Genomic DNA, 72089 nt, shown 5'->3' on the forward strand with positions numbered 1-72089 from the left:
TATTTCCCCCCCCCATTGTCTATTCTTAAGGTTATGATTTTCTTACCAGTCATATTTTTTGCAAGAGCTTTGACTTCCTTAAATTTAGAAAGGATTTCTTTAGACTCTTTGTACTTCAGAAAATATATCCAGGTCTTCCTAGAATAATCATCTACAAATATTACATAATATAAAAATCCCCCTAATGAGGGTACAAACATGGGTCCAAATAAATCAAAATGAACTAATTCTAATACATTTTTGGATTTACTGTTGCGAGAATTAAAAGACCCTTTAGTATTCTTTCCCAAGGCACACCCTTTGCAGGCTCCTTCAGATTTTTTACTTAGCTTGGGTAAGCAGATCACCATCTTCTCTATCTTAGGTAGAGCATGGAAATGAAGGTGCCCTAATCTTCTGTGCCAACATTCATTTGAGTCTGGAGTTTCATGAATCAAGGCTAGAGGTGGAGTGGTGCAAATTTTGTAGAGGCTCCCTTGTCTTACTCCAATGGTGTGGGCTTTCTTGATGGTGGAGTTCTTTGCCCAAGCAGGTACCTTTCCTTCCATAAAGGTTAATTTGTAACCCTTATCTTCAAGTGCAGAAACTGAGACAAGGTTTCTCTTAATACCAGGTACAAATAGAACTCCAGTCAGCTGTAGGGATATGCCTGACTTTAGGTTGATATTGCAAGTTCCTATTCCCATAACTGGATAATTTGAGTCATCACCAGTTGTCACTTCTTCATTTGAAATTTCCACAAGTGTATCTAGGTGCTCACAAAATCCAGTGATGTGTCGAGATGCTCCGCTGTCAATCACCCATCTGTTGAAACTGGAGGTGACTTGACTAGAGAGGGCTGAGTAGAAGACTAGCTTCTCGGATTTACTCCCTTTCTTAATTTCTGCCATTGAAGCTTATTGTTTGATCCTGTCTGGACACTTCATTGCATGGTGCCCATATTGGTCACATCTGAAACATTCTACTTCAGAAATGTCTCTCTTCTTCTTTGAAGACCTCTTCCCATTTGAGTTGTTGTCCCTTTTTCTCTTGAAGTTCTTCTTCTTTCCTTTCTTATGGGAATTAAAGTTTAGAACTTGAATGTCTTCATTACCATTGTTTTGTTTTATTCCTCTTGTGACAAGTTGAGATTCCTCTTGAATGCAATCGGTTTTCAATCTATCAAACTTAGGAAATTTAGAATGAGCATTGATTCCTTGAATGAACAATTCCCATGAGGTAGGAAGTCCATTTAGGGCCATCATAGCAAGTTCTTTGTTGTCTACTAGATGTCCAATAGTGGATAGTTGATCCCTAAGCTCAGTGATCCTCAAGAAATAGGATGTAACTGTTTCTCCTTTATTCATCTTTATATGGTGTAGTTGATTCATTAGGGTGAGAGCCCTGCTAGTGTTGTTGATTTCATAAATGTCAGCTAGTGCTTTGAAAATCTGAAAGGCCTTCTCATATTTAGAAATAACTGGTACAATGTGGTCTCTTATTGAATCCACAATTATCTTAAGGGCCTTCTCATTGTCCTTGCTCCACTGAGTTTTCTCTGTATCATCAGAGGGTTCAGGAATTTCACTTTTGACATGGGAGTCAATTTTATTTTCTTTCAAAACAAGCATGATCCTAAATTTCCAAGATACAAAATTTGATGCTCCATCTAATCTATCTTCAAACCTAACTTCAGCTACCATTAGGATTATGGGAATGTGATCTTACTAAGAGCCTGGTGAAATTTTATGAGATCGTTACAAAATTTTAATATGATCTTCCTTAACTTCGCTCTGATACCATGTTAAGTTCTTTCAAAATTTTGTGATCAAAATAGAAGAGATGGAGATATGATCTGAAAGTTGTATTTTATCTGCTATAGCGTGTTTTAAAGATGCACCACACTTATTAATTTCAGTGTGTACATCCTCCTCAATGTAAGCATGCTATATAAGTGGATGAGGTGTTACGTAGTGAAGAGATATGTCTTCCCACATGGGAAGACACATCTCTTCCCTACGTACCTCTCACCATAGTATATAAACTAGTCACTGTTTACTTACCCGATCAGAAGGAGTGCGACTTGTTTGAGAATCACTTTACCACCCGATACCATGAACGATGTAACTGTAGGTCAAACATGATAAGTTAACTTTGGTTTTATTTATCATTAGTTAACGTTAACATATTAGTATATGTAATCAAATTAATATATATATATATATATATATATATATATATATATATATGTATCAGAAGCACGGAATAGTATGACCGACGTTACAAAATTTAACAAAAGCAGTAGCAATAGTCTTAGGAATATCAATCTTAGATTCATCTCTTTCTACCAACAAAAAAAAATCACCATCTCCATAATATGATTCATCATATGAAATACCACCATCATTTTTGACATAATAGGCTCTATTATTAAATTTTCCTTTACCTTCTCTAGACTTTTGTCTTGAACCCTTTTCCAGACACCTAGTAGCAATATGACCAATCTTTCCACATCTAAAGCATTTAAGGGGTAACATACCTTTGTATTTGTCAGTGCCTTTCTTCAGTTTCCTCACGCAATTTGTTTCCATCTCATCTGAACTTTCATCTTCTAGATCTTCCTTAGAGGCTTTAAAGGCAAGCACGGTCTTAGCTTTGTCTTTTCCAAACTTCCTTATCTCAAATATTGATAGAGTACCATAAAGTTGCTCCCTAGTAAACTTCTTTGGATCATAGGTTTCTTCAATAGCCAAGATCTTGTCACTGTAGCTTTCTAGTAGGGACATCAGAATCTTCTCAATTGTATCTTAATTTGTCAAGGTGCTGCCAAGTTTTTTTATTTCATTTACCGCACTATCAACCTTCTAAAAATAGCTAGTTATGTCCTCCCCTTCCATTTTCAAGTTCTCATATCTGTTCCTAGATATTAGCTTCTTTGATAATTTAATTTTGTCATTTCCTTCATAGATATCTCTCAACTTTTCCCAAACCTATTAAGCAGTATTCAAAGAAATAACCTTTGTCAATTCAGTCTGTGATAAAGCACTAAAGATAGCATACTTTACCTTTTCATTATCTTCATAAGCTTGTAGAGGTAGAAAGGTGATTCTCCATCTATGATAAGGAAACATTGGCCATCATGCACACATTTATCAAAATCAAGCAATGTTTGGTAGGTAATTGATTTGTAGTCAAAATTGATCACAACTATTTGAAATAGTTTCCCAACTAGAAATATCTAAATGAGCGACAAAAAAATTGGATGAGCAAATTCCAGTAATATGATTTTGATATTGAGTACATCAAAGGAAAGAAGAATGTTGTTGATGTGTGTGTTGTCCAAAAATTTGAATATTTGTTTCATGTCTTAGACCTTCATGCTTTGGAAAAATGAAATCATAAAAAATCATGCAAAGATGATAGGTACACCATATGCAATGAAATTATTATCTAAAAAGAAAGCGTCTACTTGGTGTCAAAATCAAGGATGAAGAAAAATATTTTGCAAGTAGTTTGTGGCACTCCTTTAGCAAACCACCTTGGGTATATGAAGAACTACAAAGATATCAAGGAAAGGTTCACATGGGAGGGACTCAAGAATGATGTCTTCACCAACATCAAAGAATGCACCCTTTGTTAGAATAATAAATGTGTATGTATGACACATATATGTATATACACACACACTTATACACTTCTATTAGAGTTCTAACCCACAATAGCTTCTCATGGGCGAACCTTGTATTCAAGGAGATATTAAATTATGATCATCTTTTCGTCTCCAGCATTATGTCATTTAATGGAAAACTATCTTAATGCTTTATATTATATGAGTAAAATATAGTTTGAAGGGGCCCTAGAACCTTTTTAAACAAACTTCAACAACACAAAATCTAATCAACAACAAAACAACATTAAGTTTGTTGTTTCTGGATTTGATTGTGTGAGCACATTTTTCCATCTCAAACAATCAAATCCAAAACCAACAAAATTAACATAATAGATTATAGAAATCTCATGTCATTAACAAAATCACAACCAAACTACCCAACAACAACCCCACTAAAAAAAATCAAAGCACAAACAAAGAACAACCAAAACTTAAATGATGTCTCACTTTAAAATAGAAGGAAGACCTATATTCCTTCTTTGAACAATCATTTGAGATTCATCATTTTCAAACTGGACCAATTGTGAAGAGAGGAGTGCATTCTTCACCACCACATCTTGGGTCACCCCATTCACCGAGGAAAAAGGTCTATCAAAGGAATTTGAATGCAACACAAAATTTTCTAACCAATCAATGACAATAGTACTTTGAAAGCCCATAATCTGAGAAATGGGGTAAGATGGCACTTGAAACCAAAGAAGTGTTTTCAAGGGTCGATAAAATATTTAAAGTTGCATCACCCTTATGGGGAAGTCACCATAAGTGGAGCACCCACAAGAACATGATCCACTAGTAAAGAGGCAAAAGGAAGAAATAAACCAGGGCACCCGCAATCAAAGATGGAGGAAATTATGGCACCAAGTAGCAAAGCTTGCAATCCTATGACAATAACGGATGCATTCAGAAGCAAGATATCTAGCAAAACAATGAGACAATAAAAGGCTCTTAAAATCCAATGGCTACAACCACTTCCCTCAACCAAGAAGACGCCAAGAAGACGACCTCTCCATGAAGAGGCTTAAAGAGGTTAATATTCACCCAAATAAGAACAAGGGTAAAGTGATCCTTTTTAGATGTTGTAAAATCCACCTGCGAAAAATAACCAATAGCATTGCCAATATCCTCGAAGCAAAACAAATTTATTTCAAGAATTTAAGAGGGAAGAAACCACAGCTTGAAAGAGGGGAAACCCTTATCGTAATGTTGATTAAATAATCTAAGTAAACTAGTATCAAATTTCCTGATTTCATTTCAATCACACACTTAGTATCTGTTTGTTATATTGGACATTTGCATAAACATTATAGCTATGGATCATGATTATATTTGCCTAAACCCCATTTAAATACGAGACGTTGAACTGAATGGGTATGGATTTCATTGAACCTCTAAACAAGAAAGGAAGAACAGTGCAAGTGTGTTGTCACCGTATCATACACCTGAAAAGTTGGACAGGTGTGAGTGGCTTTCCAGATAATCATAATGTTCAAGATACTGCTACATCTGACAAGCGACCAGGAGGCCATCTTGTAAACGATATCATACAATATTTGACCGGATTTAAAATATTCCATTCTAGTCAATCCATACTACCATAGAGCACAACACGCAGAAGAATGAAAAACCTTTGCATTGGAATATAGAATTATTGGATAAAAGGCAATAACTTAAGAGGAACAACTTTCAATTTATCATGTTAGTCACCAATAAATGCACTGAACTCTAGTAATTGCACAAACACAGGGCCCCACAGAGTGTAACATTCCAAGTTTGAGGATAATTTTGAAGAACATGCTGGGGAATCAACAAAGTTTGACTGCCTAATTAGTGGAACACAATACATTAGATGAAAGGGGTGACATTGCTCCAATCTTTACACCTGGACTATGGCCACTAGGCTCGAAATAATTTGATTTATAACATTATTAATCCCAAAGTAATTCATGGAAGGAAAAATTAAATCTAGATTAATTAGACTTCAATAATACTGGCTTATCAATGCATACAAAATGTTTTTCCCTTCTTGTACACTGCAATCTTTGAGATATAACTTATTAATTAGGAGTACCTGAAGTTATCCAATATTTTATAAATTTTAACTAGTATAATTCTAAAGAGCTTGTGTCTTCTCTGCTGGATTCACAACTGAAAATGCTAACATCTTATTCTAAAGTAACTTAAAGAATTTAAAACAAAATAATCTGACTTTCGTCAGGCTTCATGAGACAGCCCATTAATCTCAGACATGTCTGAGACTGCTGAATGGATATACAGCGAGCGCACTAAATATATTGTACCAAGGGACATTCTTAGCACAAGAAAAGAATCTCTTGCACCAACACAAATATACAAACTGCAGCATTCTGCTTGAATTCTTCAAAAATATTGGAATTTATGGGCATACCGTACAGATTTTTACGATAAAGAAATGCTACCCATTACTCTAGAAATTAAAAATAAATGGGGCCTGTATTTGTGATGCATTTCCTTGCAATTTTGGTAACTGAAAATTTTATTGCTCAAATGAAGAATATGAATACAGAGTTCCAGATTCCATTTGCCATAACTGTTACAAGAAATGGCCATAGAGAAATGTGGAAACGCCATTTTTATGCAATTCATTCTCCGTTTTCAACCTCCAACTTCTTGAAGCCTTTCCACAAGCTTAGCTCAGGCCCACACATCGGTAATCCTTTCAACTTGAATGATAAAATATGCACAACATGCATATCCTATTCCGAAGCTATGGTTCAATTTCCCAACAGAGGAATGCTCCCTCAATTTACAAGTATAGTTTTTCCACATAGCCACAGCTTTTCTTCCTAGACTCAGTCACTCTGCTGCACAGAATTCCATTCCCAAAATCCATTGGGAACTTATAACTTAAACGGAATTCCCATTTAGAAATTTTTTTTTTTTCACGTTATTTAGTTCTCTTTTTACAACTCTCCGTCTTCAGCTGACTCTGAACCATGGGCTGTCTCTGGATCAGGATCAATGGACAATGTGCCTCTCGGAATTCCAAAGAGCGTAATAAATATTTCTCTATGGCATTCATCACAAAAATAAAAATATGAAAAATGACCTTCACCAATCAGCTTATGAAGAATGGCACCAGGTACCATACGTTTTGCATAATCATTTAAGGGGTAGGGTACGATCCGGTCATCCATGCCCTGTCAAAATTACATCATACCAAATGTATGTCATACTTCATATCACTACTGAAAAAGCTATCTCAACAAAATTAAATTTGAACATACATTCGACGCAGCTACAAAGAAAAGCAAAGAACAAAGGTTCCATTTAAAATAAGCTTTTGCTATATCAAGAAATACCTGCCAAATATGTATTGGTCCAAGAAATCCCTCCCACTCTTCATGGACTTCATTAAACAGTGAATGAAACCATGATTTGATTCCCTTCATCTGTTTTTTCCTTACTTGTAAATCTGCAAGGCTAAATCCCCATTTGTTAACTTGTAAAATGGTTTCCTCAACAAATGGTGTCAAGGTATCTTGCCGCATTGACTCTTGCATGTCCATCAACTGAAAATCAACAAAGAACTCCTGTTCTGCCAAAGCTAATTCCTGTATGGTTCAAAATACTTTAAGTTTTAATTAACTTATAATTGATAAGTTATGGACACGCCAATATACTCAAATAAAATGTTTGCTTCAATGAATAGCCAAACCCCCCAGGGGGACGTCTCCAGACATGCCTTCATATAAAAAATTAACATGCTAACTAATGTTCTACGTTGCCAACGTTACTTAACACTCCAACTTACAGGAAGAAACAATAATCTCAGCTCTCAACCTCCTCATCTTACTAGAGCACGCCAGATTAGAACAACATAGAGGATTTAGTAAGGCTTCCATGATATATATGACAACTTCATATGACTTCATACAACATTACACATTCAACAAGCATGAGTTTGATGCAGCTTGGAATATATGCTGAAATTATATCACTTCAAATAAAGCATTTGTCAATAGGCACATGCAACTATATTTATATCTAATAACTTTCCTAAAAGAAAAATGAGGTGAACAGTGTGTACAAATAGTGACTACAGCAATTATATAACAACTAGTTTTCTGCTGTTTTCATATTAGATCTTAAAAACAGACTTGAGCATTACTTTCATTGAAAGAATAAAACCCTCAAATGAGAGGAACCAAACTAGTAAATCAACATGATAATGCTCCATTGGAGTACATATACAATTGACAAATTTAAAAAATATGTGAAAGGCACAAATCAACATGCTAATGCTCTGCAGTAAACAAATATCAATTCATCATTAGATCAGCACGTTACCTGAATATGCAAGTCTAAATTTGTGTTGTTCGCACAGGGGCAAATGGTAATAAGGGCAACATGCTTTAAAGACTTATTAGATTTGAGTGCTTACAACAAGATTTACAAAGAAATTCTAGTGCTTAAAGAGATATTCCCATTTTGTGCTTGACAATACAAATTTACATTCTAAGGAGATCAATCCATATTTAGGTTAAGTTTCAAAAATTAGGTTTTTAAAAGAAAAAGCTGTCTTAAGTACCTACTTTGAGACCTCTTGCACAGAATAATGGAGCGAAACTTTATTTCTCATTTTTTTAAATGCATTTTCACAAGATAAGACACATTTAATATTCATATTGTATGGCAACACTGCAATTGATATATGATTGCTGAAATGGTGCTATAACAATAGTTAAATATGAAAGGCAGTCGATACATAAAAGCCCTACAAACCTTTTCTTAGGACGGTGATAAAATATGTTTTATGTATATATTATGTAAAAACAGTAACAGCGAAGACAATTTTTCACGATAGCCTTTTAAAACTGCAAAAATCATGTAAAAGAGGAGGCATGGCTCAAGTTGGCTTCATGAGTTTCTCTTGATCCTATTTTGAAACTGTTTCCTTATACACAACCTATTGCATTTAGTGTTGGAGACAGCTAATAGCCTAACATCTTGCACTCTGTTCTCCATTAGCCGGAAGTTTGCGCGTGCCTTGCCCTTTGTTATAGTAGCTGTTTTAAGAATGTAGGTCATGTCAAGAATCACTGGAGAGCTTGGACGGCAAGGAAATTATAGATTTGAAGGGAAGGCTGAACCTTATACCAAATAAGGATGGTACAAATCACTGATATATATTGTAAGGCTCATACATACAAAAACATTATGCACTTTTGGTGTCATGGGCACATGGAGCAATAAAGTGGCTTTGCTTCCTTGATCAAATTCCCTTAAGATGTACAAAGGACAAATAAGAAATGCAGCCTGATCACTGCACTACTCAATGGTGCTGGAGAAACAAATATTTAATATTCAATAGACGCATGCACCCACATTTTCATAAAAGGACTGCCCGTCATTAGTATACTAAAAGAGATTATGAACAAGAAAAGATGCCCATCACCTCTAAAGAAAGCTCTGAAATTTTTCTTTTCAGAAAGATGGTCCCCAGAAAAGGGTACACAAATTCATCCAGTCAGTGGATAGAAAGAGCAGACTCTAGTAAAAAGAGTTACTAGATAAAACAATATTTTATCCTAAATCTCAATTATACTGGTAGAATATCATGTAATTTGTTTTGTGAACAATTAAACATTATATCAAGACTGTTGTTTCAGCCCATTCCACAAAGGAACTAAGGAAACATTAGAAGCAAAGCGATGCAAGGAAGAAATCCATCCTTCGGGAAGAAGACATTTCATAAACATGAAGTCCAGAAAAATGCAAAAAAAATATAATTGCAATAGGCTATTAGGCTGTTTTTACCAGCTGGAAATCATCAATGAAAATATAGAAACTTTGGGATAGAGAAAAATAACACCAGAAATAAGTCCCGTGAACGACAGGGACGTGTCACCCCTCCACCCAAAATCCCCGCATTTCTCCTTGCCACATCAGCACCGCCGTGAGGACATCATCGAGACTTTGGGGATGGTTGGGCAGTGGGAAGTCCGAGGGACTTTTAGGAGTTCCCTGGCCGTCTCAGGAACACCTAGCCTTATTTGTGCTTGTTAATAGGGTTCCACGCCTTGACCCCACCCTATATTGTAACAGGGAGCGCACCATGAGCGTTGTGTGCTTGTTAATAGAGTTTCACCCTTGACCCCACTCTATATTGTAACAGGGAGCGCACCATGAGCACTGCCCCTCAACCCCATTGGGGTCTCTACCCTAAGAACCCCACAAGGGCCACTGCCTCTTGACCGCAATCTTCCATCCACCATTCTTATTTTTGAAGGCTTGAGAGAGGGTAGGGGTTTCTGTCCGTGGTTTTACATATCCTGTAACAATATTTAATGGATTTTATATTTAAATGTTATAAATATTTGTGCACGGATTACAAGTGATTTTATTATTTTTTTAAACCTTATAAGATTTCTTAGTACAAAATCTCTTGTTATATTGAGTGTGCCACTAATTCTTTCTGCTACATTTAATACTTCTGTTAGCATCACTTACCTTACATAGATTTATTGGTATTTTATTTTATTTTGAAGGGTGCGGGTGAGTGGTTTAGCGGTTTCTGCCCATGGTTTTATACATATTGTAATTTACACTCAATGGTTTTCTAGATTGATTGTAATTTGTGTATTGGTTAAGTTAAACTAGAAAGTTGGGCTAAATATAATCACTGTTTTTGCCCCTGTATGATCGATCAGTCTAAATCACAAAGTTTGTGTACAACTTCGGCAAGGAAAATTTTCAAAACAAATTCGTCAGCAGATAAAACTCGTAGCAAAGAATTATGATCAATTTCTAAGTATATAAATATGTGTTTTTATTATTTATTATTATTTAATTTTAATAATATTAAGATTATGTACGACGGAAATGTTAAAATTGAAATAAAATCTCTCATACTTTAGTATTAGAGTTAATAAATAATAATAAAAATAATATTTAATTAAAAAATGTGAGTATAAAACATTATAAATTTTATATATTAATAATTTTAAAATAATCATAATTCATATTTTTGAATTGACTAAATATAAATATTATTTAAATAATATCAAATTTTAATTTGAAAACTAATTTTAGATTATTTAAAATAAAAAATTAAGAAATAATAAAGTTTTTATAAATTTAATATAAATAGGTAAATATTAACATAGATAGTAACATAGATATTTCAAGCATATAATTATATCAATAGTGTCAATTTTTTATGAAAACAAATTAAATTTCAATAATTTTATATGTTATTTTATTTCTCAATTACATAACTTTTCAGTTACTTTGATTTTTACTTGAAGAGTTTGTTTTTTTAAACAGATTAAATACTTTATGTGTTTATTTAAATACACTAACTATTTTTTGAATAAAATAATATTAATAAAAAAGGTGTAAAGATTTAGAAAATAGAAGTTAAAATGACAAGCATACAAAATAAGAATGTATAGTTTAATGCAATGCTCTACAATATCCCCCCTAAAAACCAAGTGTTTTTTAGGGAATGTCTTCAAGATACAAGGACTTGACAAAAATGTCCCCCATTGTTCCCCATCGCCAATAAGTAACCAATAACATTTCCTCCTCAAAGACATGATGATTCCAAGATATCACCTTATTTAGGAGATGCTAAGACATCCTTAAGACCCTCAAGGGACTCCCTTGCATCGCCCAACCACACTCAGATATCAAAACATGCCCATGCCCTTAATCAATTGAGGCAAAAAGTACATTTAGAAAATTATGAATCTTCTTGCCACTAACCCTAATAGTCTATGGGTCCCATCTACACCCCACGTAATAAGAAAAAAACTAATATATTAACATCTAAGCATCACTCGAAATCACTCCCAAAGTTTCAACAACAAAGTTGGAAGTTGCAAAGCATGCCTACAGGTGAGAGCTTTAGGAAGAGAGTAAGAGGAAATGTTTAAGTCTTCATTAAAAAAATGTTGATTCATTCTTCAAACCTCAACATAATGGTTCTTCATAACAATTTTAAAGTTTTTATGATAATTTGTTTGTTTTAGATTTTATAATTTCAGATTATTATTTAGGCGTCTAAATTTATTCACTAAATCATTTTTAAAATTGGCAAATTTACATAAATATTTGATGAAAAATTAAAATTTATAGGTCACTTTAGGATTTTGTCTTTTGTGCTTTGTCTGACCTAAAGTATGGGAAAAATAACATAGAATCCTTGTTTAATAAAGGTTGAAGAACAAGGATTCATATTTTTTATTTATATTTTTTGAGTCTATAGACTTAATACAATCTTAAAAAAATGCTTGTCTTTAGCCTGTGCATAATTTAATGACATTCTTACAATGTAATTATGAGATTATTGTCATAGCATGAATGATGACGAGGATCAAGAAGAACTTATGGGAGTTGAATTTGAGGCTCCAAGTACAAATGTGGGATGGCAAAGGTGTGTTCGGGGAGAGTGGGGATTAGGTGACTAGCTCTATTGGCAATCCATATTTTAGTTTCTATTTCAAATTATTAGAGGATTTTGCCAAGGGTCCCTTGATAAGAAGTCACTTTTAAGATAATTTGCAACCAAATTGCAATAGAACCTAGGGCAACATGGACATGAAGCCCAGGTGTAGTAGTTTGTAAGGGTTGTCACTTGGAAAAAGAATTGAAATAAATAAACTGTGGGATTATGTTGTTGATTAATATCTTGTACCTACTATTTTGTTATTAAGGACTCCTATTAGTACTAGGAGTGCTGGAAATTAACAAGTTTCATATAGTTCTTTTATTTTCCATCTACTTTAAGGGCAGCAAAGCCTACAAGGAAACATAGAATGACCGCTAGGGATATTGGCACATTGTGGGCACAGTGATAGAATTATTCAATGTGCATAACACGGATGAGGCAAATGATGCCATTGGCAAATTCTCAATGTAACTCACTCTCCTATCATAAGGAAGCTACGACAAAAATAATAAAAGTAAGACTATCATGTGTGTTATTAAGGAGACAAAATTAAGGACAACACTCTTGGATAAGAATTATTTCAAGATTAATATTCGAATGGAGAAAATGAAGGTTACTTAAGTCACTAGTTTAAGTATTATTATCATGAATAGGTAAACAATATCAATCATCATCCACTCAACATTATGGTGACATGTAGTGGGTCCTTACTTTCTTATGCATATTGATTATTTAGGGCAGTGCAAGGATGTTGATTTTCGATTATAAATCCTTAGAGATGCTATTGAGAAGGTAGGCTAGAGAGTATGGTGCAAGTTGAGATAGATACAACATATATGTGCATAAATGCTGAAAATTTAATTGAGGCAACCTAAGGGCATATTTGTTGGGCTCATTGTGCACATGCATAAATAATGCATTCAATGACATGGGCAAAATCGAATGGATACAAAAATACTATGGCGAAGGTAAAGTTCATACTATGGAAAAAGAACAATACTCCATCACACATGGTTGTCTATGCACTAAACCCTATTTGATATGTGTGAAGATCTAACAAATTTACACCTATACAAAATACTATGGCGAAGGTAAAGTTCATGAAGGTAATTCAAAAGATGTATGATTCTATACAAGCTAGCATCATTCATACTTAACGGACAAATTTTCACTCTTAGAGGATATTCTAAAGAGGCCAAGATGGAAAGGGAGACTATGGTAAAGGAAGATCCAATTCTATTGTGGACTATGCATAGGCATAATTTTTTGACAGCCAACTATTTCTATGTCATCCCAAGTTTCTAATTCATTTGATATTGAGAGAATCTGATCTAATAATAATTCCATTCACTATGTTAAGAGGAACTAACTTGTCTCTAGAAGGGCAAAGAAGCTTGTAGCTATACATAGCATCTTGTGCCTCATTGATCGTAAAACACTATGTCTAATGAGAGTAAAATAACCTGATGAGATGTAGAACCAAACTAGCCAACATAGGTTCACAAAGCTATAGCACAAACAAGGTTGGTTAATATTGGTTTGGAGGAGCTTGACCTTGAGAATTTTGGTAGTTCTACTTATAATTTCATCAACTATGTTAAGAGGAATCAACTTATGTCTAGAAGAGTAGAGAAGCTTGTAGCTATACATAGTGATAGCATCTTGTGTCACATTGATTGTAACACATTTATGTATAAGAAGAGTCCAATACCCTGGTGGGATGTATAACCAAAGTAGCCAACATAGGTTGATTAAGTTGTAGCACAAAATAAGGTTGGCCAATATTGGTTTGGAGGAGTTTGACCTTAAGAAGTTTAGTAGTACTAGTGATGAGGAGTTTGGCATGGACTTTGAAGATGAATGATGGTTTGATGTAATGGACCACTAGTCAATTGTATTTGGATTTTGAATGTAATTTTTTTCAATATAATATAAATATATTGATATCTAGTATTTTTGTTGTTCAATCCAATATATTTGAATATTTCAAAGTTTCATATCTTATTTCTTCTATATTGTTTTATATCTATTTTTTATGTACTATATACTCGTAGCATCATCCCCAAATCTAGATCCTTGGTCTCACCATCTCCAGACTTCATTATTTTAATGATTTATATTATTTTTCTATATTAATATTAAATATTTATCTATTTAAACTACTACAAACATACAAATAAATAAATAGATAGAAAAAAATGAAAAAATGATTGTTATTAATTAAGATTTATTTTACTTATGCATACTTATATGAACAATTAATTTTTATTTAATTTTAAAATTATTTTATTTTATCTATATATATTTATATTTTGGTAAGCTGAAATATTAATGCTACATACAATTTTGATATTTCCTTTCAAGCACCCAAACTTCATCTTTGTTAAAAGATTTTTTTTTTAAAACCCACCTAAACCTTTTTAATTTGATAAGGCTTGAAATTCTGTAATTCTCACATAACATATTCTTTAATTCTGTAATTCTGTAAGGCTTTCTTCAAGATAAATAATATCATCCAAATTCTCACATTACATATTCAGTCGAATCTATCGAAAAATAGTTAAAATTCCATCTATCCAAGTTACTAGTGTATATAACTAAATGTTGAAAATTAATTTAGAATAGCTATAGTGTATATAACTAAATGTTGAAAATTAATCTAGAATAGCTACAATGACAGAACAAAACTATAAGTAAATGTTGAAAATTAAATTACAATAGCTACATGACAAGATTTTTTTTCTTATATTTGGTTACAAAAATGTTCAATTCTAATATTTTTTAAATTGTAAGCTACTTAATGCTATTAATCACAATTAAATTAATACAAATGTAATTATGTTAGATTTTAGATGTGATGAAAATTAAGTTGTTAATTGTATTGAAATATTGATAAGTATTTGAAGGAGACAAGTGATCACATTAAAAGGATTCAATAATTAAAAATATAATAAATTATAAATAGAATTTATAACACCAAAAGATGAAGTTAATGGAATTATGATATTTATTATTAAATAACATTATGGTAAATAAATTTTAGTTTGCATTTTATATTGTAATTAATTTTGAGGATTTAAAATTTTTAGTTAATTATGTATAAAATATTATTCAATGTAATCAGAGCTCAAAATAAGTAGAAAAAATCATATTTCAAAATTTACACTTTCACTCTCTCTTATTCTTTATACAATTTAAATGACTTCAAATATCTTTTTTAAAAATCAATTATATTTTTTAATTTTTTTAATTTTTCAATCACTTATTTATTTATTCTTTTTTTCTCTTTTTAAAATAAATTACAAAAAAATTTATCTTTTAATTTACTATACTATTCAAAAAAGAAAATGCATCTATGATCTAAAATAAAAATGATTTGAAACATTAATGGTACAAGTGTCATAGAACACATTTTTTTATATTGATTATAGAGTTATCAACAGAAATTACAGTACGAAAAGGAATCTCAAGTTTTTCAACTCCGGAGGCATGCCTCACACAGAGAGAAAACAAAAACCGAGTATGCTAAGCAAAAGTTACATCAATACACCATACAGAGACAGTATTACAAAATGATAATTAACATATACAAAGGTTTAATGTAACAGGTCTTCATATTGTTCCATCCAAGCGGTCCATCCAAGTGGACCTTCCATCCAAGCGATGCTTTTGTTGGCTTGAATTTGGGCTATCATTTTTATCTGATCATCGGTCGCATTCTTATTCTTGACGATTTCTTTGTGTAGTTTTTTCACCGTTTTGTTGAATAGGACCATATTGTTCATGTGGTTACGATAGTTGTAACCGTCTTTCATTTCAAAAACGAACATAGCGGAGTGACCCATCTTGAGGAATCTGCTCAATTTCTCCTTCTCGATCATCATAGTGATACAGACCTGCGAAGAAATTTTCAAAAGGGTGAGTTTTAAGAATAACTCAGTAAGAGATCTATGCACGCCTTGAAACCTTTCTTCATTCCTGCACTTCCATAATTGCCACAAGATGTTAGACGAGATAATAAACCATAAAATATTAGAATCATTTTTGAGACCATGAATATATCCAGTTAGTATTTCTAAAATATCAATGTACTTGGAATAAGTTACTCCACACAGAGCCCACACCTTCTGAGCAAATTTACATTCAAAGAAAATATGCCTGTAAGATTCCTGTCTGTTACAAAGCTTACAGAGATCATTAGGGACCAAGTAACTGCTGATAGGAAGCCTATTGATCAAAATAAGCCATTTAAAACATTTGATCTTGGGATCGATGTAGGATTTCCAATTTCGATTAAAAATTTTATTCCATTGCTTCGTATCCAGTGAGGTATACCAGCAAGTATTGACATGCTTAATAATCTCCTGATTGTTATTCATGGTATTGTACACATTTTTAGCTTTTGTTTTACACAGCATAGTTCCATCCGGCCATTTACTGTTTATAAATCTATGCGAGTCTATGAGACATATTGAAGGTATATTGGTGCAAGCTCTAGTAATCATGTTATATGTTTTTTAATGAGCAGCAGGAAGATTGTACTTGATTCTTAATTCATCCCACTTAATCAGACAATCATTCTCAAATAAATCGATGAAGGTGGAAATACCTAATCTATTCCAAATTTTAGCCGAGCATCCTTGAGTCAGGGCAAGCGGCTTCCCCTGGAGAAATAGATTCCACCAGATGGACCTCTCACCATGAAGAAGGTTACCTGTGTAGAAGAGGTTATCCGTAATATAATGTCTCGAATCCTCCCAAGCTTTCCATATGGTTTTAAAAACAGCAGATCCATGTACAATAGAGGTAAATTTACCGAATAAAATATCAGCAAATGGGAGATTTTTCCAAGATTTAGCCTTCTTGGGGTAACCTCTTAAAATATTGTTTCGGATAAGCACCTTCCATGGTTCTTCACCATCAACACAGTGAGAGACCCATTTGGTGGCCAGAGCGATGCCTTGGAGTTTGAGGTCCTTCAGACCTAATCCCCCAAAAATTTTATCAGTTCTGCACCAATCCCATTTTACCGCGTGAAGTTTTTTGTTGCCTTTACCATCAGACCATAGGAAGTTCCTAATGGCCTTCTGAATTTCCACAATTTGGTAATTGTTAAACATCCATGCTGAGGTATAGTAAATGTTATAAGATGATAGAATTTTTTGACAAACTTGGAGTCTACCAGCGAGCGACAGAGTTTTGTTGTACCAGCTATTGAGTTTTTTTGTGATTTTTGACTTGATCCAGAGCCACATGTCCTTAAGCGAAGGTTCAACAGCAAAGGGGATACCCAGGTAACGGACTATATTGTTGGGGCCTCCCCACAGAAAACCATATTGCATAAACCAATCCGGAGGATGTTCGACCCAACCAAGACAGATACACTTGGCCTGAGACAGTTTAGCTTCGGAGATTGAGCAGAAGAGATCAAGTTTTTTTTTAAGGTGACAAAAGTTTAAATCTTCCAATTTAACAAATAAACTGGTATCATCAGCGAATTGACATATGTTCAGCTCTTTATTTTTGGGCAATGTGATACCTTTGACAGCCGGGGAGAGAGTATTGTCAGTGATGATGAAAGATAAAGCTTTAGAGGCAATCACAAAGAGAGCAGGGGCAAGTGGACAGCCCTGTCTTATAGATCTGGTCAGGGAGAAGGGATCAGAGAGAGACCCATTTATATCAATTTGAGCCATAGCATCTTTTAGTAGAATCTTGATAAAATTGCGGAATAGGACAGGGAAACCAAAAGCCATAAGCATAATGTCAATAAAGCTCCATTCTATTCTATCATACGCTTTCTCGAAATCTAGGAGAAGTATCACAGCATCTTGATTGGAAGACTTCGCCCAGTTCATAGCTTCCCAACTGGTTATAAGGTTTTCCAGGATATATCTTCCTTTAATAAATCTTGTCTGGGTAGAGCTAACAAATTTAGGCAGTATGGTTTCCAGCCTGCGAGCCAAGATTTTAGCAAGTATTTTATAAGATACATTTAAGAGAGTGATTGGCCTCCAATTTTTGATAATAGTTTTGTCTCCCTCTTTAGGTATTAATTTTATTATACCTCTATTAATCATGTTACCCAAAGTACCTTTCTCATAGGCCTCGTTATAAAGGTCCAGGAGGTCAGAGCTAATCCAGTTAACATTGGCTTGATAAAATTCGGCCGGGATACCATCAGGTCCCGGGGTTTTATCCTTTTTAAGAGAGTTGATAGCATTAATAATCTCCTGTATAGTTAATTTCTCCCCCAGAGAGTCATAATCTGTTTGGTTTATCTTTTTAGGTATAATGGTACTAATCTTGTTTCTTAGCTCCGAGGACACACTGTTATCCTCAGAGGTAAAAAGTTTACAATAATAATTAGCAAAGGCTTTCTTGATCTCAATAGGGTCTGTGATCTCCCTGTTATCAACCAAAATGCTAGTTATATTCTCATTGGTATGCTTTTGTTTAAGATAATTAAAGAAGAATTTTGAGCCTTTGTCACCATGTTGTAGCCAGTGAGCCCTGCTCCTAATCTTGGCACCATCAACAAGTTTTTGTTGATGCAACCGAAGATTGTTTCTAGCAACGGAGATCATAGGGACCAAACTGTGGTTTGACGGGTTGTTCTGAATAAGAGTTTCCACAGATTTTAGCTTATCAGAAAGAGATTTCTCAAGGAGTCTGAAGTCTTTTGCTTTCTTTTGTCCAAGAGTTTGGAGTAAAGATTTCCAGGCAAGTAAGTTTTTATGCCATCTATCTCGGCAGGAAAGGGAAGGAAAACTATTCTTATTGAATGCACTGATAAGATGAATAGCAGCCAGGATATCATTATCAGCCAGAAGAGAGGTGTTGAGGATATATTTGGATTCTCCTGATCGAGGGGCATGATGAGCATTCGAAATTTTGATACAGGCAAAGATGGGATGATGGTCAGATAAGGCAGTAGGATGCACAGAAACAACATTACCGAGATCATCAGGCATGAAGGCAAAGCTATTCGAGTGGGCGTAAAATCTATCTAATCTAGCATATATTCTGGAATGTCCCTGCTGAAAGTTACACCAAGTGAATCTCAGATTAGGATCTGTATTATCATTGTTCTTGAGGGGGTCAAAGAGTTTTTTTCTTTGTATCATATTATTCCAAGGAACCATCTCTACTGGTTTCCAATTGAAAGGTCTGCCACCATATTTATCTTTTTGCGATTCAATCATGTTAAAGTCACCCCCCAAGATCCATGGGATGTCTGGCAGGGAGTCTATCCAAAGCCACAGGGCAGCTCTTTCCAAAGGATCATTAGGAGCATAAACAGAGCAGATTCCAAATGTCATATTATTGCTACAGATAGATGCCCACATAGCACCATTGCATGGGGATCTACCTGTACCAATAATATGCTTGGACCATTTCGGGTTGATTAACAACGCCGTACTTCCTTTTCCTTTAGAGTGGGTAGAGCATATTTTAATGGAATCCTTCCATATTAAGTCCAAACTTACATCTAACATAAAGTCAACAGCTTTAAGTTCTTGAAGCATAATGAAATCTTTGTTAATAATTGTGTCCATAAAACGTTTAGCAATGTATTTTCTGTCTGGGGACTCAAGACCCCTCACATTCCAAGATATAATATTCATCCTAAATTGTTTTCCGTGGGGACGCTGTTAAGGTCTGAAGACCCACTTGTATATTTGATACTGTATTGTAAGGAGGCTTCATCTCCCCCAATTCCACTTGGGCTTTTATTTTTTGACCCAGGAGGTCTGCCCCGTCGTTTAGACCTGGGGAAATCTTTTTGCCAATCTAGGTCATCAGCTTCCGCATCTGAGATTATTGAGTTTACATTTCCACATCCAGGTCTACCCGACGGAACAGACAGACATAGGTCATTTGTGTGCTCTATTGGTATAGTTATCATGTTTCCTTTATTAGCAGGGCGAATCTCCAGATAGTACCCATCGTCAATTTCTTTGAAGATCTTATTAACAACAGCTATGGGGTTGGTTTCAGCAAGGGTGGGAGGGGCGGCTGGTATAGGAGTCACAGGAGGTGTATTCACTTTGTTAGTTTTAACTATATGAGCTTCTGTGTTCTCTGTTTTCCTTCTTCTTTTTTTATCTAATTTCTTTTCCACAATTTGAAATCCATCTATCATGTTAACCTCTGGAGAGGGAACAGACACGAGGGGAGGTGCTTGTTCCATGTTAAGTGTAGCAGATGGGGAAGAACTCACAGGAGGTACCTTAGTAGTCTTGTTAGAAGGTTCAGAGTTATTCATTTTCGTATTATCAACAGATTTTTGGGGAGGGATAGCCTCGCCTTTCCTTTTGATGATGGGGCAATCCCTCCGAAGGTGCCCTTCTTTTTTACAGAGAAAGCATGCATTCAGCCCTCCCAATATTTCCAAGGGACAAGAGATTAAATCTCCAGAAATGTTGATATCAAGGGCCGCTGGAATATCAATACCAGGTTTAAGCGAAATTAGGGCTCTGGCATCCATATGAGGAACCAGTCGAGTGGTTTCATCTAACCTAATAACTTTCCCGAGAGGTTCCAACAGTTGCGTAATAAAACGCCATAGATATGGGGGAATTTTTTTTATAACTATCCATCTAGGAGCCGACAGAGCAAGCACTTCTTCCTGTATAGCTTCTGGGGTCCAAGCTAATGCGCGGAAAGAAGTGTTGCCCACGGTCCAGTACTGTCTTTTGAGGACAGCCTCTTGAGCATCGGCGGATTTAAAGAAGATAACAAACAACCCCTTCTGCAACTGCCTATAGAAAGAGATATTGTAACCTAATTTGATATTCCAATAGTTATAAAACCAATCATCCAAAAAATTTCTTGCAGGGCATCTTTCCACATCAACAGCAGCAAAGAAAATGGCAAGGTTTTGTAACCTACTTTTTTCCTTCGCAATCTCACCAAGCATTTCAGTGTTAGGGCATACGGTAAAAGGTCTCAAGGCGTCCAGAGATCCCTTACCTTGTTCGGCCTCTTCATGGTGATGAACAGCACTAAACTTAGCCGAAGCAGCGACGACAGAGGAGTTACCCACCGCTTCAGAGAAAGTCTTCGTGTTAGAGGAAGCATTTTGTTTAACAGAGCCGAGGTCATTATTTTTAATTGCAGGGGAGGAGGTGGTGATGGAGTTAATGGGAGTTAACGCAGGTTCTATGGCTTCTACTGTGGGTATTAAAGGCGAACCTGACATAGCTAATTAAAAACGAATCAGAACGCGCACACCTGTTTTCATCGGGGAGAGAGACCTCGCCGTTCGGGACGCCACGTCGGAGATCAGACCACCTTCGCCTCGTGAAAAAATGCCCATAGAACACATTTCACTTTTAACTACCATCATTTGGGATGGTACTTCAAAGGACCTATGGCTATTTGGAGGATGTGTTGCTAGAAATTGCACCTATCTAATGATCTATACCTGAACTGTAAGTGTTGTGCATAGTGTCAAATTGGAAAGGAAAATTATAGTATAAGAAAATATAATGTTTGCATCAACAAAAAAGTTCAAGACAAATTGGGGAGAAAATCTAATAGTTGAAAGCATTCCTATAATTGTTACAACACTTGTTGATTTAATGTTCAATATATTTTAACAGTATTGCACCAATAGTTGTCACTTTAAAGTTGTTAGTGTTAATGATGACCACCCATAATTGAATGAAATGTATTCCTTAGATCTAGAAAGCAACAAATCATGTGATGCCGCATCAGCTCACCAATAAAACATGACTTAGTGCACAAGTATCAATCTGACTTTTGGGGGGTCTTTATAGACACCTTGACAAAAAACATGCTGATGTGGCATCATAATTGATGATGTGGTCTTGAAACCTTAGTTATAAGTAAGGGCCTTGACAAGTAAGATTTTGAGAAGCACTTAGTTAGGGTGCTCAACTACTAGGTCCTCTCCTCTAAAGGATTTGTCAGTCAAAGGGCAAAATTGAAATTTAATTTTCAACATCAATTCTTGAATAAGCCAAAAGTAGAATTTATTTAACATTAATTTTTAAATAAACTAATCATTAACTAATCTAAAATTTATCAATGACATCCATCCTACTATAAGTGCATATTATTGATTTAATCACATTATGAATAACTGCGATTGTGAGAAGCATGCATGCAATGACAACCTTTACATCCCAACACTCGTACTCCAAAATGAGGCATCTCTTGGTCTTAGTAAGTAGCTGAAAGCACACCACTGAGGTGTCTATTATAATTAGTTGGTAGCTTTGCCCATATTCCAATATCATCCCTTACACTCAATTAGCGATTGGGGACATAACTCCAACTCATCTTTTACACTTAGTGGGCAGCACATACTGCATCACAAAGCCATCTTCTAAGTTTATCCAAGGCATCACCTTTTTATTGTAATTAATTATTTATTGTATCTCATGTTAAATTTATTTACTTAATTAATATTATTAAAATATATTAAAAAATAATAACATTTTCTTGATTTATGGTAGAAGATGTCACCTCTACCTCATTCAACTTCGTGATTGACAGTAGTTAAGTACCACATCTCCCTCATCAAGATGTATTCACTCGATCGCCATAATAAATTCACTTGACACCTCTACTATTACAATTGAATCAACCATTTAGTTAACTGCTCTACTCCGGTATAGTAGTCGCATTGACTTGTGCATCCTAGAACCTATATATTGCAGTCTATTCCCTTGTTTTACACATCTTGAATACAAATAATGGAAATGTTATTTTGAATTTATTGTAATTTTATTGATGATCTTGGCTAGAACTATTGTGTTTATGTAAAATTCTAACATAGAAATATGTGTGTCAAATAATTTCAATTTGGATATCAATTTTAGGTTCTTTTAACTAGGCTATATCTTTGCAAATTGGATGTTTTTTAGATCCCTCCTTGTAAAAGGCCTCTAGGGAAGAAACAAGCTATTTCATTGCATTTAGAAGGGTAAATAGCTAGGTTAGGCTTCCAAACTAAACATTGAGAAGTCAAGGAATTTGGCACAAAATAAACATCATCATTGCATTTATAGAAACCAAGAATATACAAATTGACTCTCAAATTATCAAATTTAATGCAATGCAAGCACATAACTGAACGCCGCAATGGCATATATATATATATATATATATATATATATATATATATATATATATATATATATATATATATATATATATATATATATATATATATATATATATATATATATATATATATATATATATATATATATATATTATTAATTTAATCATTCTTGCATAATTTGTTCCATCAATTATGTTAGCCTTTATTCTTCTTAAAATAAGTTAAATTATATTTAATTGATTTTATCTCTTATCCATATAATTAATTTATCAATCGATTATTTAAATCCCCATTCTTCTAAAATTATTCCAATTCTCAACCTTAGCCAATATTGTTTGAAGTACGGTTGTCATTGCACCAGAAGATCAACTTGTTAATGCCCGATACAACCACTAGACTTATAGAATCCACAAGAAGTGGTTAAGCCATGTCACAAACCCAAGTGTTGTGTTGCACAACACAAGGAGACCAAGGGTGCACACCTTGCAACAATCCCCCCTAACACAAGCGAAGGGGTTTGAACCTGTGACCCAGGCTTTGATAACACTTGTTAGAAGTACAGTTGTCGTTGCACCAAAAGATCGACATGTTAATGCTCAATACAACCACTAGATTTATAGAATCCACAGAAGGCAATTCAGCCATGTCACAAACCCGAGCATTGCGCTGCACAACACAAGGAGACCAAGGGTGCACCTTGCATCAAATATTTCCTCTAAATCTTAATTAGTTAATCAATTTCATTTTATTAACTAATCCCCTGATTCCTACAAATCACCCTCCTAATCCAAATCATTTAACCTAATTAATTCAAGCCTAATCATGATTAAAATTTCCTCCAATTTTATATTCCTCCAGTCATTCTCTCTCCTCATGTCCCATCCTCCTAACTTGCTCACATGCACTCTAATCACCTTGATTAGGGATGGGTCAACTCTACCATAAATGGCCTTCCGATCTCACCCTCCAACCTTAAATGCCACCAACTTTGGTCCATTCAAGGTATGTCAAATCCCTTGAATCTCCCCATGGCCCCTCTTTCCAAGGAATTTTTAATTCCTTATCCCTTTATTCTCCCAACACATCCTCTTATTTGGGAATTTTTAATTCCTCATCCTCTCCCAAGGAATTTTATACTCATTTCCTCTCTTCCCAAGGTACTTGGGGAACTCTTCCCCCATGTACTTGAGAAGTGCGGAGACAAGAAATGCCTTTATGGCAAATCTCTTGGATCTCCCACTTGTCCTCTAAAATCCTCTCCCACTTTCTTTCAATCTTAGCCATCCATTCCTCTTTTATCTTAGCCATCCATTCCTCTTTGATCCTAGCCATCCATTTTGGGCCCCTCCAATCTATAAATTGGAGTCTCCTCCCTTCACAATCATATCCAACTTTTGCACATTGTTATGTTGTAATTTCAAGCAACAATTCCATCCATTGCATCCACATTATGCCCAAATATTCCCTTGTATAAGCCAAATCCATCATCCATCAAATCTATCTAATACCATCCTTTTTGTTGTGTAGTCAAGAGCAATCCACATAATTCAATCACAAGGAGCAAATCAAGTGAAGGTCTTGGGTGCATACCTTCACTTCCCGCTCAATCGAAGGAGGTGAAGAATCAAGGTGAAACAAATTCATTTTGTGTGCTTTATGCTTTTGATTGCTAATTTAAAATTGCATGCTTGTGATTTTGCTAACCCTTGATTTCTTCACACTTGATATATATATAAAACTTGAAAAAGTAATTTAAAACCCCCATACCCTTGCTATGATGTTGTTCCAATTGCCATAGTCCAATGCACCTTTGTTAGCCCATCATTTTCCATCCATCGAAGCTACTATTGCAACCATGAAATTGCTCGAGCACTCCACTGTCACCCCTACTTAATAGTCAAGTGTTCCATCACCCAAGCACCATCCACACTCCATTGCCACCTCTGCTTAATAGCCATTGTTACATCACCCAAGCACCACTTGTGTCGATGACACCATCGGTCCACCACCCATAAGCCAACAAGCCATCACCAACAAGCAACAACAATAGCTACCACTCCAATTGCATTTTCAGTTTGTTTGATCAACTTCAATAGGCCTTTTCTTGACCATATGAAGGACTTTTTCGCAATTTTTTTTTTTAAATGGGGTAAAATTTCACTCCTTGTAGTGATGGAATACATTTCTACAGAAGTCCCTCAAATTTAGATGTGCACCTAGCAATTTTTTTAGCTTCAAAGGCCTTATTAACTTCCATAAAATTTTAATTCTATTTTTATAATTTTTTGAACACTACACACATGTTATTTGATCTTCTGTTATCATTTGATTGCACTTTCAACTTTATCATCCCCATGAACATTGTAGAACTCTAGAAAATCAGCTTCCACTTTGTAAATCTATTAATTTATTAAGGGGCAAACAATGTAACTTGAAAAGGGTGTCTAAATTGAGCTATTTGTAGAAGGGGTAGGAGCAAGGATGGAGTTTTAATGCGCACACACTCAACTTGTAAAGTGTCATTTAGTTTACTACTCTTGAGGAGGGCTTAACCATAAGGGCTAATGCTCAAGATGTTGGTACATCCTCTATTCATCCTAAATCCAAAATTCCTTCATGCAAATCAAAATCCCACCATCCCTCATCTTCCACATCCATTTTGGGCCCCTATGTTTCAATGCTCAATCCTCCATTCCTTCCATCCATCTTGGGTGCTTACATCCCTCCATCCACCACCCCATCACCTCAAATGATTCCTAAGCAAGATAAACATAGGCATGCATCCTTGAATGCCTCCCAACACCCTCCTTCCATAATCCCACCATCCATAAAATTCATGAACCCTTCATCCTCATGCACCATCCCATTGGTATTGGAAGAAATTTGGATGCCCAATCTAAAAGCATAAATCCAAAAGTCCACAAAAATCAAAAGATCAACATGTCCCATCAAAAAGACATGCTCAAGAAAAGAAAAATATGATCCAAAAGGTTGCAAAGGCCCCAAAAGAAAAAATCAAAAAATATGTGGATTCCTAAGCTACTTCTAGAAGTAGAGCACTCAAAATTGGCATCCAAAATAGCTAATCCAAAAGCTCCATCCATTCATAAGTCCTCTAATCTTCCATCTAACACTCCTCCATTTTCAAAATCTATTTTAGGTTCTTATGTCCCAAAATCCACCATCCCAACTCCATCATCCCCTTCTTCTATTTTGGGTCTTCATGTCCCAAAATCCACACTTTATCCTCCATCTAATTCAAAACCCTCCCCTCCACTACTCCACCACCCTTCAAGGTGTGTGCCAATGTTGATCTTCCACAAATTTTTCAAAACCACATCCATTATCCACCATCCATTTTTCGCAATCCCATTCTCTTAGTCCAATCCTTTTCAAATCCTTATCTTCCATCCCCTATCCATTTCATCTCCCCAATTATTTTTACCAACATCTATGAGCATACCTCTAGTTCAAAGAAATACTCAGGGATGCCATCCATGGAACTAGATGTTTGATTCCTCTCTTCCTCTTTCACACATCCACTATCTTCCATATCCACTAATTCTCATCCTCATCCATCCAGACCATTCCAAAAATTCAAAAAATAACAAAAAAAATAAAGAAAAAAAAAGAAAAAAGGAAAAAAGAAAAAAAATTTAAAAAATTAAAAAAAATTAAAAAATAAAAAAAAAGAAGAAAAATCATTTCATCCAATGGTGAAAACCACTTCTTGTGGCACCTTGGGTAAGTACCATGATGAAAACTTGGTAAACAAGCATCATGTGTAATCCCCCCTCTTGCACTCTACAGTTGGGGGACAACCTTCATCCATGCAATCCTACCATCCGCATTCCTTATCTTCTATTTGCATATTATCTAAGTTCATCCTCCTTTCCTATCTTTGATATTGACTATCCTATCCATATCCTCCATCTCATATCCCTCATCATATCCAAATGCAATCCTCCATTCTTATCTTTGGTCTTGATCATGTTAGAGGCAAAATAATATTCATGCATACTTTGGAAAACACAAGCCTTAAATCCTCTACCATCCACATCCATTACATATTATCCTTCAAACTCATACATCTTTATCCACATCCTTACATCCTTAATTCCACTACCTCTATCGTGGGGCATTGCACTCCTTTGCAGCATAGTCCTTGGGTCTCCATCATCCTACCCTCCATCCTTTATTCCTTCATTTCCTATCCATATCCATCCACTTGATCCATCTATCCAAACAATATGTTTTTTCATTAATCCATCCATTCTCTTACCAATCCTTGGTTCTCCCTTGTCAATGGTTCCAATCCATCTATCCTATATCCACCAATCCACACCATCTTATCCAATTATATTTTTAATCCAATCATATCTTATCCAATCCTATTCTCCATCTCTTCCAATTCAATCATTAATCCCATCCCCAATCCAATCCTACTCAATCATTTATCCCTATTCCATCTCATCCTATCCAATCCTAATCCCCATCAAACTAAGCTTTCCCATCTACCTGAGATTACATTGACTTGTACCTAATCCAAACACCCATCCATCTTGTGCTAATCAAATTTGAGCATAAATCCTCTCAGCTGCAGGCTCTGCGAACCCAGCTCGTTTTTTGCCGACCATCAATCTGTATCCAAATCCATCACTTGCCCATAAGAATGCATCCTCCCCTAGTTTGACAGTCCATCCAAATCCATATCCTACTCTTGGCAAGAGATTTCAATTGGCCATGTGCATGTTGTTTGCATGGTTGGTCTTTTTGCTTTGATTTCTATCTTGTGTCCTAGGACTATACCTACTCACGACTACCTTGATCATCCTATATCTTGGTATGTCTTGGTTGGTGTATAATGGGGCATAGTTTTTGTGGTATGGCGTGTTTGAGGGTGTCTCTTGTATGAACCTGCAACCTTGTATCAATGTTTGTCAATGCTTACATGGTTGTGTGCAAGGGATACCTATTTGTTTGAGAGTTAGTCCATGCCTTGGATCTTCCTATCATCCTGGTTCCTATAATCAGTGGTGTAGACTATCCATGGCAATATCAAAACCTATGTTTGCTCTCCATATCTGCTCAATAAGAAACCCTATCCACTCATTTCATTTCATTCATCCATCTTGATCCATTTAGAGACTCCAATTTATCCATCTGTCTTCCTCCTCCTCTCTTTATCTAGTCCTCTAATCCATTTCGAGAGCACACCTGTGTTCTTTGAATTCACATGTCCTCTTGAGGGGGCATACCACTACTTCCTCATCATCCTTCCTCCTCATCATTCTTCCTCATCTCGTGACTGGGGCATCATGCTACTAGTCCTTATCCTTTTCATCCACTATGTTTTATTCTTCTTTGATATAACATCACTTCATGATGCTATATCAAAGAGGGGCAAAATGTAGACACCTAAAATTAATTAAATTGATATTTAATTAATTTAAGCATGTCAACATAATTAATTAATTTAATTGTGTTATCCTTATTCCTCTTATAATTAATTAAATCTAATTCAATTAATCCTGTCACTATAAGTAATTTATCAAATAAATAAATTATTTCCTATTCTTCTAAAGTCAACCAAATCATTAATTATGCTAAATCATTTTTGGTTAATTAATTTTAATTAATTAACCTAGTCATGTGATTCCTACAAATCACTTTTTCCTAATCCCCACTTTTCCTAATTAATTCTTCTAGAAACCCTTATAATCATGCTTAACAATATCCTTCAATTTTAAATTCCCCCACTCATGTCACAAGGAATTTAATATTCCTCCACTCATGTCTCAAAATCCCTTACTACTATTCCTCTAATTTTTAATTTCCCCCACTCATTTTCTCTCCTAGTCAAATCTTCCTATAAATCCCACTTACCACTATTCTCCAATTTTAAATCCCTCCACTCATGTCCCAAGGAATTTTATATTCCTTTTTTTATTCCTTCAAGGTATCCTTGATCCATGCCCACTACCTCAAACCAATCCTAGCCCTTCATGATCAAATCAATCTTAGCCCTCCATTGGCCTCCTGCAATCTATAAGTTGGAGCCTCTTTTCCTCACAAAGGGACCATCTTCTATAGCAATCTTATGCTGCTCCTTTCTCCTCCCATCCTCTTCTATCATCCCTCTATCATGTCCTCATAAAGCCCCAAATAATCCCTCATCTAAGCTAAATCCTTCTTTATCAAATCCTTTCATCCAAATCTAATTCAAATGCAATCCAATAATCCATCAATCTTGTTGAGCAAAGGAGAGCAATCCACATCCACAACAAGAAAACCCCCGAGCTTTGTTCTCTAAGGTGGCATCCATTATTTCTTTCTAATTGCATGGATTTGTTATTAGACACTGCTATGGTTTCAAGAGTGAAAAATTTGTATGTTCAGACATTCCTTTTCTCTCTGTTAGAGCTTGAATACCTTTTTGGAATCATTTGTTTGTGTAGTTGTGAGTCACCAGTTGGTGGTTTTATGCCAATGTCAATTTTGGTAATGAACTCGACCTATGAGGATTTTCTCTTTGCCATTTCTTCGGGCCCAAGTCTACTAAAGTCTGAAACAAATCTTGGATGACACCGTAGGTAAATTCTCTGAAATGAACCTCCTTCTTAGCCATGTAATGCCTCTTCTGGTGGTCCCAATCGCATCTTTGCCACCTCTGGAAACTTCAATTCCAAGCGGTAGCTCTTGCTCTTTGTCTAGGGATATGTCTAGTGCTAGTACTAGTGGTGCCGACATAAGATTCTATCAATTCGACTTGAAGATCTTTTTGGTTTGGTTCTATACAAATTTTATGCCCTATTTTTGGCTATGCAATTCTATTATAGATGTATGCATGTTTATCTAGGTGCTTGCTCACTTTCTTTTTGGGCTCAAATGTATTTTTGTTTTGCTTCTGCCACCCCATGAATTAGGTTATTTCTCTTCAGGTTGTTCTTCATATTGTAAATATTGCTTTTTATCAATATAATATATTAGTGGTCCTATATATATATATATATATATATATATATGGGTGGGTGCAAGAAGTTGGGTCCCAATTCCGTGGAAGTCTGCGAGCAAAAAAGTTTGCCGCTAGAAACGAGTGACTGTTTTTTAAGAAACGGACACCCGTTTAGCTTCAGAGCTCAGACCCATAAAAATAAAATGGGTGCCCGTTTAGGATCGGACCACCGTAGAGAAACGGGTGCACGATTTTTAGAAATGGGCACACGTTTCTAAAAATGGGTACCCGTTTCTAAAAACGTGTAGCCATTTCTAAAAACGGGCACATGTTTCTTGAAGTGAATAAATTTCAAAACGGGTGCACTTTAACAGTCTAACAGTAAACTGGTAAAACAATTTAACAAACAAAGAGGTTAACACACACGCAAACCAAATAGAAAATAAGGCATTCACCCATAGGAGCAATAACACCATAACACAAGATATTTGACGTGGAAACCCAAATGGGAAAAACCACGGTGAGATGAAACTCACAAGTAACTATCTGCAGAATAGGAACCAGACCAGTTAAGGTCATACAATGTTCTTTACCAGAATAGATCCTGTTAGGAATCTCAATCTCTATTAGGAGATAAGTCCGATTAAAGACTACCTTGCTAGAGGATTTCAGATCCACATATGTGAACCACCTTGTTAGAGGATTTACAAAAGGCTTTTTGGGCCTACCCGGTTAAGGGCTTCAGACTTGTCGAAGATGTGAGTGATCTAGCAAATAGCATAGATTGCTTGGTTAGATCCTTGATAGCTCGTTCTTAATGCATTCCAGCATTACTTCAGTCTTCAACACATTCACACTCTGCCTTCTCTCACAGACCTCAACTTCTCTTCTATGATCGCACTTACAAAAACTCATCAACCACCTTAAACCCTTTCAACAACCTAAAACCCTAGACATGATGTCCTTATAAAGGAATCTGATTTCATGTTGGTCCAATAGGATTAGAATACAATTTCCTAGGTTCAATGCATCTGGACATATTTGGTAACATGACACAAATGCACCGCCAAAGTGTCGACACCGCCAAACAATCGGTGGATGGTAACTCATCACAAAATTCTGATTGGTAACTCATCACAGAGTATTACCGGTTCAAACAAAATACTGATTGTCGATTTGACAAAAATGAAGACTGGGAATTATGTGTTGTGCTGTTTTGTTCCTTTGTACCGCTTGAGATCCTCGAACCGCTTGGGGTCTTCATACCGGTTTGGGTCTCCATACCGGTTTGGGTCTCCATACCGCTTGAGACCGGTAAACACTTTCTGCAAAACACCGATAGTCTAAAGACTATAATACATCATACCGGTTGGAACAAATATCGAACAAATACCGGTTGAGCTTTAACTCATATATACAAAAAGTGATCTCAAAGCAAGTGTGTGTCCATCAATGACAATCACAACATCAATCATCAAAAATGCCAACAATCTTCCCCTTTGGCATTGATGGCAACACTTAGGAAAATTTTGACATCTAAGTGTTTTACAACAAAAATATGCCATAATCAAAATTACTCCCCCTAAGAATATACACTATCCCTTTTGCAGAAAATACAATGTATACAACTCTTTAACAGAAATAACAGGAAAGTATACATAGCATGCATCAAAATTTTAAATACCAGAATACTTCTCCCCCTTTGCCAACAATGACAAAATACAGCTGAATAACCCCTGTTCCATTAGCATTAAAAACCGATTTAAAGAGTTTATGACAATAAAGAGTGAAACTTGTCAAAAACTTATTTAAAGTCCTGCATAAATGTCTTCATGGATAGAGACCATGATTCAAGCAATGAGGTGGCAACTTCATGCTCCGTTTGCATCTGATAAACCTGCTCCTCCATGGCATCCATGGTACTCATCTCTTGAGTAACCGTTAGGGCATCTATATTGAGGTAGCATTTCTGGAGAATTTGCAGTCTTGATAGTAGGACCACTTGAATTTCCTACAAATTATGTGTCCGGTTTCTTATCTCTGCCTCTAGTCTTGCAGACTGAAGTTGAAACTGGTGAGCAGTTTGTCCATATGTGGAGAAGGAGTCATATGGAATCTTGAAGGTGCTAATAAATGATTGCATATCAGTTTGCAGTTTGTCCTTCTGAGTGAGCACATCATCACAAAATAAATGAGGTTGACAAATCTTGCTGAGTAGTAGATTGCCCTCATCCATTGCATCTCTAATGTCCTTTTGTGCCTTCTGAAGATCAGACCGGAGCTCTGTTAACTTTCTCACCAAGGTAGTGTCCAGAGCCTTTTGATGTTCCTTCTTGGCATTTGCTTCTGCAACCTCTTCCAGGCTTTGCACCTGGTCTTCTACAACTGTGCATAGGAGCTTCAATTGTGCAAGTGAGGAATCGGTACTGGGAAGGTTCATACCGGGTATCAAACCGGTAAGAATGTCCACCGCATCTTGGATCACATCTTGCTCCTTTTTCCTCCTTATCACTTCCAAGCATTCTTGAGCAACCTTAATGCTTTGGAGCAACTCCATTTCATTTGCAGATTGGAGGTCAATGGGACTAGAAATGTCAGTTGGTTTAGCCTGACTACCGATTGCCATTAGGGTCTCTACCTATGTGCTCTTTGCCGTTGCTTCCTTGTCCTTGGCTTTTTTCTTATCTTCTTGAGCCTTCCTCTGCTCCTCTTCTTCTTTCTTTCTTTTCTCTTCTTCTTGTCTCTTCTCTTCATCTTTTCACTTCTTCTCTTCTTCATCCTTCTTCTTCTCCTCTTCCTTCTTCCTCTTCTCCTCTTCCTGTTTCTTCTCTTCCTCTTTCCACTTCTCCTCTTCTTTCTTTTCCTCTTCCTTCTTCTTCTTCTCTTCCTCTTGTTTCTTATTTTCCTCTTCTCTTCTCTTCTTCTCCTCTTCTTTTCTCTTATCCTCTTCCTCTTTCCTCTTTTCCTCCTCTTTTCTCTTTTCCTCCTCATCTGCCTGTTTCTTCTTTTCTGCTTCCTGTTGCTTCTTTTCTTCTTCTGCCTGCTTCTCCTATCTTGTTCCTTTTGATTGTGTACCCTGAGTAACTTTTTCACCATCTAAGGCATTAGCGTCAATGGGTTCCATTTGTTCAGTGACCGATTCCCCTTCACTATCATATACTTCATCCGGTTTTGTTATTTCTGGTTCTTGCTCAACATTCTTGTTGGCTTGAAGCACTTCATGAGTATGTACAGCAGTCGTCATATGAAGATGAGTGTCTTTTTCAACATCATCAATTCTCCATTCTAATAACCAGAGTCTTCTCCTTCTAGTGAAGAAGAGTCCTTTGTTTTGGTTAATGACTTCAAATAGCTCAGAATTGGATAGGTTAGGAGAGTATTGGGCAAATACTTTCTCCCTTATTTCCTGTTCCTTCTCTATGGCAATGTGCCATTTGTTGTCTAAAGAATTATACAAAGAATTCGATGTCTCAGATCTAATTTTTGAAGGCAACAGGTCATTAACACACAAATACTTAATGATTTCCTGTTCAACTTCTTCCTTTTCATCATCATTGAAGTCATCAAAATAATCAATTAAATCATTGAGCAATTTTCTCCTAATATTCTTTATAGTTCTTTGACAATGTGTCAAAGGTTTGTAAGAAGAAATATCAATATTTACCAGTGCAGATGTTGCCGGTTCATTCTTTGTCTTTTTCCTCGTTTGCCTAGTCTTCTTAGGCTGTTCTTCTGACATAGTTTCTTCTAAGTCCGGTGTATTTCTTTTTGTCTTCCACTTCCTCTCAAAGACTTTGGCAAGTGCCGCTTTCGGTTTCTTCTTTACTGGTGACCGCTTGGTCACTTTGAGATTTGCAGGAGTAATCGGTGCCAATGCTAAAGGCACTACCTTTCCTTTCTTTACTGAGGGTTCTACAACTAGTGTAACCCTTTCCAAATAGGTGCCAGTTCTCTTTGCCTTTGGATCAAGGGGTGAGGCGATTATGGTAGAAGCATACCCGTCCAGCATATCATACATTACCTCATAGCCCATAGGCTCCACTTCTTCCTATCTGGGCTCAACGGCCTCCATTATGCATTCATCCACTTTGATGGTGAAGCAGATGTCTTCCTCATACTTTTTGACTATATCACCAGATATTCTTACCCTTTGGTTCATTTTGCATCTGAATTCATCAAAGTATTTGTTCAGTACTTCCGGATAGCCAGTTCCAACCGCTTGTAGACTTTCCTTGATTTGCTTAGTCACCGGTTGGTCAGTTGACCATTGAATATCACATACTCTTGGAAAGTACCCTTGGAAGTAAAAGAACAATCCAACCAGTAGTTGTCTGAACTTAAATCTCAGTGCATTGTCCTGTTTGATTGAGTTAAGATTCAACAGAAGTTGTCTTTGCATACAAGTGCACAGATCAAACGATGCATCTTCCTTGATCATCCTATAAGCAACATTTACCGCTATAGCAGAGACAAAATTAATTCTGCTAGCAAAGAACATCTGGTAACCTATCACCATGCAACATACTTGACCAGATCGTCCTTGATTGAGTTGACGGTCATTCCACGTGAGTCGCTCACTGAACCGGTGAGCTTGGACATTTCAGTCTTGCTGACCTTCCTTAGGGCTGGCACTTCCCCTATGTTATAGAAACCAGTGATGGCATGAATCGCTTCCAGTGTGATGTCATGTGTCCGCTCTAAGTACATTTTATCACTATGCACTCTACTCAGAATGATACGAATGTGATCATCTGAAAATTCCTCAAGAAAATAGACTGCGTTGTGAAGTTTCTTCTTTTTCAGAATGCTAAATTCTGGTTTAATCTTCTTATCCTTCCCTCAAAACAAACTCAACTGGGAATGGATCACAAGAGATCCTAGGTCTTGAATTTTATAATTTATGTAATTGGAAATTCCTTCTTCCACTATAACACCAGCGGGTATTTGTGATAGGGGATTGTATTTTGCCTTCCTCTGAATAAAATCTACTGACTCGACAGGTGCACCAGAACTAGCATGTGATGCGGAAGCCATGATAAATAGATAATTTTGAAAAATACCTTCGTAAATTGAGATTTAGGGTTTCGCAACTTGAACTTCGCCACACACTCCTTTGGTTGCAGAAATACCGCTTTGTGTTCTACACTTCTCCAACAGATGTTTGCTTCAGATTCTTTGTTAGGTTTTTGATAAATTCTTTGAATCGCAATGCAAATCTCTTTTCTTCGCTTTGCGCTTGAAAACTTCTTTGTTTGAAAAATGATAAGTGAGAAATGATTTGAAAATTCCTTTTAAACAGGTTATCCACCTACCATAATAAATGCTCCACTATTAGGGCGTAAACACTAATTTGCCTTTTACCATTTCCGGTCTTCTGCCGACTGATAGGTATCACATACCAGTTAAGGTCTTTTACCGATGTAAACCGGGGGTTTGAAACATTTCACCGTTTTCTCCCCCTAAGCTTTTTGTAGCTTAGTTTGTCGATTCCAAAATTTCCACACTAGGTGCAAAAACCGGTTCTTCTTGAATTACTTCTTCTGGCTTCTTCTTCCAAGTTTTCTTCATGCCTGCTTGAACAGTTTCAACATCAATCTTTCCTTCTGGAGTGACTGGTATATCATTCGATATGTTCTTTCTCATCCTGCAGAACCTTGCTGTATGACCTGGTTTGTTGCAATGATAGCAAACCATTCCAGGTGCTCTCCAAGGTCCATTATTCATGTTTCCATTCTTCCTTCTGCATGTTGTAACAGTGTGACCATGACCATGACAAATCCAACAGTTTTCTCTCCATCCAGTTGCTGCTTGATAGCCACCGCTATGATGATTGTAGGTATTAAATCGGTTGGGATTCCGGTTCACAAAAGGTTCCAAACCAACTCCTTGAGTCCTCTGAGGATATATTCTAGTGTTGTTCATAATAGACCTGCATTCAGATGCTCTATGCCCAAACTTGTTCCATGCATAACAATTACCATTGAACTTATTGGATCTAGGTACATTGTTCATGAAGTAAGGAAAATTATTGTAGGCTTTGCTCCTACACACATTAGCAGTATGTCTTTCTTTAAGACAGTTAAAGCAAACAGGTTTGAACTTTTGCTTACCTTTACCTTTGAATGTCGGTTGCTTCTTCGATGCTTCAGCATTTGCACCAGAGGTCTCACCTTCCTCATGACCGGAGTAACCAAGTCCATCAGTATTCTTGACAGGTTTGGCCGATTCAAGCTTTTGCTCTAGCTTAACAATACTCTTGTTGAACTTAGCAAGTATTTCCTTTGACTCAGAGAGTTCTTTGGAAATAGTAGCATTTGATTCCATCAAGTTTGCATTCTCGGAGATGGCTACATTTAGTTCTCCTTGCATGTCTTCCTTTTCCACTTTGCTCGCATGGAGTTGAGCGGTTAGGGCACTGATTTCTTGTTTTAACTTGGAGATCTCATGATCTCTGTCTTTTACAAGATCTTCAACTTTCCTCCGGTTCTCAAGCTCTTGACACATTCAGATAGTCAGTCCTTCCAACTCCTTTCTTAGGTTGGAATTTGATTCATTCAGCTTTTCTACTTCTTGAATTAGGGCTTCCATTTCCGCTTCATCAGAGGAACTATTTTCAGTTAGCTCCATCAGTTTTTTAGCATGTTCTCTCCTTTTTGCCTGAGAGGCCTTATATTTGACCATAAGTTCATCATAGGCTTGCTCAGACTGAGTGAGCAGATGAGTAAGTTCCCTCACATTGTATTCCCCCATATCTCTTTCTAAGTGGTTAGACTTATAGAAAGGTTGGCTCTAATACCAATTGATGAATACTAAGAGGGGGGGGTGAATTAGTATACCAAAAAATACTGTACTTAAACACTTTAATAGTCTAATAGTAAACCGGTAAAATAATTTAACAAACAATCAGTTAACACACGCAAACTAAATAGCAAATAAGGCATTCACCCATAGGAGCAATAACACCATAACACAAGATATTTGACGTGGAAACCCAAATGGGAAAAACCACGGTGAGATGAAACTCACAAGTAACTATCTGCAGAATAGGAACCAGACCAGTTAAGGTCATACAATGTTCTTTACCAGAACAGATCCTGTTAGGAATCTCAATCTCTATTAGGAGATAAGTCTGATTAAAGACTACCTTGCTAGAGGATTTCAGATCCACATATGTGAACCACCTTGTTAGAGGATTTACAAAAGGCTTTTTGGGCCTACCCGGTTAAGGGCTTCAAACTTGTCGAAGATGTGAGTAATCAACAAGTGAGTGATCTAGCAAATAGCACAGATTGCTTGGTTAGATCCTTGATAGCTCGTTCTTAATGCATTCCAGCATTACTTCAGTCTTCAACACATTCACACTCTGCCTTCTCTCATAGACCTCAACTTCTCTTCTATGATCGCACTTACAAAAACTCATCAACCACCTTAAACCCTTTCAACAACCTAAAACCCTAGACATGATGTCCTTATAAAGGAATCTGATTTCATGTCGGTCCAATAGGATTACAATACAATTTCCTAGGTTCAATGCATCTTGACATATTTGGTAACACGAAACAAATGCACTACCAAACAATCGGTGGATGGTAACTCATCACAAAATGTCGGTTGGTAACTCATCACAGAGTATTACCAGTTCAAAAAAAATACCAGTTGTCAGTTTGACAAAAATGAAGACTGGGAATTATGTGTTGTGCCACTTCGTTCCTTCGTACCGCTTGAGATCCTTGAACCACTTGGGGTCTTCATACCGGTTTGGGTCTCCATACTACTTGAGACCGGTAAACACTTTCTGCAAAACACCGATAGTCTAAAGACTATAATACATCATACCAGTTGGAACAAATACCGAACAAATATCAATTGAGCTTTAACTCGTACATACAAAAAGTGATCTCAAAGCAAGTGTGTGTCCATCAATGACAATCAAAACATCAATCATCAAAATTGCCAACAGTCTCTGCGTGCGAAAAAAAGATGCAATGCGTCGACATCCACTTTTGTGTGCTCTTATCCGCTATGGGGAAATTATAGAGGTCTTGCTAATCGATTCGCTATTTTGGCTAACAACTCCGGGACTAAGGATCTTGGTAGGGTCATTTCACGGACTTGCAATCAAGAGGCCTTCTTTGCAAAAACAAAATACTCTCTGGTTAATGCAGCTAGGGCTCCCCCTCCTCTTTACAAGGGTTGGGATCAGGATTGGCATGTGGTTAGCCGCAAAAGGGCATTAGTGCAACCAAACAGTCTCAAAAGGATTTCCAATCACTGTCGAGAGGAGGGTTTTGTAAAACCTATCCAGCCAAAGAGTTCCTCTACTCGCTTCATTCCTCCACGAAAATTCCTAGGCAAATTATCAGAGGATAAGGAAACCTCTGGTCGTCACAAGAACCCTATGTCGGATCCACCTTCAAATTCCCTAGCTACTCCTAACAGGTTAGTCATTGAAATTGATAATTATACCCAACTAGGTATCAAATGCACTGCAGCGACAGAATGATCTTTGCTCGGTGGAAAGGCTGGGGGATCCCGTCAGAACAAATTGCTAACTGGGTGTCATTTCCTTCAATAACCAGGTAAAAATTGACATCCTTCCTGATAATTTCTTAGCTATTGAATGTGGTAATCAAAATCTCAGAAATTCATTTCTTAATGAGGATATATTAAAATTTAAAGGTCTAGGGTTTGATTGCTGGGAATGGAAACCTCTCTTTCTCCCATCTCAATTCAATTCCTGTATGGTTAATAGAGCAATTTCACTTGATAAATTCCCTGTAGAATTGCGCAATAATGACTTTTTAAGAATAATAGGCAACAAAATAGGTAAATTTGTAGAAGTAAAAAAATCAGCCCTAAGCTTCTTTAACCAGCTCTTAATCGTTAATATGAATATTAACATTAAATCTTTAGAGCCTATAACTCTGAAATGTGATAAATCTTGTTTAACCCTAGAATTACCCTTTTATAATGGCCCTTTCGAAGATTCTATGCCAAGGAAGATCCCCTCTGAGAAACCTTTCCCTGTATCATTGCTCAAGTCCAATGGCGCTCCATTCAGATTCGTGGAGGGAGGGGGTTTTACCTAGAGGGCTATAAGATTGATATTAACCCTAATCATCTTACCTCAAACCTATATCCTCATAGCTCCCCTATTAAGCCCTCTCGCTCCCCTCTTCCTTCACTACCAAATATAAATTCACCTATAGTTGACTCTCTTCTGGGGGATAGAGATCTGGAAGATGGTGAAATCAATGAGGTTATCCCCCAGAAAGAGTAGCTTAGCCTGACAAATATGTTATCATCTAGCTCTCTCATTCCACCAAAGAGGCTGAGTCCCTTGGGGTCTCCCCCTTTACTGGAACTAATTGCCTCTATGCAATCAACAGAGCTGGATAGGCTTTCCCTGGATCCAGGATTGGCATCCTTGCAGGATCATCCAATCTCTCTAATCTCAAGTGTGGAGGGCCTTAAGGAGGTAGAGGTTTTCCCTCCTTCTCTGAAGGTTGTTTCTGATCCAATTGTAGAGTCTGAGAATGATCGAGTGGCTAGGGAAGTTAATATCATTGCCAATTTTGTAGGGGAAAAAGTAGTAAACGACCTCATGGACCTATTGGGTGATGAAATCTATGATGATGAGGAGTTGGAAGGACAAAGGGATCTCCTTGTTAAAAATCTAGTGGATGTAACTAGAGTTGACTTAGAAACAGATGAACTCTTTGTAGCATTAAATAACTTAGAAAATGATAACCTTAATTTTCTAGGCATTCTCAGCTCTGATAGAAGCAAAGACTCTCCTGACTGTGCTAAACACAGTAAGAGAAGAGGTAGGAGATCCCTTGCTAAAATAAGATCAAAGGATGGAGAAGCCAAGGGTTAGTCTAAAATATCTAATCTTTTTAATGCAAAGGAGGGGAAGTTCCTCCCCACATAGTCATAAAAATCTTAACTTGGAATGTTAGGGGTCTGAATGCCCCTAACAAACAGCGCATTTTAAAGTGTTGCACCTCTGATTCTAAACCAGATATAATGTTAATCCAAGAAACCAAAATGAACTCCTCTGAGATAGCCCTTTTTGAGAAAAAACTAGGCGTTAGACAGCTAAAGCACTCCCTTGCAACAGGGGCCTCAGGGAGCTTAGCCATCATTTGGGACTCTAGATTCATCCCATCTACACCTTTAGAGATTAAGCAAAATTGGATGGGAGGAGAAGTAGTAAGTTATAAAAATAACCTAAGATTAAAATTGATTAACGTTTACGGTCCCATCCAAAATAGGGATAAGGCTAGGGTGTGGGTGGAACTGGAGTCTTTCCTCAGTAGTTTCCCAAATGATGTATGCATCATTGGGGGAGATTTCAATGCTATCACTAAGGTAGCAGATAAAAGAGGAGGTAGCAACAAACTTCCTCCAGTGGTTGTAGATTTCAATCATTGGATCAATAGGAACTCCCTATTGAAAATCCAGACGACAGATAATGCCTTCACCTGAAACAACAGAAGGCTTGGTTTTTGTAACATTGCTGAGAAACTAGACAGGTTCTTTATCCATGGAGGGCTCTCGGAGCTTAACTTTACCCCGAATGCAGAACTCCTCCCTTTTGCAGGGTCCGACCATTTTCCACTCCAACTAATCTTATCATCTGACCACTCCCCTAAAAAATGCCCCTTCAAATTTGAGAACATGTGGTTCAAAGATGATAACTTTTTAAACTTAATTGAGAACTGGTGGAAAAGCTCTGTTTTCTTTGGTTCAAAGATGTTTATTATCACAAGCAAGTTAAAGCTTATCAAAAGGAATCTCTTAAAATGGAATAGGACTAATTTTGGAAATATTTTCGATAAAAAACTCGTAATAGAAAATGATCTTAAGAATGTTAACATTGAGGTTCTTAAGAAGGGGATGGATGAACATCTCTTCCTCAAATAAAAGGCTCTAATCTCTGAGTATGAGAAGACACTCTCAAATGAAGAGATATTTTGGAAATAAAAATCGAGGGAGACTTGGTTGAGTGAAGGTGACCGAAATAAAAATCGAGGGAGACTTGGATGGGTCAATCGAATTTCTAAAATTAAGAATTGCTAGGGCTCCATCCTATCTGAACCAGATGATGTAGCCTCAGAGGCAACAAGGTTTTTTGATAAAATCTTAAATAATATTGAAGGTTCTAACCTCAGAGGCCAACTCAATATTACCAAAAATCTTCCAAAACTCATTAACGATGCCCACAACAAAATCCTGTCAAAGAAATTCTCTGAGGAGGAGGTTAAATCTGTCCTTATGAAGATGAATCCCGACAAGGCCTCGGGCCCGGATGGCTTCCCCTCCAGCTTTTTCCAAAAATGTTGGGGTTTTATGGGGACTGAGATCACGAACGCCTTAGAAGGTATTAGGAACTTTGGTAAGATTCTCAAAGAAATCAACAATACCTTCTTAGCTCTCATCCCCAAAAAAGAGAATCCTGAAAGCTTTAATGACTTCAGACCAATAGGTTTGTGCAACACTCTGTACAAATTCTTAACCAAAACCCTAGCAGCTAGACTCCAGAATCTTCTCCCCATTATCATTAGTGAAGAACAAACTAACTTCGTAGCAGATAGATCAATCTATGATGGGGTTATTATAGCCCAAGAGGCCATTCATTTGGTCCATCTCAACAGGGCCCCAAGTATGCTAGTCAAATTAGACATAAGCAAAGCTTACGACAAAGTTGATTGGCACTTCCTATGCAAATGCTTGGAGGCCTTTGGATTTTCCAAATCCTAGATCAACCTAATCTTTGAATGTATATCCACCCCCAAATTCTCGGTCTTGGTTAATGGTTCCCCGGAAGGCTTCTTCAGCAGCTCAAGAGGGCTCAGGCAAGGAGATCCTATGTCCCCCTTCCTCTTCATCATCATGGCTGAAGCCCTAGGTAGATCCATCTCTAAGACTAAAGAGAAAGGTGGGATCCATGGAATCCCCATTACCAGCGGTCTCCCTCCCTTTACCCACCAGCAATTTGTCGACGACACGATGCTTTTTGGGCAGGGAAGTGTAAGGGAAGCAAGCGCCTTCAAAGGTATCCTTAATTCCTATATGCTAGCCTCGGGTCAAGAGGTGAATCTGGCCAAGTCTGTAGTTTTTATGTTTAACATTGACCCCTCCCTAGGGAAGGTGATCAACAATGTCCTGGAGATTAGTGAAGGAACTCTTCCTTGCAAATACCTAGGCATTCCCCTTGACAAGGGTCGAAGACCCTCAAAATAATGGGACAACTTGGTGGATAAAATCAAGTCTAAATTTTTATTTTTATTTATTTTAATAATTATTATATTACGATATATGAATAATTGATTTTATAAATATTAATTATATTAAGTTTTTCCTTTTTCTATAAAGATATTTTGATTAGTTGGACATCTAGCCATTTTAATTTTGGATCAAATTTTGTGTATAAACTTGACTTTCAGGTTTAAAATTCAAATTTACAAAATCATTGGTCCATAAATGTAAATTAAAGCACGAATTAACTATAACATATTTAAATAATTAAGAAAGCATAAGTAGATGCAATGTTGACTATTAGAAATAAATAAAATTAAATCAATTTTATTTATTAATTTTTTATACTAAATTTTTATTTTAAATTTACAAAAATATATAGTCAAAATATATTTTATAGATATTTTATTATTAAATGAATAAATAAAATGATTTATTTTTTAATTATTTGAAAAGTTAATATATATTTTATTTTATTTTTTAAAATTTTGTTTTAATCTTTTCTTTTGAATGTTAGTCTCTATTTTAACATTTTTCTTTTCTTTTCTTGTTTAGTTTTCTTTATAGGTTAATTTTTCTCTCTTGAATTTGCATGTTGATTAGTTTTTATGCAATTTTAATTTTTTAATAGCATTATTAATTTTATTTTATTAAATTTTGAAATTCTTCTTGAGTGATTGAAAAAATAACAATAATAATCAGTTTTGGTTTGTCTCTATGCTTTCATTTTTTTGTATTAACTTTAACATATTGTGAGTAGAGCAATTCTCACTTTATCCTCTTTTCAACTATCACATCTTTTAATTTTAATTTTTTAATTTATTAATTTCTCTTAATATACTTCTTTCTTAATTAACCCACTTCCTCTCTCTTACATCACAACCTTTATAAAACTATTTCTCTAATCCATGTCTCCTTTGGATAATTGAACAATGAAAAAACATATACAAATTTTATCAAAAAAAAGGTAATTTTAATAATAATAATGCATATATAAGTTGAATTAAATAAATCAATAAATTATAAATTAAATTTTATCTTTTTAATAAGTTTCATTTTAGCTTTAATGGTTTTGATATAATTATTTTTTATTTTTAATATTTTATTTAAAACACATTTCTATGTTCAAGTTTCTAATAATTTTTTATTTGTTAATATTAAATTTATATTCAATTAATGTTAATGTTGTCTGTAATATATTAATTATATTTTTCAGGTACATATTTTACTAATATTTCTATTTTAATAAATCAAAAAATTAATTTGATTATTAATTACCTTTATAAGTTTATTTTTTAATTATTAGATTTTTAAATTATTATTTTTCTTTTTATATATGTTTTTACTTTGCATTTAGTTTATTCTATTTTAATTTCTAATTTATATTTAAGCTTAAAATTTATTTTAATTATTTGTATCTTTTATGAAATTATAAATAATCATTAAAAGTTATTAAAATTAATTTAATTTATAATTATTTATCTTATTAAAATTCACATTATTGTAGAATAATTATATTTTAAATTATTTTTATTTATTTAATAAGTATAATCTCCCTCTCCCCCCCCCCACTCTATCTATTTATATCTCCATCTTCCTCTCTTTATCTCCCCTATCTCTATCTCGTTGCCTCTGCCTACATCTCTCTCTCTCTCTCTCTCTCTCTCTCTCTCTCTCTCTCTCTCTCTCTCACACACACACACACACACACACACACACACACACACACACTCATATTACCCCCTCTTTCTATTTCTCTATCCTCTCTGTCTCTCCCTCCTTGTCTATCTCTCTTTCTCGCTTGCACACTTCTTTCGCCCTACCAATATTCATCTCTCTCTCTCTCTCTCTCTCTCTCTCTCTCTATATATATATATATATATATATATATATATATATATATATCTTTGTCTCCCCCCTGTCATTGTCTCACTCTCCCTCAAGGCCTCTCTCCATCCATCTCTCATCATCTATCATTTCTAGGTTATATCTATATTTTTATCTTTCATTTCTATCCACCTCTCTCCATATTTCTCCCTCTCCATGTATCACTTCATCTTTTTATATATCTTTACTCTCTATTTCTCTCTCTTCCTCCCCCTCGCTCTCTACCTATTTATAGATATATATCTCTGTCTCTATCGATCCATCTCTCTCTCTCTCTCTCTCTCTCTCTCTCTCTCTCTCTCTCTCTCTCTCTCTCTCTCTCTCTCACACACACACACACACACACACACACACACACACACACACACACATATACGCACTCTCTATATTTATCCCTCTTTATATCCATCTCTATATGTCTATCTCCACATCTCTTTCTCTCTCATAGATACAGACACTCTCCGTTTATTTCTCCATATTTCTATCTCTCTATTACTTATCTATGCGACCTTCTCTCTCTCACAACCGTTCTTGTTCTATCTTTGTCTCCCTATGTCTCCCTCCCCCTCTCTATTTATATCTCATTATATATACCTCTCTCTTATTCACTCTATCTCTCTTACTTTATATATATGTCTCTTTAGTTCTTTCTCACTTTATCTCTTTCTATACACATCTTTGTCATTTCTCTATCTTTTTTAATCATAATATATGTCTTTCTCTGTCTCCCTATCTCTATCTATCTCTCCCTTTCTCCCCCTCTTCTCTCCCTACCTCATCTACCTTATCTCTCTCCCTTTCTCTCTATCCCTCCCTCTCTCTCTCTCCTCCCTCTCTATCTCTCCCACCCTTTCTCCTTGCATATACCATATTTATCTCTCTATAGATCTACCTCTCTCTCTTTCTCTTCCTATATATCTCCATTTGTCATTCTCTCTCTCTCTCTCTCTGCATGTCAATTTGCATATCTCTACTTCTCTATATTTGTCTATCTCTCTATCTCCCTCATCCTCCCTTTATATCTCCTTATATCTTTATCACTCTATCAAACCATTTATATCTCTATGTCTCTCCCTCTATCTTTATCTCTCCCTTTACCTCTCATTACCTCTCTATTTTTCCCCCTCTTCTGCTTTTCATCTATCATCCTCTCTTCCCCTCTATCTGTAGCCATATCTCCCCTTGTCTATCCATATCTCTCTCTCTCCCTCTACCTCTTCCTAGACCTTTGTATCTATATCTCTTTGTTTGTCTATCTCTCATATTTTCCTTTTCTCTCTCTCTCTCTCTCTCTCTCTCTCCTCTCTCTCCTCTCTCTCTCTCTCTCTCTCTCTCTCTCTCTCTCTCTCTCACCCCCTATATCTCTCCCTTTCTCCCTATTGTAAACATTACATCAACCTATTTGTAATGGAGATTAATTATCTTCCTAATTTAGAGGTTTTTTTAATCATGTTTGGGTCCTTGTAAGTGGATGTATTGTTGATTTGAAGCTTTCACACCTCCATTTAGACCTTTGTTGTAGAAATACCATAATATGCTACACAAATTTATGCATAAAATAAACCAAAATTTTCCATCATTGACCTTCCACACATCCTCAGCATACCCATCATTGCCCTCTCTTTACGCTATCTCCTTTACGTAATTATGGTTGGAAAGGTATTGACTTTGATAAAATTGATTCAATTATTTTTTTAGAAATGTTCCTTAATAGATAAATTTTAAATTGGTTGAAAAAGAAATCAAATATATACAATAATTTATTTTTACACCAAAGGCGTACCCTATATGAGAAAAATGGGTTAATTTTACAGATCGATGGCTCACAACGTACAACAAACGTGCAAGACGATTGGAAAGTAGTTGGCTGGTAGATGTCTCATCCATTTTCCCCTCTCTCGTCCGTTGTCGTTTTTCCTTTCCTGGCATTTTATGTTCACAGTCAGCGGAGCATGCATGAAGTTACATTACTAAGAATAAAGTCGTGTCAATGTGTGGTTGTAGTTTTATTCACTATCGATGCTCTACAACAAAGAAGAGTGCAAATAAACAAGTGTAAAAGGTAAGAAAGGAATTGTAGAAATTAAATTAAATAAAAAGAAGCCTCCACGTGAGTAAGTTCGTTCTAAAAGGATGATCATTTTTAAGTTATCTTCTTAACATTTTCCAGCAATCTACTTCCTTGGCCAAAGAAATAAATTAAAGTATGGTTTATATTTCTATAGTAAAATAATTGAAGTGGGTCCAATCTAATTTTCTAGGAATTTTCCTATAAACTTAGTAATATGCTATTAAAGTTTGTAAAGTTAGTAAAATGTTAATATTCATTAATTTAATTTTTTTTAAATTAAGTAAAGTGAGTAATATGCTTCTCTCACACACTCTTGCACACACACTCCCTATTTATTCCACCCTATCTCTATTTCTATATCTCTCTCACTCACATATATGCATGAGTACTCCCTATTTTTCTTTCCTTATCTCTATCTCCTCTCCTTCTACCTCTCCCCACTCTATTTTTTTGTCTCTCTATTTGTCTCTTTTCCTCTCTCCCCCTCTATATCTCCCTATATCTTGATCTCTAAATCACTTTATCTCATCACAGATATATCTATCTATATCTCTACCTCTACCTCTTCCTTTGTAGATCTCTTTATCTCATCCTCTCTATCTCCCCGTGTCTATCGTTATCTCTCCCTCTAACCCTCTCTATCTCTCTATTTATTTCTCTCCCTCTTCATCTCTACCTCTATCTTTCTCTCCCCGCCTCTATCTCTAGAAATTTTTCCCTCTATCTAGAAATCCATCTCCCTATATATATTTTGCCTTCTATCTCCATCTCTCTATATTTCTTATTTAATCTCTCCCCCTATCTCCATATCATTATCTATACCCCTATATTTCTCTCTCTATCTCTCTCGATATATCACTTCTTACCCCTATCTTTATCTTTTTATATATCCCTCACTAAACCCCTGTCTATAAATCTCTCTTCCATCCCTATATATCCACATCTCCCCTTTCTCTTTATCCCTTATCCTTATCTCTATCTCCCTTATTATCTCTATCCCCAATATATATTTCCTTACCCCCCTTCTCTCTCTCTCTCTCTCTCTCTCTCTCTCTCTCTCTCTCTCTCTCTCTCTCTCTCTCTCTCTCTCTCTCTCTCTCTCTCTCTCTCTCTCTCTCTCTCTCTCTCTCTCTCTCTAAATGTTTCCCCTCTTAGTATGCAAAAAATAGACCAAATATTTAATAATTAGCTTTCTACACCTTTTCGACATACCCATTGCACACTAAGGTGCAATTGCTAGTTAGAATTATATAAGAAATATAAGGATTCAGGATTTTTAAGTTTTTATTATTTTCTATTATTTTTATATAATGAAAATTATAATTAATTAAATATTTAAATAAAATAAATTATTTATTTTTATTACTCAAAATTGTTAGTATTTTTGGAAATTTGCATAAAGATATTCTAATAACGGTCTATTCAACATTGCCAATATTTGTGGATAAAGTTACAAAATATACATTTCAAAATATCACTTGAATTTTATTTAAAGATGTTCCAATAACCGTCTACTCAAAATTGTTACTACTTGTGGATAAATGTCCCAGTAGTGGTGCACAAAAGGGTCAATTATGGATCAAAAAAGTTAAAAAGTGATCAGTTATTGTTATAGTGCACAAACGGGTCAATAATGATCAATTATTGGTGCAATGCACAAAAGGATCAATTATAGATTAAAAAGTTAAAAAGTGACCCATTATTGGTACATGTGAAAGTTATTGATGAGCTTCATTATTACTTTTATGGGTTTTTTAAAATTAGTAATTGGAGGATTAGGTGCACAAGGAGTGATTGGTTATTGGCATGTGATTCACTACTAATGTTTTTTTCTTCATCTATTGTTTTTTTTATGCATAAGGATATGATCTATGAATAGGTAACGATCTATTATATGTACACAAGGTGCTCAACCAAGCAACGATTGCACAACCCCGTCCCACGCTCAAATTAACTAGCTTGTTAGAGTATGGTGAGATGTTGGACACCCTCAATACTCTAGGTTTTATGTTGTTGGATTGATAGTAAGATATAGATGAACTATTTGAGATGAAGAGGTTTTTGTCACATTCATTATTAGAGAAGGGTAAAAAATTATAGGAAATAAAAATTGTATTTATTAATAGTAACTAAATAGAAGCGAATGGTTAATCCATACATGTATCTATAGTGCATTAGTTTCACATATACTATGCATCTTAGACCACAAAATTCTAAAAAAAATTTATCAAGAAGTGTAATGCACAATGATGATAATAGAAGAAGCATTCGTGTCTCATAATGAAAAAGAAACTATTTGAATTGCCATTTTTTTCTTAAATATAAAAATAACAAAATTTTAAATATAATTAATACTAACATTTTAAACTATTATAATATTTTCTAAAATTTTCAGAAAGATATTTTTATTAAAAAAAAGAACTAAAAATTATTGAAAAAAAATAAAATTATATTATAAAAATATTTTTTAAATCAAAATTAAAATTCAAAATGTCCATGTATGATTAACATTTATATAATGCCCATCAAATCTTCAAGCTTTTCCTAGTAAAATAGCATTTATGGGCAAAATTGGGTATCTGTCCCATATTCCTATCAGAACAAAACATTGTGAGTATACGGTGTTTTTGTTTGATAAAGAATTCGTTTGATCGAGCAAAGAAGTCAAGAATATCAGTTACTAAACCAAACGGAATGTTACTAATCCAAATTCCGCGGCACCTAAAAATCTTTCCGGGCAGAGCGTGAGACAAATTCTTATTGTAAGTTAATATTTTATAATATTTTTTGTATCCTCGTTTTATGATTTAACCTATAGATAGTTTATTCCCCAATAAGTTTGGATGCGTATGATAGTAACTAAAGTTTAACTTATCTTTTATTTATACAGTTTGTAATGTTTTGAGTTGTAAGTTGTCTGGTTTTATGGTTCCTTTTGTGAAAATAACATCATATTGCAGATGTTATATGATTATTGCAGATGTTATATGATTTTGGGTGATAGTAATAATATTTTAGGGTTAGTAATATCAGATATATACTCTTTTAGAATTTGGGTGGAATTATTTATATACAATTTTGCTGGTCGAGGAATTTAGATTTTAAGGTTTTGGTATGCATATTCTATATCAGTCAAATATATAAATTATGGCACAGAAAAATATTGTTACTTTGATTTTGATATAATTTTAAATGTTTAATTTTGTTGTTAGGGTACTTCTAGCAATTATTATTGTAAGTTAATGTTTTACATTATTTTTGTATCCCCGTTTTATTGTTTACTCTGCAGATGGTTTATTCTCAAATAAGTTTGGATGCGTATAATACAAGCTAAAGTCTAACTTATCATATAGTCTTTACTAATGGTGTCCATTGTTTCTTAATATATTTACTTATTGGAAAAGTCATGGAAGAGAAAAGACTTGGGTGGATTGTGCTAGCCATATTGTCCAAATGTTAGATAGCTTAGAGCGTAAGCATTAGGTACTTGACAATCTTCCTGCAAGCTCTCATTTTTTTCTTCTTTCTTTTGTTGTGAAGTTTCTATTGAAGGCCATAAAATTTGATATACTTAGGGATACAAATGTAGAAGTTGTGTGTTCAACCGTTGAATGTGATGAACGTGTTTAATAATTTTGATCGTGTTAACAATCTGGATGCAATATGAGATACAAAATTTAATATGCATCCAAACAAACACAATAATACTACTGGCCGATTCTTAATGTCTATTCTTTTATATTTATTTCTTTCATCATTTTATTTTTTTAATTGTAATAAACATCTCTCCTTGTTCAAGCCACTTTTATGCAATTTAATTGATTATAGCGGAATGTTGCTTTCTTTGATCGGACGCAGCTTCCCGTGACTGTCATAATGAATGTTCAGGGCAACCGCACCATTTCTTGATGATCGCCAAAAAGTCTCATTGTCATAACGAATACTAGGCAACCACACCATTTCCCGTTTACTACCAAAAAGTCTCAGGCATGAGACATTTCTAGTGGAAGTTCCCTCGGATATACTCTTTGTTACTAGATTATTGTTATTAGACCCCTAAAACAAAGCAATGGAATAGGGGAAGAGTACCAATAGATAACATTGTTCCAATAATCGTCACCTTATCGTCATGTTGATCCCCAAAAACATAAAAAAAAAATTTGTCAGTACATAAATATAAAAATACCAATAAATATTTATTTTAACACCAATACATGTTCACAAATGAATTAGTACTTGACAACAAAAAGGAAAAAAATATAAACAACTATTGGTACATTTCCTATTTTAATACAAAACAACTTGTGCAAATAATAAACATTTTTATTGTTTAAAAAACTTAATCTTTACATTTGCCACTTTATGCAAGTGGCTAAAAAGTACACATGTACTCCAATTACAATTACATATGCAAAGCTATTGGTGCATTACATGACATAAAAACAATCAACTTTAGACTTCTTAGATACTCAAGTGTACATTCTTCCAAATATCACTTCACAACTTCATGCATTAAATGGATCTGCATTTGGTACCTACATTTGCAACAACTCGTGTAAGGCTCCCCAATATCCAAGAATTTGCATAAAATCAAATTATAAAAATCAAATTTCATTCAAAGCATAGAAGAAAACTGAACAATTCGAAGCAATGGAGGACTGTATATTTAATATGATATGATCGACTGTTTCCCACAAAAATTCAAATTTGAATATAGCTAGCTACCACAATTGAATGCATTGCACATTCAAATTATATTATAAGACAAAATTTTCCGTGTCACTTTCATTACAATCCAATTCATTGCATATTCCTGAGCTCTGGAAATACCCTCTACACATTCCTTATTCAAGGGCCAACATTCAGGTTGGTACACACAGAATAACTAAATTCTCTCTGCAGTCAACGTTAAATGCTACAAATCTTTCAATTGAAATTATATCGTTTTCAATAAACCAGCATTTCTTTCAATATAGTCACTGTAAATAATATTAACAACCATATTGATTGTCCAATGATGGTTTAGCTCCTTCATAGCTGCATTATGCTTTGTCTATTGATGATTTCTTTGTATGTGGTTTACAGTTTCATTTCAATTCTCTCTTACAATTTAATAATGTCGAAATCCTTACAGAGAATGACAAAACAATTGAATATCTCTTAGTTTTCTTCGAAACCCCTTCATTATTTATCATTTCATTTTATGGGTGCGCTTGTAAATGGTGTCTCTCTATTTATAATGCCAAAATCATTACATAGAATGCAAAAAAAAATTGTTGTTTATCTTGCACTTCTTTGGTAGTTTCTAGCTCATATGCAACCTCACCAATTCTCCTTACGATATTGTAAGGCCCATAAAATTGAGGCTTCAACTTCTCAACAACACTTCCTTTGAGGAAAGATTGCCTATAGGGTTGCTTGAAACTACCATGTCTCCCACCTTAAAAACTTTGTCAATTCGGTGGTGATCAACATACAACTTTTGTTAGTTTTGTGACCATTGCAAGTTCTCTTTAAGTGCTTTCACAACATTCAAACTTTGTTGGGTCAAATTTAGCTCTTGGGACTCTATTTTTTGAAATAATCCAATCAATTAATGAAACAACATTATAATCATAGAGTACCTTGAAAGGAGTCATAACTATAGACATGTGGTGAGCAATATCATAGTAATACTTGCCAAGGTACAACCATTTGATCCATGTTGTTTGTTGTCTTATAACATAATTCCTCAAGTAGCCTTCTATCTATTTTATGACAAATTTTGTTTATCCATTGGTTTGAGGATGAGAACTAGTACTTGGAGTCAATTCAGTCCTAATCAATCAAAAGATATCCTATGCTCTAAGGCTATAGCATGAAAATATGCACATTTAGTGAACCTGTCAACAACCACATTGATGCAATCTTTACTTTGCAACATTGGGAGTCTTGTGATGAAATCCATGGAGATGCTCTACCATTTTTTAATTGGAATGGGTTGGAGCTCCAACAAACTATTATAAAAAAATGTTTTATTTTGTTTTGTTGATAATGCATACACTCCCCAACAAGCCTTAGCTAATTCCCTTGATCATTTCAAAAGAACAAGGTAGGTTTGTTCTAGGTAGAGACACTTTAGATGGTGCAATAGTCGTTCATGAGGTTTTAAACTCAATTTTGATCGAACAAATTCCCTCAACAAATTTAAATCTTGATATGATGGAGGCTTGTGATAGGGTTAATTGGTATTTTTTGTTGGGAATTCTTCAAGTTTTGAATTTTGTGAGAAATGGTACAAGTGGATTAAATCTTGTATTTTAGTCCTAAGCCTGCTTCATGGGTCTAGTGAAGTGCGTCTTGTGGCTATTTCTCTTCATCTCAAGGGAATTAGACAAGGAGATCCTTGTCTCCATTTCTTTTCATCTTGTTGGTTGAAGCTTTGAGCGGGTCAATTAAAGTAGCCCACTCCACTTCTCTTTGGAAAGGAGTGAAACTCTCTTCAATTCCTAATGCATTAACCCACTTCCTTTTTGCAGACGATACCCTCTTATTTGTTCAAGCTACCATGAAGGAACCATTAATTATATAGAAGTTAATTATAGATTACTTAGTTGCTTAAGCTCATTCCATGAACAAAGAGAAATCTAAAATCTTTTTTCATGAATACCCTTATGTTGGTTCAACAATTTCTTATTCAAATTTGAGGTTTTTCATCCGAGTCTCTTCCTTGCAGGCATCTTAAGGTACCTTTCTTTCGAGGTAGATATTTTCATTCCTTTTGGAAATAAGTGGTTTCCACCATTTCTAGTAGAATTTTCACTTGGATATTTAAATGACTTTGTTTTGTTGGCAAGTTGACCATGATCAAATAAGTTTTGAGTGCATTTCCTATTTACCTCATGACTTAACTCAAAATTCCTAATTACTTGATGACAGTACTCAAAATTCCTAAGGGTATTAGAAACACATTAGAAATTTGGAGTTTCAAATAGGGCTCTTGGAGCTAAAATGATTTGGAGAATCTATACCAACCCCAGCACAAGATGGTGTAAGATTTTGCGAGTAAAATAGTTGGATCACCTATCTATAGAGAAATAATTTTTACTTTAAGAGAGCTACATCTAGGTTCTAAGATGTGGAACTTTATGGACTCCTATAGAAATGACCTTAAATTACCACACATCTCTTGGGTAATCCACAATGATGAAAAGACTCTCTTTTGAGAGGACTCTTGAAATGGGCACAAACCTTTGAGGTCTTTGGGGAACTGGACTATCATTAAGTTAATTTTGAAACAACTTTGGGGACATAAACAAGCTTATGGATTTGCAGATGCATTAAGTAATAAGGCCATTGAGGAAGATATCTATATGAGACTTTTCTCAAAACAATTTTTTTTGGATGACACACAATTGAAAAAATGTTGGGAATAGAATGAACTCCTCTTATCATCTTTTTTATTATTATGTCTTTGTCTATGCGATCCATGTACTAGGATATCTATTTTGTTTTTGAGAAGGGCTTTATCCTAGTTAATTGTGTTGCAAGGTGCATCCCATTGGTCTTCTTGTGTTGTGCAACGTGACACTGGGGTTCGCAACATGGCTTAACTCTCTCTCGTGGATTCATTAAGTCTCATGGTTGTATCGAGCATTATTAGGTCACTCTTTTGGTGCAATGACAACTGTGCTTCTAGCAAGTGGTATCACAGCCTGGGTCACGGGTTCGAACCCGTAGCTTGCACGGGGGGCGGGGGATTGTTGCAAGGTGTGCACCCTTGGTCTCCTTGTGTTGTGCAGCGATACGCTTGGGTTCGTGGCATGGCTTAACCGCCTCCTGTGGATTCATTAAGCCTCGTGGTTGTATCAGACATTAATAGGTTGATCTTTTGATGTAACAACTATGTTTCTAACAAGCTATAGGTGTGTTCAAAATATTCGAAGTGAATTGGAGGACTCTCACTCATCATCTATGTGCACTCAACACACACTTGGCACCTCTTGTTTATTTGAGTTGGATTGGAGTTTCTTTGTATCATTTCCAAATTGGATTTTTTAGCCTCATGCCTTTGATGCTGTCTACTCGCATGTGTGGAGAGGCGCTTAACATTTCACACTTCTCATATCATCATACTTGGATAATCTCCCAAGGACTGCTGTGAATTATTATTAATTCTAGCTTTTATTTTGCTAATTTTGTTTGATATCTTTTCCCAGACTTTCTCTCTCTATGATGCTTCCAGATGGCGCCCAACTTTTTATCCTCCTCCATGTTTTGCACTCCTTTGGTTTGTGTTTGATTTATTACTTTTCTCTCAGTGCACTGAATAGTCATTTCTGGTCAACGTCCTAGTATTGTTGGGTATTAATAAAGCTTCACCAGATCCTTGACAAGGTTTGGTGTCCTTGTTCTAGAGTCAACAAAATGGGGTGTCAATGGCATATCTCTCTCTCAAAGTGCTTTTGGGAATGAAGTGATCCCACATATATTGAGCTGGTCATCCTCAAAATAATCTGTCAGCATTAGTTACTAGCAAACCCCCGAGCTTTGTTCTCTAAGGTGACATCCATTCTTTCTTTCTAATTGCATGGATTTGTTATTAGACACCACTATAGTTTCTAAGAGTGGAAAATTTGTATGTTAAGCCATTCCTTTTCTCTCTATTAGAGTTGGAATATTTTTTGGAATTATTCTGTTTGTGCAATTGTGAGTCCCAGTTGGTGGTTTTATGCCAATGTCAATTTTGGTGACGTCGAACTCGGCCTATGAGGATTTTCTCTTTGCCATTTGTTCGGGCTCGAGTCTATTGAAGTCTGAAACAAATCTTGAACGACACCGCAGATAAATTATCTGCCTCCTCTGGAAACTTCAAGTCCAAGCAGTAGCTCTTGCTCTCTGTCTAGGGATATGTCTGGTGCGAACATAGATTCTATCAATTTGACTGGAAGATCCTTTTGGTTTGGTTCTATACAACTTCTATGCCCTGTTTTTGGTTATGCAATTCTATTATAGATGTATACATGTTTATCTAGGTGCTTGCTCACTTTCTTTTTGGGCTCAAATGTATTTTTGTTTTGCTTCTGCCACCCCGTGCATTAGGTTATTTCTCTCCGGGGTTTTCTTCATATTGTAAATATTGCTTTTTATCAATATAATATATTGGCGGTCCTTTCACCTTTTACCCAAAAAAGCATATAATAAGATGTGTCAATATATTTATAGATTTACAATTTAATCATATATTTTAGCAATGGCAGGGAATTTCATCCTAGGTTTCAACATTTGTAACAAATAATCTTAGGTTTTGATATTTACAGTCATTTTGAAGGATATTTTTCTTGCTCACTTATAAATTTTTTACATCTGAATATTTGGAAGTTTGTGACAATGCAATATAATGCATATGTGAATATTGAGAAGGAAAAGTGACACTTTGTAGGAATATTTTTAGCAATAATTACCACACCACTCGATAATTATTTTTTATTTGTACAACAAAATATAATAAATTTGCCAAATTTTAAAAAGGGAAATGATCAATTTAATACATGCATAAGAAACAATACGTTTACATAGTCCATGATAAGTTAGGAACCACATAAATGATATACCAATTTAGTCATTGGAAGTTAAGTGTGATAGAAAATAACATCATGTGATATCTTTTATAGTTCAATTAAGAGATTTCTTTAGAGGGACACATCTCTCTATGCATGTGTATATGTGCATAAATGCATATAAAGAAATATGTATCCCACTTCCTTAAGATATCCCTTGGTTGTGTTGTAGAAGATACCACATGATGTTATATATAAATGAACCACACAATGATAGAGGATATAATTTGGTGTGCATTATTTCTAATTTCTTCCTATTGCACTATCATGAGGTTAACTTCTTTGACATAATTAACATAAACCTTGAATGGTCTACATTGTATTGTCAGTACCACTTTTCGATTTAATTTAGTGATTTATTTGGTTTTGTAAAAGGGGAGAGGTCCCAAAACTTATATTCATAAATTGAATTATTTTTACAAAATTTTCAAATTTCTTAGAAGGTGGTCTCCTGTAACCAACATTTGAAGATTTTTTTTAAGTATATGATAATACTATTTCTACATCCAAGGTCCTATATAAAACCATAATAAGAGTACTCATAAAACCTATATAATATTCAATTACAAGAAGCCAAATTCCCTAGATAACATTTATCATGCTTATGTTAAGGTTGATCATTGAAAGTATTATGTTAGAGAATGGGAGTGATATGCTCTTCAAGAAAGTCATCACCTTCACAACTCTTATATTCCTAAACAACGTGTAGATTATGTGGTTTTCATTAATATTTTTCCCAACTCTACAACAGATTCAATATACAACAGCCCCTTAAATTTTGTTCCAACCACCAACAATTTTTTTTTAATGCAAATTGCTAGTGTATGGATACAATCTCACCTACCCTAATCTATATTGATCATACAAAAAATATATCTCAAGTTCTCACAATTTCCTTTGGGTAGTAGGTGAGCCTAAGGACATTCGATAATAGGTATGAAACTACCTTTGATTTAACTCAACTTTGTATGTGTAAAGTGAAAAATTGAACCATAGTAATTCCCCACCTAGGAGTGAGAAAGGAAATCACTAGGATGATTTTCACTTGGGAGATACTTTACATTCAAAAGAGGGGTTGAATTCACTAGATCCAAACCCTAGAGTGAATAAGGATTTGAATACTAAGTGATTTGCAAGGGTGCAATGCAATTTACCCTCTTTTGTAAGTAGAAGAGTTGATTTGTTGACTATGCAAAAAATGAAGACAAAATAGGTGAAATAAGGAGCTACTGATTTGGGATCGCGTTGTAACTTTGGATTTAAGGTATTTAGACTGATACAAATTTGCCCTACAAATTTGGAGAAAAGTTGTCGGGACCAAGTTGAAGTTGCACCTGGTCCTCCGAAAAATCCGCGAGTCGAAAAGAGTTTTTTCATGTCTAAAAAATGAAACCTAAATCTGCAATTACAGCCGCACACTGCAACATACACACATAAAAGAAGGGAACAAGGGTTGTGGATAGGGGTTTGCCTTAGTCAAACCCCGGTCGAGGAATCAACCTTGAAAGAAAGTAATTGCAAATGCTTAAATGTAAATAATGGAAACGTATACCTTGTAGATCTACAATTTGTTGATGATGGTTGCTTTGCTTCTTGAATGTAATCACAAGTGTTGCATGAAATGGCATGTAACATGAAAAAACCCTAACACACACACATCCTTGCAAATGAATGTTGTAATATTTCTCCAATGGATGAATGAAGAAGACACATGAATAAGAAAACTTGAACACTTGAATGCTTGATGACGATAATGGAGACCTTCCACTTGTTTCCCAATTTTCACTTATCTCATTTTTGCTTATGCAAATGAGAGAAATAAATCCCCTTTTATACTTGCCTAGGAGGATAATTTTCATCTCACCGAAGGCCGACATAGAGGAGATTAAATCCCGAAGAGAAAATTAGGGTCAAGGGCTAGATGGACCCATTTTAGGGCCACCCAAAGAGGGAGGACAGGGGCGTCTTGCCCCTGTCCTACCCTATCTTGGGGCTTGGATAGGGTCACAAGGTGGCATAAGCGTTGAGACAGGAGGAGATTTAGAAGAATGATACAGAAAGGGGCCCCAATTGAGTATGGGGATGCAGTCACCAAGTTGAGGGCCTAAAAAGCGATCAAAATTACAAGGGGTGCAATTTTATGATGCTACAGTATGCCAAGATCTATTTAAGCTATTGTAATTATTTTCCTAATTGTGTTCATCACTTGTGAGAAATCTATGTTGAAATAAATGTGAAGTCTACTACTACAAATCAAACCATGGAAGGTTGTCTCTTTTCTTGGGAATGACAATTTTTTTTGGGATCTGTTGTGAATGAAGTAATTAGAGATTATTATGTTGAATTAAAAATATTTCCTCTTATATGCTTTCCATGAGCTTGCAATATCTCTTTTCTCTCATGAATTGATTTAATCTATAAAATTTATTTTAATAACAGAGACAATTGTGTTTTTTAAATTGATCCATGAGAGTAGGGGAGAGGTCCGAGCAATAGGTGATTGCGCACAATGCATGCTATGGTAGTTGGAAAAAATGAGACCTATAGTTGTGTCCTAAAAATGTCATGTCAATGCTTCTCCCCAAAAAGGTACCTCTAAAATCCAAAAAATAACCAATCATGTGATTCCACATCAACACACAAGTAAACATGAATTAGTGCACACCTATTGGTCTTATCATAATTTAGGACCATTTTGGACACTTCCACAAAAATGCATGTTGATGTGGCATCATATTTGACCATGTGAACTTGATATGAAGTTTTTAAGTAGGGGACTTAATAAGTAAACTGCTATATAAAATTGAGAAAATTTTGAAATATCCATATAAGATTTTGAGAAGTGTAAAATTAGGGTGCACATATATAAGACCCTCTTCCATAAAAATGAGTAGTCCATCTTGTCTATTGATAATGTTGTCCCTCACTATTGAGAAAGCTTAGTTTTTATATTTGTTCCCCTGATTTAATTAGTGCTTATCATTAATTTAATTCACTTTATTCCTTTGTTCTTCTATATCATTGATTACAACATTACCAATGTGATTCGTTAGAAGGCTAATCTCTTTGAAGAAGTGTTGAATTTCAATATTCTTTTTTCCTTCAGATGTCATAGCAATTTCCTTTCAAATCTTTATAATGTCGTGAAAATCTGCATACATGTTTTGTGTTGCTCTATACTCTTCTTCCTCGAAATGTATCAGCAATTTCCTCTCAAATATTTTTAGTGCTGTCAAAATCCGCACATGTTTTCTATGTTGCTCCATATTATTCTTCCCTGAAATAACTCAGCAATTTCCTCTCGAAGTCTATACCTTCTTATTCTGCTATTTCGGCATAAGATTGTCTTTACGCTTTTCCAGGGTTGCATTGGAATCTTTAGTCATAATGATGGGATGTTGTCTTTTTCATATTTGTGGGGGCCGCTTCCCACTCACATCTTTGAAAGGAAAGAGCGTAGAGAAATATATGTGGTTAAATCTGAGCCCACCTGTCTTCCATCCTTTCTACCCTCGTGTAGAGAAATTTCTATCTAATTTAATTTTTTTGACCTCTTCTTGTCTTCCACTTCTTCTAAAACCGTATAGATAAATTAGTGTGGTGAGCTCTTGTGCCCTCCCACACATTATTTCTACTATAATCTCTTCACTCTTTGTCTTCTATCCTTTCTATCTCTACATTTGATTGAGTTCCATGGCAAAAGGAAATGAGATTACCAATTCTGCCTTTGAGGAAATTCTAGCGTCTTGTCAGTATTTACAAAACAATCGGGTGATTCAATTTCATTATTAAATGGGTTTATATACAAAAGATGGCAGTGAACAAAGTGCTTGGAATAACACTCACACGGTTCACAAATAGAAAACTATCACATGTAACCCAAACAAACAATAACAAATAATAACAAACCAACAATCAACCTATCTATGTACAAAGAATGATGGAATATGCCAACAATACCTCCTTATTACATCATTGCTTTAAAGTACTGATAAGAGAACCCTGAAATGTTTCAAACTTCACATGTGCAAGAGGCTTGGTGAAGATATCAACACGTTGTTCCTATGTAGAACAGAATTGGAGTTGAATGTTGTTCTGTTGAACATGTTCTTGTATGAAGTGACAATCGACTTCAATATGCTTGGTTTGTTCATGAAATACTGGATTATGAACAAGCTTGAGAACACTTTGATTGTCACAATAGAGAATGGTAGGTTGATTTTGAGGTACCCCCAATCCTTTCAGTATGCGACATAACCAAACTGCTTCACAAACTATTGCACTTGCTGCACAATACTCTACTTCTATTGAAGAACGGACAACTGTGGGTTGCTTCTTACTTCCCCAAGAAATAGGTCCTGAACCGAGGAAGAAAACAAATCCAGATGTTGATTTCCTATCATCAACTGAACTTGCATATTTAGCATCTGTGTACCATGTCAAGAAGAATTGATCACTCCTTTTATATTCCAGACCATGATCCATTGTACCATGTATGTACCTCAAGACCCTTTTTACTGCTAGCCAATGAGAGGTCTTTTGTTCTTGCATGAATCATGATAGATAATTAACAACAAAACTAATATTTGGTCTAGTATATGTCAGGTAAATCAAACCTCCAATCGTTTGATGATAAAGAGTTGCAGTCACCTAAGGAGATTGATCAGAAGTGGATAGTTGCAAACCTGAATCCATAGGTGTAGACATGGGTTTGGAATCCATCATTCTAAATTTCTCAAGTAGGGTCTTGGCATATTTTCTCTATGCGACAAAGATATGGTGATGTGTTTGTCATACCTCTAGGCCAAGGCAATAATGCAGTAGCCCGAGATCTATCATATCAAAAGCCTTCTTGAGATCATTCTTGGTTGAATCAACCATTTCCTCTGAGCTTCCTATGATAACTAAGTCATCAACATATACATTAATTATCACAATATCCCCCCCTTGATCCTTGAGGTAGAGATTTAGATCATATGGATGCCTAGTGAAACCATGTTTTAGCAAATGCTCATCAATTTTGATATACCAGGCTCTAGGAGCCTATTTGAGACCATATATGGACTTGATTACCCTGCACACCTTTTCTTCTTTACTAGGTGCAACATATCCCTCTGGTTGGGTCATGTAGACCTCTTCTTTAAAGTCTCCATTAAGAAAGGCACTTTTTACATCCATTTGGTACAATTTCCATCCAAATTGGGCAGCTAAAGAAAAAATCATTCTAATAGTTTTTATCTTTGTAGTGGGAGCAAATGTTTCCTCGTAGTCTATACCTTCTTTCTAGACATAGCCCTTGGCTACAAGTCTAGCCTTATGTTTATCTATACTACCATCTAATTTATACTTAGTTTTAAAAATCCATTTACAACCAATTGCTTTCTTACCAGGTGGTAGATCAACAAGCTCCCAAGTGTTGTTTTTCATCAAAGATTGATACTTTGCATCCATAGCCTCCTTCCAAGGCTTTCATTCAAGTGCCTCCTGAACAGTAGATGGCTCAAAATTCTCAACAACTAAAGTCATTAGTGCAAATTTTACCTCATTGCGAGTCATGTTGGGAGTCCTTGGACCTAAAGAAGAAGTGTCTGGAACTCCATCTAGCTTTAAATCTGAAATGGTACTAGTATACCATTTTGGCAATGGTTTTGTGACATTGGTGGGTTGTGATTGACTATCAACATTCCCATCAATTTTACCATCCATGTTAAATATGGGAGCACTATCTTCAGTAGGTGAAGATGTAGGAGGAGAACTAACATCATTATTCTCATCAAAGTTTACATCCCTACTAATATTAATTCCATTTTGTTGTCTAGTTTTAATTCCTAGATATCTTTCCATGAAAACTAGACATGTTGAAAACTTTGAAAGTTTGTCCAACTTTGAACGAAATTTGTTTCTAGCATTGCAATAATTTTGAGAGAAAACTGGGGGTGTATGCATATGACCTATTGGGATAGGTTGACTTGTATGTTCAATTTGAGGCACATGTGTTTGTAGATGTGTTGGATATTGGGAAGAAGAAAATATGGATGTAGAGGCTTTCTCAACAAGATTGTGTTGGGTCTCTCATCTTCTTTTGTTAATAATAATTTTCCTTGCATGTCATCTTGCACGTTGAATTTCATTTCGATGAGTACGTTTCTCTTGCACTGTATCAATCTGTATGTCCATGGCATGGTCTGTTGACTACCAAAGGAATGTGGTCTATCTGTGGATAAAGTTTTTTTCAAATATAAATATATAACAATATCAATATAATACAAAATGAAGACATTTATCTATTTGCAAGAGTAATTGACTAATATAGACATAGAAAAAGAACTACAAACATAATTTGAAATAACGTGTAAAACCATTCATAAAGATACTTATGACATAAATTGTGAGGAGAAAAAACAAAAAAATATTTCTATCAAATTAACATAGCATATGTTCATATACATGTTTATTGGATGTCAAATATCTTGACACATACTAATCTCATTTAAAAAAAAATTATTTTGCAATGTCAATTTTAATAAATCTAAAAGAATAATTTTAATTAACAAGAGTAACCTTTAAAAAAACATAATTTAAAAGGACATGTGAAACCATTCATAAAGGTACTTATGAGATAAATTATGAGAATAAAAAACAAACAAACATATATATCAAATTAACATAGCATATGTTCGTATATGTGTTTCATTTCAAAAAAAATATTTGCAATGTCAATTTATATAAATGTAAAAGAATAATTTGAAATAACATGTCTAAGTATTATACATATTGAGTGTATAAAAAGATGTTTATTTACATCTTTAAATATAGAAAAATAATACAAGATATATTGCTATATGTTTGAGGGAAAATATATTTACATTGATGGAGAAATGAAATACATATTATCGAAAAAGATATGCAAAATGGATATGACCTTTGAGAGGAAGTGACAAGTGTAACTTTTAAGTAGGCTTAATGGCCGTAATAATAATGCTCTATGTTTCTTGGCCAGCAAATGGAACCATTTTGATGTTGATATCAAAGAGAAATTGGCAATCAACAACATTGTCCAAAATGGGTTTTGCAGCATTAGGTTCTGCTAGTAGAAGTTGAAAATCTTCTGCCCCAACACCCAACAAGGCATTTGATGGTCCTTTGAATGCAGTTACTTTAAGAAGTTCCCCTATTGCATCTTGCAAGTCCATTTTAAGCATGTAGCTGAAATCACATTCTGAGATAAAAGTAGAACACTTTGAGCATTGAAATGTGTTTGGTGAGCTCTCAACAACTTTTTTCTTACTTTTTTTTTTTGTCCACCACCCGTGGACAAGAAAGGTAGTAAAATTTGTCCAAGTGGAGTTTTGTGATAGTGGCCTTTACACAAACTTTTTTTGGTCGGAAAAACATTCATTGGTAATAGATGAAATATCTATTGGATTTTCAAATTTGGGCCGTGGGGGTTGGTTTTGTGACAAGGGAATGTAAGGTTGGTCAATCTCTTTACTGGCATACCATGCTTGCAATGTTGAGGTTTCCAACATATTTGGATTGATTAGAATTGTAGTTGAAAAGATAGTGTCAAGTGATTTACCATTCCAAGATATAATACGTGTAGACATGAACAAAACAACAAGAGGATTCAGTTCTACATACATATCAAGGATTTTTTTTCCTTGAAAATGACAATGATGGCCCCAAAGTGTAACATCTATGGCACAATTTGACATGTCTATGATTGTAGCTGTACATTTTATTGTCTCTGTGCCATCTCTTTTACGTATAGTTGATGTAGGGGAGATGGTCAAAACTATTCCAATGACATCTACAAGAGAGTTAATAGGAAATGACTCAAGTGACTCTATGTTCTTAATGTGGAAGCTATGCTTGGGTATGGTAGACTCTATGCATGTGGAAGGAGTTATTGTTGATGAGCTATGAAGGATTATTTCAAAAGGGTTTGTGGAGCTACTGTATTTTGTGTTCGCCACTTTTATTCAACCATTGGATATCACATAAAGACTATCAGAGTGAATAACATGGTAGAAAATATCAACAAGTTCATTAAAACGGGTCAAATATATCTGACAACCTAACTTGTCTACAAAATCAAACCCAAAAACTTTCCCTTCATGTCCACCATTTTTATATTCATGAATTGGGGTTTTAGACAATGCTCGACCCTCAATGGAACATTGTTTGTGGTATGGGGCCAATGTTTTAATGAAAAGTATTTGGAAAGGGTTCATGTTTGGCATTGAACATTTTGTAGAAGAAGATCACAATGGGTCTTCAAAGCTGATGGGTGGAAGGTATGTAGTAGCTTGGAGGAGAGGTGTTGGAGTTCCAATGATTTTTGCATTGTTTGAAACAATTTCCAAGCTATCAATTAAGATAGCCCTGCAATAAAAATAGATGTATAATTTAGTAAAGAGTTGTATATGGAAAAACAAGAGCAAAAAAAACATTATCGGGGAGATATAGACATACGTGTACTTGTCGAACATCTTGCAAGAATATTCTCTTAGAGAGAGAATGGAACCTTTCACTAAAGCTTCTTCCAAAACTAGGGTGTTCAACTCGTCAAGAAGCAATGCAGGATGTGTGTGCACACCATCTAAGAGTTTTAGTCGGTATTTGACATTTGCAGTTTGAGGTTGTTGAATCAAGTGTATAGATATTGCTTGCAAAAGAAGGGTCAACAAGAGACATGCCAACAAGAATGTTTGCAATGACATTTGTAATTAATATTGCCATCATGTAGTTTGAACTTTCTCGAAGAAATTTGGCCTGTGAATTAATTGAAATATGATAATTAGATAGTGATAAAACAAATGTCATTGCCAAGAGGTTGAAAGTGAGTGTAAATGATTTTTTTAACTAAATTGAAATATGGTTGAAGAAATTGTAAGGACTAAAGATTGTGTATTCTTGTGTTGCAGCAAAACTTTCTGCTCAAAAAAATAAAATTCTAAATAGACTATATGAATCTACACAAAACAAACTAAAAATAAGTGACATTGACAAAATATATAACTTGTAATTTTTTTTAGTGGTTCAAAAACAAGTTTTAAGGTACACCCAAAATGAAATTGTAAATGAAAAAAAAAATTAAGTCACATTTACAAAATATCTAATTTCTAATATTTAATAGTGGTTGAAATTCACAAAATCATGTTATAAATATTTTTTCAAGCAAGTAATTATCTACAAATTTAGAATACACATATATGTAATGAAAGGAAGTATTGAATGTTGACTACTTTTAGATGCACCCATATGAAAGTGTTCTTCATTATTGTGAAGGAAAGGGAAATAAACATAAACTCTGCATATTCTTTGCCTAAATTGAGACTGTACACAAATTACAGGAAATATGAAATAAATTAAAACTATTATTTCTTCAATATTAACTTTATGATTTATGCTTGCTATTGATTTTTAGTTATAGTTAAATAACATGACTAAGGATATAATCATCAACACAAATATAAATATATTATAATCACTTATATATATATATATATATATATATATATATATATATATATATATATATATATATATATATATATAATATTAAATTTAAAAAAAAAAATCAAAATTCAAAATCTTGAAACATATAATTTGTTATTATAAAATCTAAATATATAATTAATTATTAATATATTGTATCTATTATTTTAACAAAAATAAATAAATAAATTTTAAAAAATAAATTAATTCTAAAAACTCAAAATTTAATTTTTCACCTAATAAGTCAAAATGAAAATGAGAACAAATTTAATAATAAACTCCAATATTGTTGTTCGTGCCCTACATTTAAGTTGAAAAGGTTAAAAAATAAAGCATGCACAATGACAAGCACTTTATTATTCATTTTATATGGTTATTTTGTTGAGTTTAAAAGCATTCTACAAAACGACTTGAGTGATATATACAGTATGGGATCTACTATTATGTATCTAGGACTGTAATGATGGAGTTCTTTCAGTTATAATGATTATTAGACTACCTGTTATTAATCTATTCTTTGCTTCAATTTAGATGTCTGAAAATTTTGTGAGAATCTCTGAAAGGAGATTGTAGGAAAAGCCCTTGCAGTTGTGGATTTTATTGATGCTAATATTGTCCATTTCGCCTAAAATAATTTAATAATAATATTTAAGAAGAAATTCATTAAATAAACAAGTCTTATAAAAATATTACTCATTAAAATATTGTGTCAAGAATTTACATTGATACATATAATTTGGTAAGAAGAAACTTATTAAATAAACAAATCTTTAAAAAAGATTACTTATTATATATTGTGTGAAGAATTTACATCCATAGATATAAGTTGGCTCCATGCTAGGAAAATAGGAGTTTACCTATTTATTATGCACTATGTATGTACATAGGTGTAAGGTAATTACATAATTTGATTATCTATATAGATAAATGTACTGTATTTACATTCTAAGTGGTCAAAATAACTAGACACATATTTCTCAAATACATCTCATATGTTGCAATGATTTTGGAGGCATCATCAATTGAATAGAGTCTATCCTCAAATAACTCCTTCAAAAAATCACATAGTCCCTCTAATTGTATGCAAGTGGCTTGGAATGTTGATACTACCTCTTGAAGTTTTTCAATATCCAATTCTTGAACAAGGGGTGTTGGTTGGCATGCAATTTTGAATTTATGTGCAATATGATGACAGATATTTGACATAGTTGAAGCAAGTTGTTGGACATCAGTTCCAATAGATTCTGCTTGAGTCATAGAAAAACATGATTCTGGTTCCATAGTTGTTTCATCCACTGGCACTAGCTTTGTATACTATTCGTTGTATCTCCACTATAGACTTGAATGATTTCATGATTATTTGTATGGTTAGACATTTCCTGGGAAGAATGAATAAAAAAAAGTATCAGTGGATTGAATCAAGCAAAATAATTGAAATCAGTTTAATAATTAGTTTGAAATAAATATCAAAATTCAAAGATACAGAAACAACACATGAAAATCATTGAGGAATACTTTCCCTAATATTTTTTAAAACTTTCTAACCATAGCGCACAACATATAAAAACAAAATATAAATATTTATTAAAGTTCACAATATATAAAAACATTTTTTAATTTATTTTAAATTATTTAATTTCTTGTGTGTGGGTAAGAGAGAGATATGTAGCTAGAGAGGGAGAGGGGTAGGTAAATAGATAGAGAGGGAGAGAGAGAGAGAGAGATAGAGAAAGATACATAAACATTAAATATATTATCTAACCATAGGAAGAAAGGGAGAGAGAATAATAATTTTATATAAATATTAAATGTAAAATGTAAAATACAATATCATTATTTTATATTAAAAACATTTAAATATAACATATATATATTATATAATTTTATTTTATAATATTATATTAAAAATCGTAAAAATATATATTTTATAATATAAATTAATATCATATGAAAAAGGTGTTGGCCGCGAAGGTGCATAACACACAATGTTAGTTGCATTCGTCGTATCGCGTGGCTAAAGAAGGTGTTGGCCATGGTATCAATCGAGCCCCCCTCCTATAGATGTCTAGGTGCTAGATATTCGTTGGTTTGACAGGTCACGAAACAGCGAAGGCATGTAACACTGCGGGGTAAGTGCAAGAAGTTGTGTCCACTTAATGTGGAAGTTTTGGACTTAGTTAAAAAGTGGAAATCGGGCGGAAAGAATAGGAGACGAATCGGGATCCTGTTTACTCTTGGGATCCCGAGCCTAAAAACAAACAAGATCTCGTGGGCCCTGGGATCATGAGCCTAGAACCCCAAACGGGATCCCATGTTGAAAATGAAATGGGATCCCGTGTTGAAATGAAACGAGATCCTGTTTCATTTCAACACGGGATCCCGTTTCGAATATATAATTTTTTTTTAAACGAAATGGGGTTCATTTTTGCCATACGGGATCCTGATTGAAGGAGTGGAGCCCTCCTAGAAATTGCCAGCAACCCGCCTACAAGTCTTCCAAGTATGCCCAACACCCATTTTTATTCAATAATTCATATTTAGATTAATTTTTTAGTTAAAAAGTTAGATTTTTAGTTTTAAATTTTTTTTTTTTTAAGAAAAAAATGTTTTTTAGCTTAATAATTATTTTTTTCATTAGAAAAGTATGTTTTCCGTTTAAAAATTATTTTGAATTTTTTTTATGAATTGATTATATTAGGATTATTTTTAAATGAATAAATTTAATAAAAATGTTGAAAACCTTGAAATGAAACCAAAACCCCCAAAAAAATCAAAACCAAAACATTTAATTTACAAGATCAAAACAAAAATGAAAATGAAAACCAAAACCAAAAAATTACAACAAAAATGAAACTATTTAAAACATCTAAATTGTATACAACATACCCCCTATGATCACAGAGATGCCACATGCGCATTCTAATGTACATGTGTGACCCCTTAGGACCACATACATGACCCCTTAGGACACTATGCACGATCCTATGGGGTCATACATGTACATGGTCCTAAGGGGTTAAACGCATGTGTGACAGGCCTTTAGGACCACATTGTGTTCTAAGGAACTTCATATATGTGATCCTAAGGGATCACACATGTGTTAGAACATATGTGTGACCCCTTAGGACCACATATGAGCCATATTAACATCCTAACTTAGTTGGGGTATACAATTATACCCCAACTACTAGGATGTTAATTTAGCTCGCTCATATGTGGTCAATGGGTCACACATGTGTTCTAACACATGCGTGCTCGATCCCTTAGGATCACATATATGATGGTCCCTTAGAACACAATGTGGTCCTAGAAAGGCCCGTCACACATGCACACATGAACTAACTCATGCTTTCAACCCCTTCTATGACCATGTATATGTGTAATATGACCTCATAGGATCACATTGCTCACCCTAAGGGGCCATATGTGGTCCTAAGGGGTCGCACATGTACATTGTAGAACACATGCGTGTATACCCTTAAGTCATCTCCTATTTTCAAATTCATTCCCCTTTTAAGCCACATTTGTCCTATAATTTAGTTTGAGCCATGTCTATATTATACCATGAGTTAGAATGTGTGCATGTGTGTGACGAGCCTTTACTAGGACCACATTGTGTTCTAATGGGTCATAATTTGGTCCTAAGGGGTCACGCATGTGTTAGAACACATGTACGACCCCTTAGGACCACATATGACCCCTTTTACTATCCTAGTAGTTGGGGTATATTGTATACACTAAGTATAGGATGTTAAGAGGGCTCATATGTGGTCCTAAGGGGTCACGCATGTGTTAGAACATATGTGTGACCCCTTAGAACACAATATGGTCCTAAAGGCCTGTCACACACATGCCACCTTTTTAATATCCTATAATTTAGGCCTATCCCCTTAAGCCACATACATCCTAATTAGGCCAATCCCTTTGAGTCATGTGTCTTAAATGATTAATTACAAAATTTGTAGATGCTAAATTTGAAATTCCTAGTCTAAGTACATGAAATTAACTAATTACAACCATACGAGCCTCTTAACATACTATTACAACAATTCCCCTTTTAACATACTAGGACCTATTAAATATATATATTATTAAATGCCATATATTAAATAGCATGTAATAGGTCCTATTAACTATATATTAAATTTATTAAACTTAATTATGATCAAATTAAATTTAATCTCAACCATGTCCCCTTAAGACACATGTAATTAGGAAATGCACATACATCCTATAATTTAGGAATGTTCCCTTAAGCCACATACATCCTATAATTTGTAGATGCTAAATTTGAAATTCGTATTCTAAGTACATTAAATTAACTAAAACCATACGGGCCTCTTAACATACTATTACGACAATTCCCCTTTTAACATACTAGGACCTATTAACTATATATATTATTAAATGCCATATATTAAATAGCATGTAATAGGTCCTATTAACTATATATTCAATTTATTAAACTTAGTTATGATCAAATTTAATTTAATTTCGACCATGTCCCCTTAAGACACATGTAAATAGGAAATGCACGTACATCCTATAATTTAGGCCTGTCCCCTTAAGCCACATACATCCTATAATTTGTAGATGCTAAATTTAAAATTCCTATTCTAAGTACATTAAATTAACTAATTACAACCATACGGGCCTCTTAACATACTATTATGACAATTCTCCTTTTAACATACTAGGACCTATTAACTATATATATTATTAAATGCCATATATTAAATAGCATGTAATAGGTCCTATTAACTATATATTCAATTTATTAAACTTAATTATGATCAAATTAAATTAAATTTCGACCATGTCCCCTTAAGACACATGTAATTAGGAAATGCATATACATCCTATAATTTAGGCCTATCCCCTTAAGCCACATACATCCTATAATTTAGGCATGTCCCCTTAAGCCACATACATCCTATAATTTGTAGATGCTAAATTTGAAATTCCTATTCTAAGTACATTAAATTAACTAATTACAACCATATGGGCCTCTTAACATACTATTACGACAATTCCCCTTTTAACATACTAGGACCTATTAACTATATATATTATTAAATGCCATATATTATTTAATTTCGACCATGTCCACTTAAGACACATGTAATTAGGAAATGCACGTACATGAAATTATGAGTATGTACATGAAATTACGAGGTCATGTACACCCCTTTTAACATGTATATTATTACGACCACACCCCTTAAGCCACATGTGTCTCCTGTTTAAAGTTTCTTCCCCTTAAGCCACATACATCCTAATTAGGCCTTTCCCCTTAAGCCACTTGTCCTAGTTAGGCCAATCCCTTTAAGTCGTGTATCTTAAATGATTAATTACAAAATTCGTAGATGCTAAATTTAATTACGACCTATTTAGGCCTATCCCCTTAATCCAAAATTATCCTATTTCTAGTTTGATCCCCTTAAGCCACGTGTCCTAGCTTTAGGCCAATCCCCTTAAGTCATGTGTGTCACTTGATGATTAATTACATATGACACATTAAATTTTTTATCATTTATCATTTATATGTTCTTTCAATTTCATATGTATGTACATTAAATTTTTTATCATTTATCTATCTGTAGAGCTTGTATATATGTGTGTGTGTGTGTGTGTGTAGATTGTAAATGTTTTAAAATTATTTGTAATTTAAATTCATGTTTTAGTTTCAAAAGTTAGATTTTAAATTTTTATTTGATTTTTAATTAAATGTATGTGACATACATACACACACACACAGATATATATATATATATATATATATATATATATATATATATATATGCAGAGCTTAGATTACATACACATCATCACATGGATGTGTTTGATATAGAAGATTTTCTTAATGCAACAGGGCCTCAACCCCCCCCAGATGACCCTGCCCATGGTGCACCACCTCCACCCCCACCCCCACCTCCTCCCCCACCCCCACCCCCACCTGATCATCATCCTCCACCTCCTGATTCTGTTGAGGCTCGATTTCGAGCCATTATTGATGAGAATGTTGTTTTCATACAGGGAAAAGTTAATGATATCCTTAGAGCACCACATATATCCCCACACATGCATCGTTTTGCATCAAAGATGCAAAATGTTATTGATGCAATTAGGTCTATAGATGTAGAGCTCGATTCACATCGAGCACGGAGAGAGGAGAGACGCCGGTTTTATTTTGATGGCCTCTCCTATAAGGATATTTTGAACCTAAGAATAGACAAATCTCACCTTGTTCCATATTTTTCAAACCCCACCACAGGTGAACCCATTCCACCAAAAAAATCCCGCATATCCATGGGGTGGTGTAGACATCGGGGCATGGCCGATAATTTTTGGGATCTATGGCAGATGGTATTTGACTCCCCATCACATGCCAACTTAGAGTGCCCTTTATACTTCTTGAGAAAATTATATACAAAGTTTGTTTTGGGTTTAAAGCCCAATTATTTTGATATTAGAGCATTCCAGGGTGTTGGTGGTGGCATGCCACAGGATAGGTTGGGGGCACGTATTGACCCCAATAGACCTGCCCGTCACCAAGCCACTGTGGCTCCTATGCCTGTTATACCTATGACTGTTCATCAGCGTTCTTTTATCTCCACATTGGACCCATTAACCA

At 34.9% G+C, this 72089-nt stretch overlaps 1 protein-coding gene across 1 annotated transcript; it reads right to left on the reverse strand.

The window, feature by feature from the left end:
* Nucleotides 1-6142: 6142 nt before the first annotated feature.
* On the reverse strand, nucleotides 6143-16514 carry LOC131033798 (uncharacterized). The gene is made up of 5 exons (XM_059217614.1): nucleotides 16492-16514; nucleotides 16132-16253; nucleotides 15909-15976; nucleotides 6988-7239; nucleotides 6143-6825 (listed from the first exon to the last, which is right to left on the reverse strand). The coding sequence occupies exons 1-5, from the start codon at nucleotides 16512-16514 to the stop codon at nucleotides 6589-6591; spliced, it is 702 nt and encodes a 233-aa protein (XP_059073597.1). The 3' UTR covers nucleotides 6143-6588.
* Between the last annotated feature and the right edge of the window lie 55575 nt (nucleotides 16515-72089).

Source organism: Cryptomeria japonica, chromosome 3 (genome assembly GCF_030272615.1).
Source record: "Cryptomeria japonica chromosome 3, Sugi_1.0, whole genome shotgun sequence".
In the NCBI taxonomy this organism is placed as follows: Eukaryota; Viridiplantae; Streptophyta; class Pinopsida; order Cupressales; family Cupressaceae; genus Cryptomeria; species Cryptomeria japonica.

Excerpts from the sequence above, each read along its gene's own strand:
- LOC131033798 (XM_059217614.1), bottom strand. The coding sequence starts at position 16,514 with ATGGCCGGATGGAACTATGCTGT. Across the intron at positions 15,977-16,131 it reads ACTAACTGGATATATTCATG|GTCTGTATCACTATGATGAT; the intron begins GTCTCAAAAATG and ends ATTTCTTCGCAG. Across the intron at positions 7,240-15,908 it reads AAGATGGGTCACTCCGCTAT|GAATTAGCTTTGGCAGAACA; the intron begins GTTCGTTTTTGA and ends TGAACCATACAG.